Source organism: Mixophyes fleayi, chromosome 3, assembly GCF_038048845.1.
Source record: "Mixophyes fleayi isolate aMixFle1 chromosome 3, aMixFle1.hap1, whole genome shotgun sequence".
Taxonomy (NCBI): Eukaryota; Metazoa; Chordata; class Amphibia; order Anura; family Limnodynastidae; genus Mixophyes; species Mixophyes fleayi.
Genome location: NC_134404.1, coordinates 92,531,507 through 92,603,595, shown reverse-complemented (window position 1 = coordinate 92,603,595; position 72,089 = coordinate 92,531,507). Strand labels below are relative to the sequence as shown.

General features: G+C 40.6%; 1 protein-coding gene across 1 annotated transcript; it reads right to left on the bottom strand.

Moving 5' to 3' along the window:
- Window positions 1-23,015: 23,015 nt before the first annotated feature.
- On the bottom strand, window positions 23,016-51,620 carry LOC142143816 (arylacetamide deacetylase-like). The gene is made up of 5 exons (XM_075201985.1): window positions 51,370-51,620; window positions 43,367-43,589; window positions 42,632-42,701; window positions 35,797-35,968; window positions 23,016-25,645 (listed from the first exon to the last, which is right to left on the bottom strand). The coding sequence occupies exons 1-5, from the start codon at window positions 51,505-51,507 to the stop codon at window positions 25,040-25,042; spliced, it is 1,209 nt and encodes a 402-aa protein (XP_075058086.1). The 5' UTR covers window positions 51,508-51,620; the 3' UTR covers window positions 23,016-25,039.
- Window positions 51,621-72,089: the final 20,469 nt, after the last annotated feature.

Sequence of the window (72,089 nt, the reverse complement as noted above, 5' to 3'; positions counted from 1 at the left end):
GGTATGGTACAGGTGTGCTGGTCTAGCTCCAGAGGTAATGATGGGCCACATGGTGTGCGGGGCGAGGTATGGTACGGGTGGGTTGGTCTAGCACCGAAGGTAATGATGGGCCACATGGTGCGCAGGCCGAGGTATTGTACAGGTGTGCTGGTCTAGCTCCAGAGGTAATGATGGGCCACATGGTGCATGGGCCGAGGTATTGTACAGGTGTGCTGGTCTAGCTCCAGAGATAATGGGTTACTTGGTACGTAGATCGTGGTATAGTCCGGGTGTGCTGGTCCAGTCCTGGAGGCAATGTTGGGCCACATGGTGCGCAGGAGAGGTATGGTACGGGTGTGCTGGTCTAGGCACAGAGGTAATGGGCCACTTGGTGCACAAGTCATTGCAGGCCAGGCATACTGTGGGTGAGCCGGTCTAGCCCCGGAGGTAATGGGCCACTTGGTCGCAGGACGAGGTATTTTACAGGTGTGCTGTTCTAGCCCAGGAAATATGTGGAACCATTTGGTGCATGGGATCACTGCCGGGACCTGAGTCCTGAGGCTTGAGCTACTTTTGGAGTGGCAGGAGAACACTGTACAGGTCACAAGCAAGGTTGGTAAAACGCACATTGATGCTAGTGAGGCGTTTGGAACCCGTTCACTTCAAAGACTGGCTTAGGTTTGGTGCAAGTACAGCCCCTTTGGGCTGGCTTTTGGTGCATTATGATTAGCCCAGAAGAGCCAGGTTCCAGAATGCCTGGAGATTAGTGTCCCAGTTTAAGGATGCACTACAATGGTGCGCTTATGTAAAATGACAGATAATATGGATGTCTTTAGGATGGGTGACTCAAGATGGGACATCCTGATCAGTACTGATAAGTAGCCAAGGCTGAGTACAGTGTTCTCCCTCCACCATATCAATGCAATTTTAATTTAATAAATAGAGTTAATTGCCAACAAGTCGGTGTGGTGTCTCTTATTACATAGCATAACTGCTAAGGTTAAGTTAAAGGTTTATGGTTATGTTTTCAACTGCTAAGCACTTTACAAATAAGTGACAAGACTACAATGCAATGGTATTTCTATGGGTGGGGTACGATTTAACGCTGCTTATAATTCAGACAACATGTATACAGACAAAACAATTCCGATTACAATAATGGCGATAAGAAGTAAATGCAGACTTACCATAATAAAGACACAATACATGCCCAACACGCCTCCTATAGATTCCGATTGTAATAAACACTGGCAGTTGTAATTTATGTCACTTATCATGGTGACACTGAGGTTTACGGATTTAAAGCGGCAATGCCAGCATTCGCCATGTGTACAATGTGGAAGCCATTATCGTAATTGTTACCCTAACCCTAACCCTAATTGTAGCCCTATGCCTAACACTAATCCTAACCCTTAAATTAGATTATACAGGTGACGGGTCCTGGCATTGCAGCTTTAAATCCATAAATCTCAGTCTCGCCATGATAAGTTATGTAAATTACAACTACCTTAGCTAATTTACTACAATCGGAATCTATAGGAGGGGTGTCGGCATGTACTGTGTATTTATTACAGTCCCATGCAAGGTGGGTAGCACTGGGCTCCCTTGCCACATGGAGAAATCTGAATCAAACTGTTTTTAAAATGTCACACATCGCATGCGAAGTTTGCGGTTTGTGTTTTCAAGCCACATCCAATGAATGGTGGTTTAAAAGCGCATGCTAAAGGCTGCTTAGTATTTCCCAGCCATGGACCAAATTATATTAATCATATTTTTTAGCATAAATATTTTTTCAAAACTATTTTGTCTAATCATCATCATCGTCACCATTTATTTATATAGCGCACTGATTCCGCAGCGCTGTAGAGAGAACTCATTCACATCAGTCAAAAATCAATCAGTTAGCTAACCTTAAAAATAAGAAGTCTCTAATGTACAGTCATGGCCAAAAGTTTTGAGATTGACAAAAATATTATTTTTCACAAAGTTTGCTGCCTCAATTTTTATGATGGCAATTTGCATATACTCCAGAATATCATGAAGAGTGATCAGATGAATTGCAATTAATTTCAAAGTCTCTCTTTGCCATGACAATGAACTTTATCCCAAAAACAACATTTCCACTGCATTTAAGCCCTGCCACAAAAGGACCAGCTGACATCAGGCCAGTGAATCTCTCGTTAACACAGGAAAGAGTGTTGATGAGGACAAGGCTGGAGGTCACACTGTCATGCTGATTGAAGTAGAATATCAGACTGGAAGCTTTTAAAGGAGGGTGGTACTTCAAATCATTGTTCTTCCTCTGTTAACCATGGTTACCTGCAAAGAAACCCGTGGAGTAATCATTGCTTTGCACAAAAAGGGCTTCACAGGCAAGGATATTGCTAATAGTAAGAATGCACCTAAATCAATGCCTTATCGGATTATCAAGAACTTCAAGAACAGAGGTTCAAAAGTTGTGACAAAGGCTTCAGGGCATCCAAGAACGTCCAGAAAGCGCCAGGCCGTCCCCTAAAGTTGATTCAGCTGCGGGATCGGTGCACCACCAGTGCAGAGCTTGCTCAGGAATGTCAGCAGGCAGGTGTGAGTGCATCTGCATGCACAATGAAGCGATGACTTTTGGAGGATGACCTGGGGGTAAATGTATCAAGGTGCGATTTTGTAAAATCAGCGATTTTCTCGGGAGAGTTGAAACTCGCAGATGTATGAAGCTGAGATTTCATGCAAAATCGCCAGAGTTGTGCTTCTGTCAAAATCTCTATTTGCAAAATCGCCAGAGATCAAACTCCCGACTGTTTGCCACTGCAGCTATACAAGTCTCAAAAGTTTGAAGCTGCGATTAAGTAAATTCAGGAGAGTTTGCTTTTCAACACGCCAGATACAACACGCTGCTTGCTAGCAGCGTGTTGAACAAACACATCACTGTTACTCTGCCTGTCAGTGTAAAAACTTTAAAGAATAGATTAAAGTATAAAAAAAAAGCGTGGGTATGCTGGTGCTTGTAGTTATACAAGCAGCAGCATGCCCACACTATTTTGGGCAACCTGGCTGACTGGGACTTGTAGTTCCACAAAACAAAATGGCGTCCATTAGTTTTTTACTCTATTTTTCACCGTTCTCTTACCCTACTACCCACAGCCCATGGTGGTAGGAAGAGCCCTAGGGCTATCAGCACTGGGCTGGGTGTCCCTAGGGGAAGGCGCTCATTTTTTTCTGCGGACCCCACTCCCTAGGGAATCCAGCCCAGCGCTGAACAGCTTTTTTTTTATACTTTAATCTATTCTTTACAGTTTTTACAGCTGCCGGCAACTGTATGACAGGGCAGTGCAACAGTGATGTGTTTACAACACACTGCTACAACACAGGAGAGTTTGCCAAACACGGGAGTGTTTGAAATCGCTGAAAATCGCTGGAGATGACCAGCGCTTTTGAAGTTCAGGGTAAAAATCACAGCTTAATACTTTTGATGAGTTTGGAACTAAAATTGCGGGTTAATACCCGCGATTTGCTGCGATTTTAACACGCTGGCAAAATCAGACCTTCATACATTTACTCCCTGGTGTCAAAAAGGCCAGCAAAGAAGCCACTTCTCTCCAGGAAAAACATCAGGGACAGACTGATATTCTGCAAAAGGTGCAGGGATTAAACTGCTGAGGTAAAGTCATTTTCTCTGACGAATCCTCTTTCAGATTGTTTGGGGCATCTGGAAAAACGCTCATCTGGAGAATGAAAGGTGAGCGCTACCATCAGGCCTGTGTCATGCCAACAGGGAGTGGTCTCACTCATAATTTTGCCTAAGAACACAGCCAGGAATAAAGAATGGTACCAAAACATCCTCCAAGAGCAACTTCTCCCAACCACCCAAGAACAGTTTGGTGATGAACAATGCCCTTTCCATCATGATGGAGCACCTTGCCATAAGGCAAAAGTGATAACTAAGTGTCTCGGGGATCAAAACATCGAAATTTTGGGTCCATGGTCAGGAAAATCCCCAGACCTTAATCCCATTGAGAACTTGTGGTCAAACCTCAAGTGACGGGTGGACAAAAAAACCCCCACAAATTCTGACAAACTCCAAGCATCGATTAGGCAAGAATGGGCGGCCATTAATCAGTATGTGGCCCAGAAGTTGATTAACAGTATGCCAGGGGTAATTGCATAAGTCTTCAAAAAGAAGTGTCAACACTGCAAATATTGACTCATTGCATAAACTTAATGTAATTGTCTTTAAAAGCCTTTGACACTTATGAAATGCTTGTCAATTTTCTTCAGTATACCATAGCAACAACTGAAGCAGCAAACTTTGTGAAAACCAATACTTGTGTCCTTCTCAAAAGTTATGGCCATGACTGTATATGCAATAGGTTAATAACAAAATCCTTGTCAAAGTAGGACTCTTGTAGTTATTAGGACTTACTTCATTGATGGCATAAATATAATTGTCACTTGAACAGGAAAGTCATGCTTTAGAGATTACATTTTAATCTTCAACACACTAATTAAGATTTTATTAAATCCACCAGATCATTTTTCCCACTTGAATAGATATTTGGCTTTATGGCATAATTGCAAACTACAATTTTAAAATTGGTTTAATTGCAATGTGTTTATGTATAAGATGATACTTACATGTTTAACTGTGTTCATGTTTTTTTAGAGAGCTAATAATCTGCTGCATAGGAAAACTGAGACGTAAGACTTAAGGGATCATTCTAAAAAAGTGTGTAAAAAAGTAATGAAAATGTTATCTAGCTAACTCTTAACTAGAGTATGTATGTTTAAAATAGAAACAGGATTTAAAACTGTTAGGGGTTTATTTCTGAATGCAAAAATGTTCCAGAATCCTGAAAAAAAAGAAATATTAACCAACATTGGCTAATTGCACAAACAAAATTAAAATTAAATTTACACTGCTGTGTAACCAGTGCTGGTCATGTGTGCGATCACCTACTTAGGAACCAGTATGTAGTGTGGTACCCCACCAGGGGCGCACGCAGGGGGGGTTTCTGGGTCTCCAGAAACCCCTCCCCTCCGCTAAATAGGTGCCCCTACAAACTTGCCTTTACAAGCCATCGCCGCTTTAAATTGTAGCTGCAAAGACGCCGATCTCCCGCGAGATGAAAAAAACGGACTTTGATACATTTACCCCCAAATCTGGTGCATATCTGGGCCTGATATACAGTTGCACATAAGTGCATTTGTGCGACGCATAAATGATAAAGATTGGTGCATGCTTACAATTTCTTTCAAAGTTGGAGTTGCACATATCTTGCACTTGCATTGCCTTGCGCTTGGACAGGAGGATCGGGAGCATTAAGGTGCATGTGCAGTATAATGGGTTAAGTATGTTCCTTTTGTTTAGAGAGATCAGTGCTGCACACTGTCTCCACTACTGGGGGCCGGAGAAACAGTGCTGTCCAGATGCCTACGTCACAATATGCTCTACCAAAAGTACCAACTGCATATGCGCAGAGTCCAATGTATATATACGAGGTATGTCTATTAAATAACGAGACTGATTAAATAACTCACCTTTATTTATTGGTATTACAAATTTAATGTTTGTCCCCATTCAATATACTCCCCATTTGCACTAATACATTGCTGTAGTCTTGTTTTCCACTGGTCGAAGGCATGGAGCAAATCAATTCCTGTCACTTGTTTCAACATATCTGCCATTTTCTTCTTTACAGTATCAACTGACTCAAAGGGGCATATTCAATTGTCCGTGTTACTCGTAAAAGTAACGTGGAAACCCAGCGTTAAAAGGTAACATAATAACGGTAATTACGTGCACTATTACCGTAATAATGGTAATAGTGCACAAGCCGCGTTACTTTTGCGAGTAACGCGGACAATTGAATATGTGTGAAAATGTGTCCCTTTAAGCACTGATTTAACTTTTGGGAAAAGATAAAAATTGCAAGGTGCTAAATTGGGCGAATATGGAGGATGTTCAAGTGTAGTAATATGTTTGTTGGTTTAAAACTGCTTCACAGAAAGTGCTGTGTGAGCAGGCGCATTGTCCTGGTGAAGAAAGAAACCATTTTTCAACAGGTGCGGACGTTTCTTTCTGACTCTTTCTCTCAGCTTTTTCAAAACTTCCTTATAATAATGCTGATTAACTGTTGTGCCTTCTGGAACCCATTTTTCCAAAATTACACCCTTGATATAAAAAAAACCAATGAGCATTGCTTTGAATTTTACCTTGCTTTGACAAGCTTTTTTCATTCTTGGCGATGACGGTGTTTTCCAGTGCATTGACTGCCGTTTGGTTTCAGGATCGTACTGGAAGAACCAGGTCTCATCACAAGTGATTACTTTATGAAACAGGTTTGGATCTGTGTCAAGTTGCTGCAGAATGTCAACACAACATTCCGTGCGACGTTCTGGTGTGAGAACCCTTGGGACCATCTTTGCATAAACTTTCGTCATGTTAAGATCCTCATGCAAAATTTTCCATACGGTGTCTTTGTCAATGTTCACGGATTCAGTTATCATTCGAACACAGAGTCGGTGGTCTTTTCGAACAATCATTCTGTTGGTGTATTGTGCAATTTTACAAAAAATTTCAAATTGACACGTTGTTCAACTTTTAAACTTAGCATTTTTTCGGCACTCTACAGAAAACACAACCAAACTAAATGGCGACTCACAATCAACTGAACGTCATAGAGTGTTGCAGCGTGTCATGCAGGTCCAAGGTACCTACATATACAGTTATAGCCGGTTCGGACTGCTTTGTTTACTAGGTGGAATCACAGTCTCATTATTTAATAGACATACCTCGTACATATATAATATTTTACAAGACTGCTCACTGTATTACTTATATACCTGTAACCTGTGCTCAATAAAGCCAGCATTCTGGTTAAGACTACAACATGTGGATTAACATCCTTACTCACATCTGCTGACACCTAGTACAGTCCAATAGACATCTGCCACTAGCTTATGGGCTCAGGTGCCCATAACCAAGTGTCCACTCCAAGTGCGAAGAACACATTGATCAGGAGAAGCAACTTCATATCAGAGGAAACCGCAAGTATAGCTAAGTCCTTTATTTGAATTAAGGTGAAAATGTATACCACAGCTGCGAGTATGGGCTTTGCAAAATTGAGAGGCTCTGAAAATTATTCCACGTGGAAATTCAGTATGGAGAGGCAGTTCAAACGTGAGACATTTTGGAAGGTCACATGTGACCCAGGTGACCGGAATCTCGATGATGTAGATAGGCCCATTGGAACCATTGGCTTAGCTGTGGAACAGCACATCTATTCATACTCATACATAAAAGGGAAAGTGTCAGCAAAAGATGTGTGGGTTTCCCTTCAGATAGTGCATGAAGACAAAGGTATCATGAGAAATATAAAACTGAGGCGTAATTTGTACAGAACCAAATTAAGTGAGTGCAAAGACATGAATTAATACATCGATAGAATGTTATCTGTTTCACAGCAGCCAATGTCCGTCGAAGACCAAGTGGATGACAAAGAGGTTGCCATGGCTATGTTACAGAACCTGACCCAAAACTTCAATTTTCTTGTAGTGGCATTGGAGTCATGTCCTACCTACTTAACTATGGAGGTCATAAGGGTGAAACTATTACAATTCCAGGAGCGGATAGATGCAAACAACTGCTTTGCTCATTAAGGATACTAATTATAAAAAGCCATAGTACAAGTGCTTTATTTGCCACAAAATGGGACAAAAGGCCTCAAAATGTAATCTAAAAATACAGAGTGGCGCAAAAAGCAACCGTGATAAAAACAACGAGGCAGCTTTAAATGTGGCAGATGGTCACAGAAAGGACTGTTGGTACATAGATTCAGGAGCCACCAGACACTTCATTTGTAATACGCACTGGTTTACTTCAATGAGCAAGTGTTCCAACAGAAGTCGGAATAATTACAGTCTGTATGAGGATAGAAGGTAAAACTGTCATTACAAACATTGAAGAACTTTTATATGTATCAGATTTAGGAACTAATCTGATTGTCATAAGTGAAAACAAAGGTTATAAAGTAGAATTCACAGATGTGCAAAATAAAAGAGGGACTTTAATAGTGACAGCTACCCATTGTCAGCGAATCTATGTCTATGACAAAAGTCAGACTGTGGAACAAGCGTTTAGGACATCTTGGGTACGATAATGTGCAGAGAGGTCTGAATGGGATAGTAAAAGGAATGTCTTTAAATAAGCCTGATAAATCAATATGTGAAAGTTGCATCAAAGGTAATCCAAGCAAACAAACCCTTCTCCCAAGTCAATGACAAGAGCTGAGGCACCATTAGCATTGGTGCATAAGGATGGAGACTGAATCAATTTGTGGTTATCGTTACTTAATGACATCGATGACTATACAAGAATGACTCAAATGTATTTTTTTAAAGCGAAAAGTGAAGTCATATGCAAGATCAAGGAATACAAAACTTTGGTGGAGGCTCAAACAGGTCATAAACTAAAGATTTTAAGATCTGATAACAGAGGAGAATACCTGAATAAGAACTTTGATAACTCTCTAAAAAAACAAAAAAACAAAACGGAATTCAACATCAGTTGACTATGTCGCACACGCCTGAACAAAACGGTTTAAGTGAGCCTAAGTGGACCTAGAAAATAAATTTTGGACTGCAACAGTACAAAGAGTGCTTTATTTAAAAACTATGCACCCATTGTTGCACAAAAAGGCAAGAAAACAATTGAAAAGTGGTCTGGAAAAAATTCTAATTTCAGCCATCTTAGGGTGTTGAATGCAAAGCATATGTACACAACCCTAAACAGAGAAGGTGTAAATTTAAATCACTAGACTGTATTCTGCTTGCCAATTGTCTTCGAAAGTAAAGGCTACAGTCTTTGGGACATTGTATGAATGAGAAAACACATTAAATCCAGAGACAATATATTTTATGAAACAGCATCACCTAGTGGAGAAATAGGACATGAAGTTCAAGAAAAAGTAGTAATTAGAGATGGGCGGGCTCGGTTCCCCGAGAACCGAACCCACCCGAACTTTGGGTGTCCGAGTACCGAGCCGAGTAGGCGCGGTACTCTCCCGCCCATTTGGAATCAAAATCGAGGCCGAACGTCATTGTGACGTCGTCGGATCTCGGGGCCCGGTTCTCGCGATACTTGAAGATTATAAATACACGCCTCCACAGCAATCAATCGCCATTTCACAGAGGGAGAGAGCAGGGTGTAGTCACAGGCTGATTAGAGCAGGGACAGAGAATACAATATTCTGAATCCAATTGTGCTAACAAAAATCGCTATAGAAGAGAGGAGGATAGAGGAGTTTTGTTTTTTTTTTTCAATATTTGGCACTCAAAGGGCTTTTTGGGTGTCCCACATTATTTTACCTAAATATTTCTGGCTGTCAAAATTACTATCTGTCAGCAGTATCTACCAAATAATTTTTAGCACTCCCCAGTGCTTTTGGGGTGTCCCCCATAATTGTGCATAAATATTTCTGGCTGTCAGAATTACTATCTGTCAGCAGTATCTTACCAAATAATTTTTAGCACTCCACAGTGCTTTGGGCTCAGAATGGATTCAAAGCAGTCCACATATGATCAGAATGAGCAACCAGGTTCTGTCACCAGTCCTGATGTTAGTGTTCCCAGTACGTCATCTGGGCAAGGCGATGTCAAACTACACAGTGTTTCCAAATCAGTTCAAAAAACCAAAACAATTTTTTTTTTTTACTGTGTTAAAGCGAAAAAGAAGTGTTACTGAGCAAAAGTTAAGTGCCAATAAAAGAAAAGATTGCCAACATGCCATCCTACACACGCAGTGGCAAAGAGAGAATGAGGCCTTCACCTTTGGCTATTAGTGGCAGATCCCAAAAAGTTACTGAGCCGACAGTTGGTGCACAACTACTGTTACGCGTCAAAGCCGAGCTGCAAGATAACAGTAAGGCATTAGAGGATAATGTTTGTTCTGATTCAGAAATGACACCAATCCCTGTGGAGAGTCCATCCAACAGTGGGATGTCTAATTGTGAGCATTCTGCTGATGTGTGCCTTAATAGCCCGAGTGTAGCCGGTGATACACAAATTGAGGATGCAACTTTGGAATTAGAAGAGGATGAGGGGGAGATTTGTGTAGGCGACGAGGGCGCTAATGAGGATGTTGATGAGGATGAGGTTGTTTGTGCAAGTCCTGCACCAGTGGCAGCAGTTCTGGCACGTGACAAGAAAAAGGCCATTGTCATGCCTGGGCATAAAACAAAAAAATCCACTTCTTATGTGTGGAATTATTTCTACCCAAATCCAGACAACAATTGTATAGCCATTTGTAGTGTAAGTCAAGCCACAATCAGTCGAGGGAGGGACCTTAACCATCTTGGAACCTCATCTATGTTACGCCATTTAACGAGAGTTCATGGTGTTGGGAAAAGCTGAAAGTTCTTCCCAAATAATTACAAGCACTCCATCATCAGCTAAGACCCTCCGCTCACCGACATCCCGACGGCTACAAATTACACCCACCACACCATCCTCATCAATATCCTCAGTAGCGCTCGGAGTTAGCCCGGCATCCCACTTATTAGACGTCATGGCTGCAATGTTAGTGTTAGATCTGCGTCCAATCTCCACAATAAACGCAGCTGGTTTTTCACAGTTAATTGAGGTTTTGTGTCCGCGTTACAGAATTCCATCGCGACACCATTTCTCCCGTAAAGCAATTCCACAACTACACCAAAAAGTGTGTAAAAATGTAGAGATTGCGCTGAAAAATGCCATTCTGCCCACTGTCCACTTAACCCCAGATATGTGGACAAGTGGAAGTAGCCAAACCAAAGACTATATGACTGTGACAGCCCACTGGGTTGGTCATTCACCTTCACCAGCAGGAACAGCAGCAGCATGTACACCACTACGTAACATTTGTCACAGGCAGGCCACTCTTTGTATCACCGGCTTCACTAACAGGCATACAGCTGACAATTTGTTACGCAAACTGAGAGATGTGATTGATACATGGCTTATACCACTTGGACTCTCCCCAAGGTATGTAATTTCTGATAACGCCAACAATATAGTGCGAGCATTACAGCTGGGTGATTTCCAAAACATTCCCTGTTTTGCTCACACCATCCACTTGGTGGTGCAGAGCTTCCTACGAAATAACCGCGAGGTGCAGGAGATACTTCCGGTGGCCCGTAAAATTTCAGGCCATTTCAGGCATTCAGCCACAGCATGTAGGAGTTTACAGCAGCTCCAAGAGCAGTTTAACTTACCCTGCCACCAACTTAAGCAAAAGGTGGTAACTAGGTGGAATTCCACCCTGTACATGCTTCAGAGGATGGAGGAACAGCGGAAAGCCATCCAAGCATATTGCACAAGCCATGACATTGGGAAAGGAGGGGGGATGTATTTCACTCTTGCACAGTGGGGAATCCTTTCAGTGCTGTGCAAGGTGCTGAAGCCATTTGAAGTTGTGACGTGTGAGGTGAGTGTAGACTCTGCTAGTTTGAGCCAAGTCATTCCTTTAGACTATTGGAAAAGCTGCTTGAGAAAATGAAGAAGAAGCTGAAAGCAAGCAATTCAGCAAAGTATGTTAGCCTTGTCGATCAAGTACTTCATTCGCTTCACAATGATCCTTGAGTTATTAAGATCTTGAACTCGGATCAGTACGTTTTGGCCACTGTGCTTTATCCAACGTTTAAGACCTACATTGAGTCTTTACTTGTAAATGAGCGAGATGTGAACTTTTGCAAGGAGTTATTGCTCAGCAAGTTGGCAGCTGAACTGGGCCTCGGCTTGACGACGTGTCCTCCTTCCCTTTCTCAAGCTGCTGCTGCTCGTAAAAAATTTAATTTCCCAAAAAGAAGCAGGGAAGACGCAGGGGGCAGACCAGAACAATTTAACATCTTGGCTGGTTTGAAGGATTTTTCAAAAAAATGTGTCACTTTGCCCATAACTCCATCTAATATGAGTATAAACATGCAAAGGATGGTGGAGGATTACTTTCAAGAGGTAGTTGATATGGAAATGTCAGACAGTCCCTTTCCTTACTGGGAAGAAAAGCAGGTCATTTGGAAACCCATGTACAAACTTGCTTTGCAATACCTAAGCTGCCCACCCCCCATTGTGTACTCTGAACGAGTGTTCAGCACAGCAAGGAATTTAGTCAGTGATCGCCGTAGAAGGTTACTTCCCAAAAATGTGGAGAAAATGATGTTTATAAAAATGAACTACATCTTCCACGAGGAAGGCCTTCACCATCCAAGACATCCAAGCACTGACTGTTCTCTAATGGTGGATTCAAGCGGCGATGAATTGATAGTCGGTGATGATGACGTACACACTGATGAGGATGAGGATGAAGCTGAAGATGATGATGATAACATCTTTTTAAAACTTTCTATGTAAGTGTAGGGTGCAATCTACCCCCAAAGAGGAAAGGGAGTTGTGGCATTTCCATATCACGTACCGTCTTAAAAGGCTGCTGTTTGGGCAATTTCTCCTTAAGGGTAGGGTGTCATAGACAGAGTGACCCCAAACTGGCTTTGTCCATTTCTCCTTATATTGTACAGTCTATAACGGCTGAATTTTTTGTTTTTTTCAACAAGTGGAGGGGGGCCTAGAGAGCCAGAAACCAAACTGGATCTTTTTCATTTCAATTAATAATGTACAGTCGATAACAGCTGAATTTTTTGTTTTTTTCAATAAGTGGAAGGGGGCCTATAGAGACAGAAAGCAAACTGCCTTTTTCCATTTCTTTACATATTTAACTATAAGTGTAGGGTGTAATATACATCCAAAGACGATGGCTGCATTGCCAATATGCATAGATGGAGAGGAAGACAATCTGTTTTGTATGTAGAATAAATGAAGGCCTACCTACCAGGAATTAAACTGTTTTTTTGATAATTTATTAGCTTTACAATTAGATTACTTTTCTATGAAACAGGTGGAGCACTAAATTGGGTTATTTTAGGCCCAAAAACATTAATTTTCCAACAAAATAGCAAAACAAAACCAAAACACGCAATGGCGGTTTTGCAAAACCAAAACCAAAACCAAACACGACGGTAATCCAGATACAAAACCGAATACAAAACCAAAACACGGGGGTCAGTGACCATCTCTAGTAGTAATAGTTGAAATACCCACATCTTCCAGTGTGTCTGAGTCAGAGACTTTAAATCTTGATAACCAGCAAGAGAAAAGAACCTCTGCGAGAAGTAATAAATGAAAACCTTCATGGAGATTTAGTGAGGAATAAGCCACAATTGTTAAAAAGTTAAATACAGATAAATTGATTGGCCATTACAAAGCTTGTGTTGTTTCAAAGGGTTTCATTTAATGGTCCGGAGTTGGTAATGGGGAAATCTTTTCGCTTGAGGCAAGGTGCAGTACACTTCATTTAGTTATTGACTTATTGACGTTGCATGATTTGCTGCTCTACCAATTTGATTTGACTCTTTCTTAAATGGGGAATTAGTTTAAATCTGTATGAAGCCTCCAGAGCAGTTAATGAGAACACATATCCAGAAGGAGAAGTATATTTATTAAAGAAATGTTTGTACGGCTTCAAGCAAAGTGGCTGGTGTGACATCAAGCTAGACACTATGTTGATTGACATGGACTGTGACTGATCGCTGTCTATGCCACAAAATGATAGATGGAAAGCTGTTCATCATTGTTGTATATGTGGATGACTTGTTGCTTGCAGATCAGAAAAATCACAGACAGTATAAAAAGTCTGTTGAGAGAAAAATTCAGATTGAAAGATTTAGGTCCTGCACATCACCTGTTGGAAATGATGAGTTCACAAAATCTGAATGCTGAGATTGACACCACAGACCAACAAAGTTACATTGAGTCTATACTTCTTAAGTACGTGATGACAGATGCTGAACCAGTAAATACCCCTGTTGATAAAAGTACAAAATATACGTCACCAACAAGTGAATCTGAAATAGAGATGAAAGATATCCCCTATCGGAATGTAATTGAAAGTTTATGTATGCAAGTGTTGTCATCAAAACATCACACATGTACATTAGTGAGTCATGTGAGTCAATTTGCAATAAGTTCCAAAAAACAGCATTGGACTGCTGTTAAGAGAATCCGATTGCTAAATCTGAAGTTCTCAAAATTAAAATCTTCAGAACTAGAGATTTTCTGCAATGCAGATTGGGAAGCAGCTGAAGATGATCGTCGTTCGTATTCCCGTTTGGATTAACAGGCACAGAAGTCAGCTGGGCAAATAGGAAGCATCCTACAGTTGCTCTTTCAATTACCGAAGCATTGTATATGGCTTTGAAAGATGCTTTATTGATTAAAAGATTTTGTGTGAACTACATCTTTTAAATAGAGTTGAGATCATCAACATTAGATGTGCCAACAAATGTACTATTGATTAGTCAGCAAGACCAAGCATCATGGCAGGTCTAAGCATATTGCCATTAGACATTTTATTTGAGTAAGCTTGCAAGCAGGGCCTTCTCACCTCTTTGTGTGTATTACCCAGTATTGTTTATTACTGTGTTTTTTCTCAACTGTAAAGTGCTATGGAATTTGCTGGCGAAATATAATCATAACAAATGTTGAAGATGATGATTTGAGAACTTATCGAGAGAAAGTCAATTAGTGTAAGCTGCATTGCAACCAAGTAAAATGCACTTGATATGCTTACGAAAGGACTTACATCACAAGTGTTGATCACATGTCATACAAAATGTGGTTTGTAATGTTATGAATATTTATGCTTTTGCTGACATTATATGTTGTATTAACCCCTTGTTGTGGTTAAAGGAGAACCACATAAAGGTTTACTGACAAAGTTAATTCATGTGTTTTTGTAGAGATATCTCTAAGTTACTGGGGACCGGAGGTGCAATGCCATCTGGCCTGTCCAGATGACCACTCTACTGCACAAGGTCCGGTGTTTTCCGGTGTGTATGTGACACGGTGCTGCATGGACATGCAGTACTCAGCTCTAGTATATATACTGTAAATATATACCACTTTCACATGACTGCTCGCTGTATTATCTCTCCCTGTATCCTATAAAGCTATCAATGTGGTCAAGACTGTAATGTGTGGATTAACATCCTTACTTCTGCTGACACCTAATACAGTCCAATAGGCATCTGCAAATACGTTTGAGATGCGTTTTTATTTGAGTTACACGGTTCTTCAAATGCTTTTGCTATGAGATGTAATATTTGCTCCTAGATGAACCAGGTGAAAGTTTGATGATAATGTTTAATGCATCAGATGCATCCAAATGTTAGATTCAAAGTTGCACATATCTTAGGACATGTACAACTCAACTCAATTCCATACAATACAATCAGATATGAAGCGCAAGTGTGCATCATTGCTCATAGTCAAATGGAGCATTTTTAGCAGGTGCCGTGTAAAAACACAACTTACATAAAATTTGGCGTTGTAAGTTTGTGCCCACCTAAAAGCAACATTTTGTGTTGCGCATAATATATCTACAAAAAAAAAAAACACAGTGCTGAGGATGAGCAAACTTTTAAATATTAAAGTACCAACACAGTAAAAATAGGTGTTTCTTGCTGAAAAGGATACAATTTCCATACCCTCTGAGTAAATTTCCTAGATGGTATCAAAGATAAATGATAGTGGAACTCTCTGCAGCTCGCTCCCATGATGGAACTGCCTCTCCTTTCTACAAGAGTGAGATGGACTATCAGTGAATAAATTGGTAAAGTTAATTACACCTAGCAGAGACCTGTGCCCACCACTGTTTGTGGTTGAATCAGATTGCTGATTACAGGTTACTTCAAATGTGCAGTCTCACATGCATGGAGTTCCAGTCATATGTGAATTATGGGGGTGATCAGGGGCGGGCTGGCCCGGGGAGCAGGGGGGCAGCGGCCCCCCTGGCCACTCGGTCAGACCACTACTCGGGCCGGGGGGGTAGGCCGGCCGCCCCCCCCCCCCCGATGCAAAATACAACACTTTCCCCCGCGGCCGCATCTGATGACATCAGATGCGTCAGCGCACAGTCGGCCGCATCACATGACAGGGGATGCATCCCCTGTCATGTGATGCAGCCGCCTTTCCCCCCCCCCCCCGGGCTTTCCTCTCCCAGCCCACGCCTGGTGGTGATCTTTTCATGCTAGCTTACTTTCAGACGAAATTTAGTAAAAAGGACATATACAGGGAAACCGTGTGATATATTGGGTAACATAAAATATTAAACATAGTATTATATGTGAGCATCCTCAGATTTTTTTATGATATTGCAAACAGAACAAAGTGGTTAATGTTGAAATATGTACAACAGACTATGGCAGGGGTAGGCAACCTGCGGCTCTCCAGGTGTTGTGAAACTACAAGTCCCAGCATGCTTTGCCAGCAGATAACCTGCAGACAGGTGGCAAGGCATGCTGGGATTTGTAGTTTCACAACATCTGGAGAGCCGCAGGTTGCCTAACCCTGGACTATGGGTTTGTTTATATGCATGTAGTTACCATGGAGGGTCAGCAGATGGCGCTGTATTCATACAGAGGTGTATTGTTTGTCTGCTGTATATGCATGTACTTGTTTGTATATTTCCTGTCTCAACTCTGTGTTCTAGAAGAGACTCTCCGGGAAAAGGAGGTGAGCTGAGCAGCTCATGTTACTGATATGTTATGTTAAGAAGCTATTACTGAAAGCTGTTATACTGATCCTGGTACTTGGTACTATATAAAGAAGATATACATCTCAAGACTCGTTCTGTCTGAATATAAGGTAACTCCTGAGGTGATTCTTTATCTATGAGACCTCCTGCTGCACACCTATGGTATCATCCATCGCAGAATGCCAATAGGTTATGGGCCCAGACTGGAGTCTATACAAGATAAAGTTATCAGGAGTGCATCCTAAGCAGCATCCAGATCACGAGCTGCACTGCAAGTCCCAGCAGGCACAGACAGCAGACTGTGTAACGTACACAAGAAACACCCAGGAGAACCTTGGAGAGAAAACTGTCAGTAAAACAAGTTTAATACCACAGAAGAATAGAGAGATTCATACAAGGAAGGGTTATGGCCAATTACACAGATCTCAGACTAGCTGCTAGCAAGCTTTCTAATGAGAACTATCAGACATGGAAGTTTAAAGTAGAAATGCTATTAACCAGAGATGATTTATGGGAAGTCATAAGTGCAGACAGACCTGAAGGAGAGGATCAGCAGTGGATTAAGAAGGACAAACAGGCAAGAGCCACCATAAGTTTACTGGTGGAAGATGATCAGTTTATACACATAAGACAAGAGAGTACAGCTAAAGACATGTGGATTGCATTACAGAGGGTGCATGAAGGATCAAGTTTGAACAGCAAACTATTCCTATTAAGAAAACTATACCAAATGAGATTTAACAAAGGCAAGACAATGCAAGAACACATCAGTGCACTACTAGAGATAACCATACAGCTCAGGTCAATGGGAGAAGAAATCAAAAGCAACCACATAGTAGCTATCCTCCTGTGCAGCTTACCAGATACATACAGTGCACTAATAAATGCACTAGAAATGAGACCTGAAGCAGAAATCACACTAGACTTTGTGAAGAACAGGCTTATAGAGGAGTATCAACGCAGAAAGGAGCTTGCAGAGTGCAATACTGAGAGTGACATAGAGAAAGCACTTAAAATGGTGGACACTAAGCCACACACCAGGGAAACAAAAGCATGTTTCAGATGCAAGAAAATGGGTCACCTGAAAAAAGATTGCACCATATGGAAGACAGAGCAGCACAAACCACCAGAAAGATTACACAAACAAAGAGCCAAATCCACACTTACAGATACAGGAGCACACAATTGGAATGGAACATTTAAAGCGACAGTAACCCAATTGTCGGAAAAATGGTATGTATACTCAGGAGCGACTAGTCATATGACAAACAACAAGGACTTCTTTACTGAACTTGATTTGAATCATAAAGAAACAATCTACCTGGCAGATGGAACAAATATCATTGCAGAAGGGAAAGGGAATGGTCAATTCCTATGCTCCAAGGGTAATGGCAGCTATGCAGAGATACCCGTAACAGATGTGCTATATGTTCCCAAGCTTGAAGGAGCACTGCTGTCAGTAAAGAATCTAGTAGAAAAAGGACTTACTGTAAAGTTTCAGAATAATAAGTGTTTTATCCAAAATGGAAGAGAAACGCTAGCTACAGCCAGAATGAGAGAACATTTATACTGTCTGGATATCGCAGAACAGCAGGCAAAGCTGAGCGCACAGAAACACGCTGACTGTATTCACAAGTGGCATAGAAGATTAGGACATAGACACCCAGATTGCATAAAGGAAATGCAGAGGAGAGACCTAGCCAGGGATCTCACAGTGTCAGACTGTTCGGAAATGATGAAATGCCAATGCTGCATAAAAGCAAAAGCAACAAGGATGACAATTCCTAAGAAAAGTGAAAACAGAGCTTCCAGACCACTAGACCTGGTACATAGTGATGTATGTGGACCTATGAAAACGCGAACCGTAGGAGACAAAAGGTATATGCTGACATTCATTGACGACTATTCCAGGTTCACAGTCACTTATCTAATACAAAGTAAAGATGAAGTCTTAGAAAAGCTGCAAGACTATGTGATCATAACCGGAAACAGGTTCCAGAGGAATATGCTAACTCTTCGCAGTGACAATGGAGGCGAGTACACAGGCCAGAAAATAGAACAGTACTTAAGAGGACTCGGTATTGAGCATCAGAAGACCATATACCATATACACCAGAGCAAAATGGTGTATCGGAGAGGAAAAACAGATCACTAACAGAAATGATAAGGTGCATGCTTACAGATTCAGGACTACCTGACAAATATTGGGGTGAAGCAGCAGCGACAGCCACCTATCTTCAAAATAGACTACTTTCCAAGGCAGTAAGGAAAACACCATACGAGCTGTGGCGTGGTAAGAAACCCAGCTTAAAGCACATTAGAGTTTTTGGATGCATTCCCTACATTCCCGCTGAAAAACGAAGAAAGTTGCAGAACCGAGCAGTAGAGGACGTTCTAGTTGGCTACAGAGAACATTTAAAAGGCTACGGAATCTTAAATCCAAAAACTGGAAAAGTAATTATAAGCAACAGTGTGACATTCATAGAAGAAACACAAAATGATGTCATAATTCCAGTAGACTCTACTGAAGAAGAAAGTACAGAATCCAAAGAAACAGATGAAGTAGAGGTCACTCAAGAAGTTGAAGTACAACACAAGATAGATACCAGCGACACTCGGGAGAATACATCCGAGGGGGTGAGACGCTCTTCAAGAGAAAATAAGGGAAAACCACCTGCACGTTTATCTTACAAAGCAAAAGCTATTAACATACAAGAACCTACATCATGGGAAGAAATTGCCAATTTTTCAGAAAGAGAAGCACAGTAATGGTTAAGAGCCGCAAAGGAAGAAATGGAATCAATGGAAGACAACCAGACATGGACATTGACCAGACTACCAGTAGACAAAAAGGCCATAGGATGTAAATGGACTTTTAAGGTCAAGTATGATTCTGAAGGAAAAATAGAAAGATACAAGGCAAGACTGGTCGCTAAAGGATATTCACAGAAATTTAGAGAAGATTATGATGAAATGTTTGCTCCAGTTGTGAAGCACACTACCATTAGAACCTTACTCCCAACAGCAGCCATAAAAGGTATGCAAGTGAAACATTTCGATGTAAAGACGGCTTTCCTACATGGTGAACTAAAGGAAGATATATACCGTATATACTCGTGTATAAGCCGAGTTTTTCAGCACATTTTTGTATGCTGAAAAAGGCCCCTCAGCTTATACACGGGTCAACTTACCTGGTGTCCGGTCCCTGAGCCGTTAACTCTCTCTCTCAGCCCCGCAGTGGAACGCATGTGCGTTCCACTGACAGGAAGTTTTGCATTTGTAACAGAAATACCGAACTTCCTGGATGTGGAACGCACATGCGTTCCACTGCGGGGCTGAGAGAGAGAGAGATGTCAGGACTAACGCGGGAATACAGCTGCTGCTGAACTGATTGAAGAATCAGAGCATAAAGTGAAGGACTTTGAGGACTTCTTCTTGAATCTCTGGCGATGTTGTTGTAGATCTGTGGGGTGACACCTCTGTCACAAAGGATTACGCCTTAAAAAGGGATACCCCAGGGTTGGCTACCAGCGCATCTGAATGGTACTGTACTATGTGTTATGTTACATGTGTAACTTAATCCTTCCTTAAAAGCTTTCTTGGTGCTTTGCATTAATAAACTTATGTATGCTTTAGTTTCTTAAATGTGAAAATATTTTTTCCATTTCCATGGTACTGGAGGTGAATGATAGGCTGCAGTTAGCCTGGTAAGATGTGATCTGGTGCAGTGTGTGTTTGCTGGTTAACCCTGGTTACACACTCCAAAAGTTGGCCCAGATAAAGAGCCTGTGGGTTCCTCGTTATGGTGACAGCACCCTACATTTATTTTTGCTTTACCATTATCATATTCATTTTTTGTTTTTGGTCTATGTTGTTGTTCCTGTTTCACAGTACACATTTGAAAAGTTTTTTATTTACCTAGTTGGAGTTGCCAGGTGATTTCCAAATCATCTTGTCTTTTTGTTTTGTGTTTCCATGTGCATAGAATCCCTATAGAAATGTTTGAGTTATGAAATCATTTGTTAAGACTGTGATTATCCTGATTGTTTAAAACTCTGACTGAAATTACAGTAATTAAACAGAAGTGAGCTTTTAAAAAAAAATAAAAAATTACCAGTAGCTGCTGCATTTCCCACCCTAGGCTTATACTCGAGTCAATAATTTTTCCCAGTTTTTGGTGGTAAAATTAGGTGCCTCGGCTTATATTCGGGTCGACTTATACTCGAGTATATACGGTACATGGAACAACCACCAGGCTTTGTGAATTCTCAAAACCCAGCTCATGTATGTAAGCTTAACAAGAGTATATATGGTCTTAAATAAGCAGCAAGAGCATAGAATACAAATATATATGGAGTTCTGACAGAGAAGGGATTCATCAGAAGTAAAGCAGACCCATGTCTCTATACAAAGTTGGCAGAGGAAAGATGGTTCTATGTATTGATCTATGTGGACGATTTGTTTGTTTCGAACAAGAAGGGGACGAAATTGAATTGCTACAAGAACTAAACCGTCAGTTTGAAACAAAAGACCTCGGCCACATAACACATTACTTGGGAATGCAAATCTCAAGAGAAGATGATGGAACATTCACACTAAGTCAGAAATACAAGATTCAGGAAACCATTGAGGAATTTGGTATACAGGAAGCAAAGACAGCAAGCACTCCTATGGAGACAAGTTATGTAAAGGAACCAAATGATCAGAGCAACCTGTTACAGGATAACCATCTATACAGAAAGGCCATAGGAAAATTGCTATATATTGCAACCGTCACTAGACCAGATATCTCCACAGCAGTCGGGATTTTAAGCAGAAAAGTTTCTAAACCAACCAAGATGGATTGGAATGCTGTTAAGAGGGTAAGAGGGTAATTCGTTACTTAAAGGGAACGATTAACAAGAAGCTTAAGCTCTCAGCAAGCACAAGTCACAAGTTAACAGGATATGTTGACGCAGATTGGGCTGAAGACACAAGTGACAGAAAATCCACAAGTGGATATCTATTCTCTATCGGAGAAGGATTAATCAGCTGGACAAGCAAGAAGCAGTTTTCCGTGGCACTATCTTCTACAGAGGCTGAATATATTTAGGCAGCTCACGCCAGTCAAGAAGTGGTATGGTTAATGCAACTACTATCAGACCTAGGAATGCCTCAAGAAGAACCTATCAAGATATATGAGGATAATCAAGGATGCCTTGCATTAGCACAAACAGAAAGAGTGTACCCAAGAACCAAGCACATTGATGTCAAGCATCACTTCCTGAGGGATCTACAGGAACAAGGTCTTATAGAGTTGAACTATTGCCCAACAGAAGATATGACAGCTGATATCCTGACTAAGCCTCTTGTCAGAGAGAGACATTGGAGACTTAATTCAAAGATGGGTCTAACTGAAGAAACCCAGTCTGTTGAGAAGGGGTGTTGAAATATGTACCACTGACTATGGGTTTGTTTATATGCATGTAGTTACCATGGAGGGTCAGCAGATGGCGCTGTATTCATACAGAGGTGTATTGTTTGTCTGCTGTATATGCATGTACTTGTTTGTATTCTTCCTGTCTCAACTCTGTGTTCTAGAAGAGACTCTCCGGGAAAAGGAGGGGAGCTGAGCAGCTCATGTTACTGATATGTTATGTTAAGAAGCTATTACTGAAAGCTGTTATACTGATCCTGGTACTTAGTACTATATAAAGAAGATATACATCTCAAGACTCGTTCTGTCTGAATATAAGGTAACTCCTGAGGTGATTCTTTATCTATGAGACCTCCTGCTGCACACCTATGGTATCATCCATCACAGAATGCCAATAGTTAATTTGTATCAATAATAAAGTATGTATTTATTTATCTTATTTTTACTGTGTTGGTACTTTAATATTTAAAAGTTTGGCCATCCACAGCACTGTGTTTTTTCTTTGGCTTTAAAATTGCCTTTGGCTGAGTCAGGGACATGCACCATTCCCTGGAGTAGCGAGGTTGCTCCAATCTTTTAAAAATATTTTTGGATGGATTAGGTTAAACTGTGATAATTATAGAGACAGAGTGCACCAATAGAAAATGTTTTGGTTGTAATATTGTATCTTAGCACAGCACAGTGAGGGTGTGCCGACACCCAATTAGCCTTAGAGATGTATCCGGTTTTGACGACACGTGACTTTAAGATACATTTGGTGCATATTTAGAAATTGATGATCATAACAGGCCCTTTTTAGTTATGAATGTATGTATTAAACAGATTTAAAGTTGCTAATATCTTTAGATACATGCCAAAAAAAACCCACAAACTCAGCAGCATACAGTGTATTAGGTCACTTCCCTGAACCCATACTTTACACCGCAATTTTGTCGTAATCCTATATCATTTTCTTTTAAGAATTAATCTATATTACCATATCTACCATAACCATAAACATGTAGAAAATATACCAAACATTTATTTTTAACATATTAATACATTACAAAGATAAAAAAAATGTGCAGAAGAATTTGCCAATGTCATTAAGCTTTTTTAAACAAAGGCATGGCTAGTATATTTTCCTTAGTATTTACTCATAAAGAAAGAAATATAACAACTAGACTAAGGAATACAAATCTACCAATACTACATTTTATATAGTACATACATAAAAAGGAAAGATTTCATATAATTAATAACAACGTAGTTGATATTTTATTGGCAACATGCTCAGATTGTGTAATCTGAAAAAGACTTCCTTCAAAGAAACAGCTTTTTATCAATCCTAGATAAGAAAAATCAAGTGAATAAGAGTTTATAGACCTAAGGACACATTGCCTCTGTGTACAATAGAAGCAGCCAGTTTGTGGACATATATAATAATCAGTATACAGTAGGAACTAGGGACACAAATGACATATGAGATAAGCGTTCCACAGGTAACTGTAAAAAAGGTGGTGTTGCCACTAATCAGATTCTGTCATGTTTCTCTAACAGTTAAGAAAATGGAAACATACTTCTGATTAGTGGTTCTAGACAAGACTAACGGCTCTCATGAATATCCCCCACTATGCCTCAATGATGTCACTAGTTTCTACTGAAATGATAAATTATTTAAAAAAAAGTATTGTTGTAAAACAGACATTTTTATCTGCAACAAAAATATATAAAAAAGGAAAAGCAAAGGAAGAAAACAGAAACAAACACAGTTAAACCAGTTGAGTGACAGGGTTTGATGCCTTGTGTCTCTGAGATACTCTAATGATACCTATATAAAAAAACAAAACAAAAAAAAAAAAAACCTTACACCCAGAAGATGATTAGTAGTATATTTCTCAATAAATGGAGTTCTAACTCTCACATAGCCCTAAAACTTGTATTTCCTATATCTTACTAGCCACATCAAGGGAAAAATAAAAAAAGGTATTTAGAGTTATGGTTCAGGTGTCCAGTGATGGCCAAACAGGCAGCAACGTCACCGGCAATTTTGGCAAATTGGGCTGTACGTGACCCAAAGTTGAGCGCAGAGTCTAGAAATAAATTTAAAGCATGCTATTAAATGTGGTTGTCAGATGACTATCCGCAGAGGACTACAGTGCTATATGCCTGTGTGTGCAGCCATCTGCTGATGCACTGGCAGACACGATGTGAATCACAAAACAAGCCTGAGTGGTCAAATATGACATTTCATAACTCATCTTCTTCTCGGACAAGCAGAGTGGCAGGACAAGCCCATGTGTGGCAACTTTTGTAATCAAATCACTTTCATGAATTACGATGCACCAGTGGACATTCAAGCAGGGTTACGGTTCTCTTAAGCATTCTGTTATGGTACAATCAATGATCAGGCATAAGCAATCAGGAGTTTGCAACTACATAAAAAATGCCAGTTTGAAGTCTAAGGGTCTGGTTTATAGTTAGACATAAGCCCATTTGCACCACATAAAAATGTGACTGGCGTCCGATGTATCACACTGTGTGTGCATGGAACTTGTGACATTATTTGAGTCAAGTATATCCTAAGCGTCCTCTTACACTTGGAGAGTTGGATCATGGGTATTAACGTGTAAATTCAGCACAGTAGAGGCATGGAGATGCATCAGATTTTGACTTATACACGTTTAAGATACACATTCAAGGAGGCAAATCTTTGAGCATCCCGTAGGTCTGGTGAAGTTTCTCAGTTGATGACAATAATACATGTAACTCAAAGTACAGCTGCAAAAACATAGGTGCATGCATTTGTGTACAATATGCATTTTATGGTGTAAGAAAAAAGTCTCAATTTTATGCTAAACCATAAACTAGACTCTAAGCAGCTACATCAAGGGGCAATTTAGTGGTGACTGCAGATAAAGCTGTAGAAGCTACTGTACCGTGCAGAGATGTTACAGTTATGGCTCTTAGGTTTTAGCAGACTCATAAAAACGGACACACAAAATGTTTATTAACTTTACAGTCTATTTTTAACATATCACGTTCACTTCTCACAGATTGAGGTCAAGCCAGTCTAAGTAATTGTCAACTATATGATTTGCTATAGAAAAATCAAACGGCCAAGTGTTCATTAAAAGAATACCATGGAAAGTATCATAGTGAGCATGTAATACATGTACCCCAGCTTTTCTAAGTCTCGATACATACATAAAGCCTTCATCTCTTAAGACATCATACATGCACGTAATTACATAAGTCAGTGGCAGACCTTTCAACTTGTCATCTTCTAATAGCAAGGGAGATGCTCTTGTATCCAAAAGTCCTGGGTACTTTTTAACAAAAATAGGGTTTCCCTTTTCAGGCATATTGTAAACATGATTTTTTTTCAGATTTTCAGGCAACAAAGTACTCCAATTTACAAACTTTAGAACCTGAGCTTCTTGAGATGATATGTGCCCGTTAGACAGCATGGCTTCAAATAATCTTTGATCTGTGGTGAAGTATTCACTCCAAAAACGCACCATCAGTGTCCTGGAGAGTATAGGCGAGTTGCCATTCTCTCGGAAAGACGGAGTGTTTAGATCCAGGCTCTGGAGAACTGGGTAGATTAATACTTGAATCTTAAGTTTCACTTTGACTTCTGGGTCATGCAGCAGCTGAAAAAATAAAATCTTTGTTTTAATAAACAATCAAAATCAGTGCCTATGTACCAGCCAGCAATTATTCCATTACATGTGGATAGAACATGTTTATTTTGGTTGTGAACATGAAGACACTTCTGAGTGCTTTCTATTTTATGTGGATGTTACAAAATCTATTTTTGTTACTGTAGAAAAAAAAATGAATCATGCTTCGAATGTGTTGCTTGTGTAATTCATCCACTTGCAGGAAACAAACACATGACATACACAACTTAATAAGTATTTCCGTCCTGATCTAAATACTTACTATGTTATTTTGACCCAACTACTTATAAAACGGGACTGCTCAGTAATTACTTTGGAGGGCTGCCTTGAAAAAATTAAGGAGACTAAGGGTGCCTTAATTTTAGATCTTAGAAGCCCCCTGTCTTAAGTGCCCCGGGCCCCCCAAAGCCTTAATCCAGCTCTGTCCTTGCCCATGTATGTGTGGATACAACAACCCAACACAGACTGGACCGTATCTTTTGAGACACCCGGCTATCTAAGAAACAATGTTCTAGCATGCCTGCATGGTAACTTCTGGGGGGTATATTTACTAAACTTCGAGTTTGAAAATGTGGAGATGTTGCCTATAGACACCAATCAGATTCTAGTTGTCATTTTGTAGAATGTACTAAAAATAAATGATAACTAGAATCTGATTGGTTGCTATAGGCAACATTGCCACTTTTCTAAACCTGCAGGTTAGTAAACATACCGCCTGGTGTGTTTATGCCAGGAAAGCCCAAGCACCAGGGACGGGCTTGACCGGGGGGCAGGGGGGCACATGTCCCCCGGGCCAGGCCAAAAAAGATGAGTTCGTAGTGTGTACTTAGTGAATGGCCCCTCCCACAGACCAGCCACCATCCCTAATTGGCTGCGGATCTCCTTTGACCTCCTAGTGTCACATGGGAAAGCACCACTTTATAGGTGCCGTCCCATGTGCGCACAGATGAAGAACTGCACAGCGCGCCGATGAACCAGGTGAGTGCTTGGGGGGGATGGTGGGGGGGGGGGGGTAGTAGTATACTAATAAAGTGTATGCTTGTGTCAGTATAATAAATTAATGTGTGTATGTTAGCAGTATATGAATGTATGTGTGCAAGAAAGGGCCATTATATGAGTGTGTGTGTGTGTGTGTGTGTGTGAAGGGGCCATTATATGAATGTGTGTGTGAGAAGGGGCCATTATATGAATGTGTGTGTGTGTGTGTGTGTGTGAGAGAAGGGGCCATTACATGAATGTGTGTATGTGTGCGAAAGGGCCATTATATGAATGTGTGTGTGTGTGTGTGAGAAGGGGCCATTATATGAATGTGTGTGTGTGTGTGAGAAGGGGCCATTATATGAGTGAGTGTGTGTGTGTGTGTGTGTGTGTGTGTGTGTGTGTGTGTGTGTGTGTGAGAAGGGGCCATTATATGAATGTGTGTATGTGTGCGAAAGGGCCATTATATGAATGTGTGTGTGTGAGAGAGAAGGGGCCATTATATGAATGTGTGTGTGTGTGTGAGAAGGGGCCATTATATGAATGTGTGTGAGAAGGGGCCATTATATGGATGTATGTGTGTGTGTGAGAAGGGGCCATTATATGGATGTATGTGTGTGTGTGAGAAGGGGCCAATATATGGATGTATGTGTGTGTGTGAGAAGGGGCCATTATATGAATGTGTGTGAGAAGGGGCCATTATATGGATGTATGTGTGTGTGTGAGAAGGGGCCATTATATGGATGTATGTGTGTGTGTGAGAAGGGGCCAATATATGGATGTATGTGTGTGTGTGAGAAGGGGCCATTATATGGATCTATGTGTGTGAGAGAAGGGGCCAGTGTATGAATGTATGTGTGTGAGAAGGGGCCAGTATATCTATCTAATGTCAGGGTTGGTTGGAGAGAAAGAAATCTATTTATTAAATGTGAATATTATTATTTTAAAATGTTGTGGCTGGAGGGAGGCCTAATTATAAAATGTTGGTGCTATTGATTTAACACTGGGACTAACACCAAGCTGGTTGGAGTTTTCTAAATTTTATGTACCCATTTTTTTCCAAATAGGGCCTCCAATATTCCAGGATCCAGACAACCAGCAAATGAGTTAAAGTAACCAGCAGCCACAAGTGGTGACAGTGACAGGTAGGAGAGAGCAGGACAGTCTGCCAACTGTCCTGAATCTGGTGAGACAGTCCCGAACTTGGGTGACTGTTAAGCTTAGGACAGTTAGGAGGTATGTCCCACTTCACCATGTACTGCTCGTGAAGGCAGAACTGTGTGCACCTAACAGTAGTGCACACAGTATTGTCTGTGTATTTGTGTAAAATGATAACCATGCTACATCATAGGGGGTTACCAAGTCTAAAGTGCCCAGGCCCCCCAGAGCCTTAATCCAGCTCTGGGCCTGGGCATAAAAATATATATATGGATTAAGCAACACTACAATAGCCTCTTTTTATATAGATAAATATATATTGCACCAAAAACCACTCTTTAAGGATGGGCCGCTGCTGTGTGCTTGCCCCCCGGGCTGAAATCTGACAGCCCTCCCCTGCCAAGCACCACAAGAAGCAGCTGCTGAAAAGGATGGTAACAATGACATTTTGCAGGGGAAAAAAAATGTATGGCAATTTCTTAATACCAAACTTTATAGTTTGGAGTGACAGAGATGAATGATTAATATGTTCACTGCATACACAATTAATATGTCCACATCTGCTGCAATCAGCCATGTAAGGAAGGAGGCGCTTCACTAACAGCAGAAATAAAGTGACCAACAGCTTTCAGACTTGCTTTACAAAAATGCACTGTGTGGATTGGTTGATTAATAAACAAACATTCATGGGCAGCAACGTAACTAGCTCATATTAATGCATCCTCGGGTTTTTCTATCAGATGCACTACCCTAAAGAAGTTGAAGAAGCCTCAGCTGGCTGTTATGGAGAGAGGAGGTAATACTTTATATTTTAACAGAGCAGCAGTGCTTAGCATTGATCAATGTATGTTACCCTCCACCTGTGTTTTGCACTATAAATAACAAATGCGGTTGTGACAAAGTGTTGCTTATTCACATAATGTGATATATGAGCTAATAAAAAGGATTGAGATTAACAGTATAGTTTACATTTTTTTTTTTTTTTTTTTAAAAACTGTTTTTTTGTGACTTTCTAGTGATTAGTCATTTAAAATCCATTTATAAACACATGTATGTGGCAGGCTCTTTTACAGATCACAAGTCGGATACATAGCACAGACTATTTTGATACAGAAATAACTATAACTAACATAGTGCTCTGCTGGGCCTTGTTTAAAGTATACAGACAGTAAATACAGTACATAACTAGGATAAAAGTAATTAACACCATAATACACTATCTGCTACTTCAAGAGACACCCATCTTACCCATGGTTGCCAACTCTCCCGGAACGTCAGAGAGACTCCCGGAACACTGGGAAAACTGCGCATGCGCCGGTGATGTCATTGGCGTGATGACGCGGCGCGCCTAATATCCCAGAAGACCCCGGCCATTGCGGAGCACGGAGCTCCAATGCCTGCGCAGTCCACGGGCAAAGGTAATCGGGAGTGGAGGGATGTTGTCCAGTGACACAGGCACCCAGACGCCGGGGTACAGCAGCTTGTTGTCTGTGTGAGGCGGCTGGTAACCTGGGCAGGGGGAACTGGAGGAAACTGTCAGGGGAGGGCGTGGGGAATTCAGGGGACATCCTGCCGGCCACATAGAGGGGCGATGAGGCAGGAGGGAGCCGGGGAATCAGGACTGGGGGAGTGAGCACATCCTCAATAGGCCGATTCATCTGGGGAACAACCAGGGGGATCCCAGTATTTACTTTAACTGTTAAAGTTTAAAAGTAAATGACATTATAACAGAAATTTCAATTGGGGCAGAATGTCTGCATAATTCAGCTTTCAATTCACCATAATGTATAATGCCCATGTCATGTTTTGTTAAATTTCTTTTACACCACAACCTGGTACAATAGTTAAATTAACTATTGTACCAGGTTGTGGTGTAAAAGAAATATAAGAAAGCATGACATGGGCATTATACATTATGGTGAATTGAAAGCTGAATTATGCAGACATTCTGCCCCAATTGAAATTTCTGTTATAATGTAATTTACTTTTAAACTTTAACAGTTAAAGTAAATAACATTACCAGTTCAGCTGCTAGGCGTTGGAGCTCCGTGCTCCACAATGGCCGGGGTCTTCTGGAATATTGGGTGCGTCGCGTCATCACGCCGATGATGTCACCGGCGCATATGCAGTTTGAAAAGAGGACTCCTCCGCGAACTCCAAAAGGTAAATTCAGGATTTTACAGTACTCTCCCGGGAGTCCAGGAGATTTCCGAGTATTATGGGAGTCTCACAGACGTCCCGGGAGAGTTTGCAACCATGATTGAGCTGGGGCACGCCCAGTGGGCGGGGCAGGACACACCCGGTGGGCGGGACAGGGTTTTTAATTTCTCCCTGAAATGAATTTTCAAAAGTTGGCAAGTATGATCTTACCTCTCTCACAGCCAACTTTCAGAGTGAAAAGAAACTCATCAATATCAAAGAGGCTCTAAGCTTTAGGGCTAGATTTACTAAGAATCGACTTTGGTGGCGGTTTGACACGGAAAGAACTATATTTATTAGTTATTTCCTATTTGACAGTCATACTGGAATTAACTAATTTCCTATATGACTCAGTCCATAAGATTGGCTAACTATCCCTAAACTTACCCTTTAAAATGTAACTCAGTCCCAGAACAAGGGTATACATCATTAATCTTCGGGACTTCCCACCTGGTCCCTGACTAACTAAACTAATATGTAAATTTGGCTCAGTCTTTCTAGTAAAACAGGAAGTATAATAGAATTAAATGGTGCTTATCAATATATAGCTTCTGGTCCAGTTTCAGGAATCTCTTCAGGATCAGGATACAGGTATTTAAAGTGGTGTGAAGGAGGTCTTATCTCTTGCTGGTCAGCTTTAATAATGTACTTCAATTGCCAGACGCAAGACAGATTTCTTTATCCCCCTCTGTTACTACCACTCCTCTTCCTCTCATGTAAATCTCGTTTTTTGACCTCTTCTCCCACGGTCTTTAAATTTGAGCCTGCTGCTGTATAGGTCACTCTGTTCAGTCTCCTCTTGTCTCGCTCTTCTCCATTCCAACTTCCCACTTCTGTCTCCTGTCCTCTCTCTTTCTTGTCACTTTCTTCTTCTCCTTCTCACTTCCAGCCTCCTTTTTCTCTGCCCCTCTTTTTTCAGACCAACTGCTTTACTTCAACTGCCAGTTTCCATTCCTTCCTCTCACCAGTCACTTTTTTCTTTACTCCCTTGGTCTCAGTGATATCAAGGTGAGCAGAGCTTTATCAATGCCTGACATTAATGAACATGTGTGGGCCATCATGTCCACCGGCACTACACAAGAGGGAAAGATTGTTCCGAAATCATATCTGATGAACAGCAAGTATACCAGTACTACAGCCATGTTTCTATATGATTTTTAGGCATGGAGCTGTGCCCAAGTTCTACTCTTTACAAGCAGATGTCATGATTCAAGAGTGGGGGGAAAGAGGGGGGAGGGGGAGTTGGGCGACGGGAAACCCACCTAAGTGCACCCCTGGGAAGTAGTTGTTAGAGCGAATGAGAGTGCGATAGTTACCTAAAAGCAGTAACTTTAGTAAAGGGAGAAATTGGAATGGAGAGATTGTGATTCAGACAAAAGAATTGATGTAGAAGAAGGAAAATTATTAGTTCAGTTTTATTGATGTTCAGTTTTAAGCATCGAGGACATGAAAGAAGACAGATGCAAAACAGGCAGGAACAACACAACCAAGTAAAGAAGAAAATCAGAAGCTGAAAGTTTTTAGTGTCATCAGAATATACTGTAGATGTTACTGAAAGCTGAAGGAAGAAATAAGCTCACCATGACAAGTACATATGGAGATGAGAAGGGGTCCAAGAATGGAGTCTTGTGTTATACTGCCATCCTGAAGACAAAGAGGGGAATAGCAGACACTATTCAAGATCCAATCAGAGAGAGAGCAGCAGACCCAAAATAATGTGAGACCTGGGATGCTCACAGAAAAGAGCGTCTGGAATAGATAATGCAAAAAATTGTACATAGAAACCATGTTTAATTTTCTCATAAAAGTAGCTTTTCTGGCATGAAAGAGGTAGGTGACGGAGGAGTTGGACGAGAACTGAAAAAGTGTTAGAAAGCTGTTTGGGATTGCAGTAATGTGTGGATACGAGAGAGCATCCTTGAACTATTCTAGGGTATGTTTATAGCGTGTGAAGTACGCTTTATAATGGTTTTCCCTTGAATGTCATTCAGCCACTCAGGAGTACTTCATCAGTTTGTTCTGTGTTTACAGTAACAGGGTCATTGTTTAGTGCTGTGTGAATGGACTCATAATAGGGGCTTTTGTAGCCAGAGCAGAGGTGAATGGGTTTGATTAGTATGTAACAGCAATATTAGGGTCCATGAAGAAAGAGGTGGATATAAAAGGTAGCAGAGAAGCAAAGATGTTGATCTGTATTGTGACGATTACTGCATACGCGTGTAGGATATAGGTCAATTAGCAACACACCGGTCTGAGTCGAAGCACACTCTTTGGTCAACGTAAAACAACTAGATTTTGCTCCACTGCCCATCAATGGCCCAGCCAGTGCACTTCAATGTGCATGCCTACTGTAACATGCAGAGAGATAGAGATGTGCAAAATTGTAAGTTTTGCATCAAAGTCCAACCTTTTAGTAACAACCCTTTCCTAAAAATACATTTACATTTTTTTTTCACCTAAAATACTGCTCTGTTTAGTCTCATTTAAATCTAATTTAAATCATGGCAGTGTGGGGATACTCAGCCAGTCTATATTACAGGTGATAAGTTTGTGTGTTTGAAGCTCAGAGTGCCTGGAAATGTGCTTCTCCACTGAAGCGCAGCAAGAGCCGTATCTCTGCCAGCTCTGGGCTGGATCAAAATTCAAGTCCTTGTGTTAAGTGGGATCATTCATTTACCCCTCCACAAAGAACACAACAACAACTCAGCCATCTTGCTCTGTAAACGTATGCACATCAGTGAAAGTTTAGACTCGCTTGAGACATATGGCATGTCCAAAGCTGTTTTTGCACTGCAGAATGCATTTCATGAGCACATGTTATGGGCCGCAGTAGTGGGTGGAAGGTGGTTAATATGCTTCTTTATATTAGTGTTACGAAGAGTAAACCTAATGCTATGATTAGATTCTATGAATGGTATAGGAACCTGGCTTAGCAGAGATATTGCTAGGAACTTGGAAGAAAAAAAATAAACGAGAGAGGGAGATAAGGCGGCCATGGGATTTCAAAAGTGTGAGGTGACAATAATGGTTTGTGAATAGGAGTTGGAGCCAGGTCAGCTGAGAGGAAATTCAGGCGTCACCACAATGGGTTCCTGGGAGCCCCTTGAGTGCATCCACAGCCTCTGCATACACTGGTGCTGTGTGTGCAGCCTACAGGGTGTGACCGCATGGACGACTATGCTTTTTGCCCATGTACTCACCTAGCTGTGTTTTCTCCCTTCCTATCAAACACTGCACATCCATAGGGTGGATGGGGCTAGATTCATGGCAACCGTCCCATTTGTCTGGATAATAATGCACCACTGCCAGGCAAGTTATGGCCCAGGAAATTTGTATGCCTTGTGGTTCCTGGTTTGGGCATTTAATCAGAGAGAGGGAAGAAGGAGGTTATAAAGTGAAACAAACCAAACATGTTGAAGTAAACTCATAAACCAGACAGCACAATTGATCAGGAGGCAGAATTGATGTGTCCTGTGCATCTGCAGGTGGATATCCTGTGTCAGTAGAAGCCTGTGCCTTAAACACCCAGTGACTCACAGGTAAGACATGCTCATGATATTTTCCAGGCTGATATTTTAAGTCCATTCTGCATTTGAAGAAGCCGATTTGAACATTTTGCTTCCAGGGAGCATTTCTTGCAAGTCTCTCTAGTGCTACACATTGGTATAAATACATATCAGACTAAAGTAACTTTGTAATTTAGGTCACATCCTAACTAACTACTCTAAAGATATATGGTCTGAATTAAAATGAGCAAATCCAGCTATTGGGTGCAAACTATGCACCTGAACAACAAATGAACGTACTATGCACTTAGAACCACCAATAATTTTCACCTATGCAACTACTTGTTCTCTCCAAGTAGTCTTGTTATGTTATCATTTTTCTTTTTGGTGATCATTTCACTATTAAGAGTACCAGCTGGTGGGTAATACATTATTCAAATTGATTGGAAATTACAAGCTTAAATATTCTGACCGGACGCAGCTATTCTGTCCTTCTAATGTAAATGCCTTTATGCAGAGAAATGTGTTAAGGACTCTTACATTGGGACAACACACGTCTAAATTTAAAATTAATGTTGTTTTTTCCTCTTCTGGATACAAGCAATTACTTTTTTTTTGGAGAAACGTGGAGCCTGTCATTTATCTTAGAGGAGTGGTGAGAATTTACTGCTGGTTGTCTTTGCTGCTTCTGAGATAATTTACTGGTGGAACATTTGACTGTTCCAACTTTATACATCACGCCACTGTTGAATTAAAGATTATCTTGGCGCTCGCCAAAGGATTCCTACCGCTTTGGGACTCTGTGTTCCTAACATATCATTATCAATTATATACACCTATGCTACTCCCATTTACAATTATATGGTGCTTTGCATGGTATGAGGTGTTTTGTTTCATAATTAAGTATTTTGTAATAAACTATTAATACATGTATGCATTTTATTATCATATAACTGCCTTGGGTTTTGTGATAGGTTGGTTTATGATTTATGACCACTACTTGGACACAATTCACACCGCACAGCAAAGTGACCCCAGATCTCTGAACTCATAGGACTTTACGCTTCCATCTGTAACGAAAACCTAAAGTTTTATTACTTTAGCTTATCTTAATGATATATCCGTCCCCTGTACAAATTTCTTGATGTAACAGCTCTTTTTTGACACGAAAGTATTTTCATCACATACATATTTACATTGATATGTGACCCCTCATCAGTACAGCTATAATAAGCATGTGTGTGCATGTGTTGGGAGTGACAAGGTAAAAGGCGAGTTAGATTATAGGCCTGAGCTCCAGGGTTTTTGAGATCATAGCAGTACTTCTGCCAATAATTATATTGTCTGGAAACTTATTTTGATTGAATTGTCAAACCTATGAGGTCTGAGCCAGGAATAATTTAAACAAATAAAATGAAATAATGAACTAGCACCCAATATTATGGCAAATTACAAATATGAACATACCGTTTTGCTTATCTCAATGCTCAATAAATAAAGTTAAGCAAAACCTTGAAAACTGTTCTTTGAAAAATTTGCCCCATTCCACATTTGGTTACAAAAAAACCTCTCAATTTGAAGGCAAAAATGGTCTTAAAGTGTGCTATGATTGGGGAACACAACAGATTGACCCGATTGTTATCACGCCGGTTTTATTCATGGACTATAAATCCCGCAAAAATACAGAGCATAAAATTGTATCAAAGGAAATTCGCACTTCTGCTAAACAGTTTGCTACAAAATTCAACTCACACAAAACATCTACTCATGAATTTGTTCAACTATTCCAATTGTAAAGCGCTACAGATTTTGCTGGCGCTATATAAATAAATGTTGATGATGAACTTTCGCTTCCTAATAATCACATGTTGTCGAGTTATGTGCTGCAGATAAATAAATAAACATCACTTTTAAGTTTTAATTACTTTTAAACTTTCAGATGAATTTAAGTTTGGATTACTTTGCAACTTTTGAAAAAAAATATTGGTTGGTTTCTGGCTTCTGTTTCTGCTGATCAGATAGGTCTTCATATCACTCAGTTAGTGGTATTTCTTTATTTGCACACAAAGATTAAGCAGAGCTGTGTCACATACATGGATAAATGAATGCACCCTGCCCATCTTAAACAAAGAGCTTCCTGAACAGCACAGAAGGAAGCCAGATTTATATAGCAACATAAATCTCAAAAGTTGCAGTATGGCATGTCAATTCAATACATAGAAGTCCTCTGGAGATGGAAAACCTCTTTAAATAAAGTACTTTATGAAAGGACAGATATACCTTTGCTGATACGGCAGCAGCTAAGTTCCCTCCAGCGCTGTCTCCTGAAACGGCTATTCGGCTTCCATCCACTGAATATTTTTCGAGAATATGGTCTTGCATAAAAAATTTAACTACAGTGTGCACATCATCAAACTGGGTTGGAAAGTGGAACTTAGGCGCTAACCGGTAACTATAGAAGAAAACATTTTTGTATTAAAGTACAGTACAATAAAATACAGATTTGCATTTAAAAAATAAATATATATATCTACACATTTTCAAGTTCATTTACATATATATAAAAAAAAAAAAAAAAAATTGTTGTAAAAATCTTTTTTTTTTTTTTTTTTTTTTTTTTTTAATACCACTACTAACACTGGTATTTGGCATATAAGCAGTCATGAGGGCCAATAAGATGCAAATCTTACACATATATATATATATATATATATATATATATATATATATATATATATATATATATATATATATATATATGAATGTTAAGTGGAATGAACACTAATGTTATGTAGAATAAAAGGAGGAAAATAAGAAATACTGAAATGCATGCATTCAAATATAATGTTAAAATACCACTGTACGACAATTGTACAAAACAGTACATCAGCCAAAGGAGTGTAGAGCCATTACGAATGATGGTGGACCAATTAAATCACTTTTAAACTTCATTCAGTGAAATGGGGAGTGTCAGCATGAACGTGCACCTACCAAATTACACAGCAGTTCGCTGACACAAAGTCCTAACTGATTTAAGTTTGTATTCATTTCTAGTTACGTCAATTCAATGTTGCATGACAAAGATATTGATGAAATTTGTAATCTGGAGCGGCACTCCAAGACACGTTGGGGTAGATTGGAAAAAAGTTCTTCGGTTTAAAGACAGTACACAATTAAACATCAGTTTAATGACATGATACAAAATTATACATATTAACAGAAAGTCATAAAACAAGTCTTGCAATGCGCTGGCATATATTATACATACCCATTTTAGTAAATAAATAAATATATGAAGTACAGCACACAAAAAGTGTAATAAATTTTACTCACTGGGCTGCAGAAACCTTCAGGAACTTGAAACCGTTGGGTACCTTATCCCGAAGCTGAAAACGCCAACATGGAATAGACCAACATGATGAGACCGAAGGTGTCATGCACGACAGCGTGGCAATAGTGACAGCTTGAACAGGAGAATTCAAACAGTTCCGATGAATGAACATCCCGGCAACCTACAATCACAGTCACTTTCAAGCTCAGGGGCGCATGGAGGATTTTATTGGGGGGGGGGGGGGGGGGGGGGGGTTTCCTCCGCCCCCGAAAAAAAAAAAATTCCTAGAGACCTGCCGCACATGCACAATACAGCACCGCCGTGGATGCTTCTTAGACAGCGCCGCGGCTGCTGTATATTACAGTGCCGATATGTAGGGCACTTTTAGCGGAGGGGTGGGGGGTTTCTGGAGACCCAAAAACTCCCCCTGCGTGCGCCACTGAAGCTTCCCACTATCATTCCTGCTGTTAAGCTGCTAATTTAAGGACGCGCTGGCTGTACGTTTTTTAGAAAGCCTAGAACACTGTACAGCCGGCACCTACTTAATGTAGCAGCTTAACAGGACAAATGATAGTGAGGAGCTTGAAACTGACTGTGATTGTAGGCTGTCAGGATGTTCATTCCACAGAACGGTTTGAAGTGTCCTTTTCAAGCTGTCACTATTACCACACTGTCGCGCATGACACCTTCGGTCTCATGTCTGTCTATTCCATGTCAGCATTTTCAGCTTCAACATAATGACTGACTACCACCGCTTGAAACATGCTTTTACTGCAACCTTCTACTGTCAAACAGTAGACATTTTTCTTGCACCCTGCAGCCTTGTCCCACTAATAAATACACCTAGTATAAACAGTCACCTTCATGCTATGGAATTAGAAAATGACATTGGTGATACAGGTCTCGATTTCTTCTGTTTTGCAAATGTGGTTTAATGTGCCTCAATGAAAGACAGTGAGGCCATCACATTTAATTAGGTTTCAGTAAACCTCTCAACTGTCGCTATTTAGACAGGACAGTCTCAATTTTAGGACTCTGTCCCACTGCCCTGATCAGGACAGTTTTGCCCCTCGGTCAGGAGGTTGAGACCAGTAGCGGAACTACCATTGGTGTGGTAGGTGCAGTACACCGGGCCCATGGAGATAATGGGGCCCACTGCATGGCAGATACAGAGGGTCGAGGGCCCCAGTACCCTCCTCCATGCACCGGGGGCCCACAGCTCACTAGTTCTGCCTCTGGTTGGGACTTATGCCCTGCACACTGCTGCTCTGCATAGCACAGCAGCAGTGCTTTGAAGTTACACTAATCTGTCATTGGTGTGCACAGTAGTAAATATCTGTTAGGAGGGAAAGGAATGGGAGTAAGGCAAAGCCAAGAGGTACAGAAGTCCCAGGCACACCCGTAGGATGTGGTCACTACTCCTTCGTGATGCAACCATATCCCCACCAAGATGTGACTGCACCCTGTCCTGAATTCTGGCGCTCTAAAGTTATGAGGTATGCTACAGTCATCACTTCCCTTTTAGTAGTAAAGGGGGAACTAAATAGAACAAAGTTATGGGAATTAAATATATATATATATATATAACACAAGATAATACACACAAGGGTCATATTTACCATTTGAAAGTCTAACCGAGGGTCTTGGGCTGAACTCATGGACAGGCTGCAGTACACATATATTCCAGTCTTTGAATGAAGACAGGGTGGGGAAGGGGGAAGCCACGTCATGATAGGGACAACGCCAAGTGACAATATGGTTTCTGCATGCTATGTTAATACTGTCCTGGTTTGTCCTTACTGACAAGACTGATTCACTGCATTTATTTATCATTACAGGGACTGTTTTATAAGGAGTTTATATAATAATATTTAAGGCTGCACTATCACCTAGGAAAAGACTCTCCCACCTCCCCCCTCTTTATTTCTGTTAACACTACCCTTGTTTCTGTCCCCCAAATCCGATGCCTTGGGGTCATCCTTGATTCCTCCCTCTCTTTCAAGCCTCACATTCTGTCCCTCTAAAAATCTGCTACTTCCACCTTCGGAATATATCCAAGATACGCCCCTTTCTCACCACGGAAGCTACGAAAACCCTTGTTCACTCGATTGTAATCTCTCGCCTTGACTACTGTAACCTACTTCTCTGTGGCCTACCTGATTCTCGCCTTGACCCTCTTAAGTCTATCCTCAATGCTGCTGCCCGCCTCATTTATCGCTCCCGCCGCTATACCTCTGCTTTCTCCCTCCAACAGTCACTACATTGGCTCCCCATGGCCTAAAAAATTAAATTTAAACTCCTCACCCTCACCTTTAAAGCTCTTAATCCTACCCTCCCTACATCTCCAATCTCATCTCTACCTACACTCCTAGCCGCCCCCTTCACTCTGCCTGTGACAGCCACCTCACTGATCACCTCTTCTCACTCCCGTCTCCAGGACTTTGCCCAGGCTGCTCCCCAGTTGTGGAACGATCTTTCACGTTCCATCAGGTTAGCATCTACTTTAAAAGGCTTCAAGCGTGCCCATAAGACTCATTTGTTTATTAACGTCTATCAGCCCTCCTCCTAACTCCTGTCCTAGCTCTCTGCCCCAGTTTGTATCACCCCATTTCTGTCTCCCCCTTTCCTTTAGGATGTAAGCTCTCAGGAGCAGGGCCCTATTTCCTTGTGTGCTCCTTCTACTACTCCATCACCCTCTGTACCTCTTGGCCTGCTTCCCTTGCCCTGTTTTCTTAAGCTTTGGCCTACTTCTCGCTGATTTCTACCATTATTTTCACCCAGTAATAATTTGATTTGCATTACCATGTTACCTGTGTCTGTGTATATATTTTTATTCTTGCTTTGTTCTTTCTGTATCATGTTGTGTCATGTATGGCGCTGCAGACCCTTTGTGGCGCCTTATAAATTAAAGATAATAATAACAACAATTAATTTTCCCCCGGGGGTCTGCCGGTAAATCAAAGCTCACCATTTTTAAATAGTGGCTTGATATTTTTCCTCCAAATATCACTCCAACCCCCACCCCACCTCCAGTTTTCAAATGCCTGCAGCTCCAGAAAACAAATGCATGGAGCAGACACTCAGGCTGCAGCTAAGGGGAGGAGCCACCATAGGAAAATAGTTTTCTAAGGAATAATCCAGCGTTAAGATTTGTGCACATTTTAATTTAATTGGCTGTCAGGCAGGTTTATATTTAGAATAACCTCATGCTAATTCTTCATTGGTGATTAACATAAGGGCACTTGTGATTTCATAGTGTAAAACTGGTAGAACGCATAAATGATTATTATTATTGTAGATGTGTAAGACGCCACAGTGCTCCACAGCACCGTAAAGTAGGGAAATCAGGACATACAAGGTAAACAATATAAACGCAGACATGAAAACAAAAAAGTTATGAAGGAGAGAGCTTACATTATTATTATTATTAATAATTTTTATATATAACGCGTCACAAGGTGTTCGCAGCGCCGTACAGGGACAAACAAAATACAATACAATGGGAGATAGCACAGTACAGTAAACACAGTAACTCGGTAAGCTCAATGCACAGCTAGAGAGGGCGGGGAAGGGGGAGGGAGGATCCGCAAACGATGGGGCCCAAGAAGGAGGACGCGGAAGACAGGGAGACCCCCAGGGGGGAGGAGGGAGCGAGAGTGGACGTGGGGTGGAGGACCCTCGAGGAGGAGGGCTGAGTAGCTGGAGAGCAGAGTTAGAAGTGGTGGAAACAGGAGGAGAGATGACCCTGCTCAGAGGAGCGTACAATCTAAGGGGAGGGGTGGACAGACAGAGAGACATTACACTTACATTCTAAGTGGAAGAGGGCACAGATATTTTTTAGAGAAAAAAAATGGTAATATAGGGGGTGCAACAATGTTGGGGCCAATATATGAGGGGGTCCCAGTGATGTCCATTCTGCTCTTTTATTAGCAGACCCCTTCGCTTCGAAATAATTCATGTGCAAGCTCAGTACAACAAGGGCACATGTATGCAAATTAACAATGTACCTTTGCGATGCATGCAGTTTTGTCACATTTGATAAATATATATATATATATATATATATAATATTTATACACACACATCTTGATCTGCTGTTTTTACTTTGATAACTTGCATGGTTTGAAAACCGCACAAAAAGGCGCATTTTGTAGTCTTTAAAAACATATAAAATTGCAGTTTGGAAAAACCGCAGTTTGATATGTACCAGGTTTAGTTTAGACATTGTCGTGAGCATAGAGAGCTTGCAGTTATTTATGAGGGATAAATCATAACTGCAGTATATCTAAGTTATATCAAATGAATACATGGATCAATTGAGCTGTTAAAGTGTGAAGACAGAGAGTCTGATGTAAGTGTATTTGATGGCTTTGCACATCCCAGTTGGAGAAGATAACCATGTCACCTGTAGCAGCTTCAAAGATGTCTTGCTGTTAGTCTTGGACACTTGAATAGATTTAGTGGGGCCGATCTCAGCTGGAGATCTTTGTAGGCAGCATGTGAAAGCCTACACAGGTATACAGAAATATAAGCTGCAAAAGGAAAATTCCTTCATAGTTCATATTTTGGGGAATCCGGGTGTCATTACATACTGAGAAGCAGAAATCACACCAGGGTTGTGAATGACAGGTATGGGTGGTATCCATGAACAGCTAAAATCACATATCTTTGGAAAAGGTATGTCACATTGTCAAAATTCCATCATGTTTGGTATTTAAATGTACGGGAGTTTACGACCGGTTTATTAAAGGGGGGAGTTATGTTGCTGGGATATATCTCTGTGAAAAGCTAAGACAGGTCAGCACTTAGGAATAGTTTTGAACAGGCCCTAGGTGACACCCAGGGGACATCCCTGCCCCCTATTGGCATTAAACACTGCCCCTGTGAAGACCATCACATTTCATTTTGCTTAAAAAACCTGCGTTGGGAAGGGGCAAGGGTCAGATTTTTTGGGAAATCAATTCACATTGATAAGCTGTCCATTTTCCAAGTCAAATTTCCCTTGGCCAGAATGCAATTCATGTAAAGTGCAAATCTGAATGTAACCCCTTTTATTTTAAACTCCTTTGCTTGTTATGTCAATCTATTAATCATATTGTTTTTTTATCTGTATGCCCTGTATTTTTGTATATTAAATCTATAATTTAATACGTTGGGTCCTTGATACTCTAACAAATCCATTAACCTGTTAGAAGAGATTGCTCGACCAAGTTAACCCTTGGAATACCAGTGTGTGCTTTGTTGATACATTTGATTAACAAGCTGTGTGTGCTTGAATTTACATATGTGTAACAGTCTGGAGGTGTGAAGAGGTAACCTTGTGCTTGCTGGTGTGGGTCTTGCTAGAAGCCTGTGTGCCAGTGTGGGACAGTATATTGGGGTCCTATTGCCCGTATTCAATAGGTGGTAGAAAACCTGAAGTCTCTGGGGTGTGAGTGCTGTGTTTGGGGGCGATTCCGTAGGTCTATAACCTGTGTGATAGGTAGAGAGAGACTGCGGGCAGAAATTGTGTGCGACCTCATATAGCGAACACCCCAAAGTCACGGCACTGGGAGCGTGTTCGCGACAGACGTGCACGGGAGTAATTTACACATTTGAATTAAACGTATTGACAGAAATAAAAAGCAATTTTTGCACTTTTGTCAGTATGACCCAGGACTAAAAGGTGCCACAAGCCCTTATTTAAAGTTTCAAGCACATTTTTGATATGTACTATAAAGTCATTTATGGTTCAATTAATAAGTGACAACTAGAACAGTTTTAAGAACAGCAAAGGGTACCTACTTGATTGATACAATCACTGCATTTAGCTCATGAGCAGTCCGTTTTGAAAGGAGATCATATGGCTTCATGGCTGTATGGGATTCATTAAGTAAGTATCAGATGTTTACTTGGAATAAGAAAACCCTGCAGCATTCCAATATATATGAAAAGGGAAATTCTAGAAACATTGGTTCTCATGGTTTTTACATCACAGGTTAAATGTTGGAGTATTAGATGGTCTCCTTTCAGAATAAATATTTCACAGCCACTATAATCTGCCCATCCTCTCTAATAAGCAAAGACATAGCTCTATTTCATTAGCTTCCTTCCTTTCCCCTGTAGAGGCAGAGTAACTAAAACATTGTGTAGGATCCTATACGAAGCACTGTGTGTTAGACATATATAAAGGTATGGCCATATAAAACCTATCTCTGTCAAGGTAGATAATTAAGTCAATAAATGTTGAAATATGAATTGTGAAATCCTCTATACTAAAGAATAACTATGGCAACAAGCCATGATTTTAACTTTAGTTATTTAGTATATTTTGTGAAACTCATGATAACATGAGTATATATTCTAAATAATATGAATGGCCAGGGAACCACAGCAATAAGTTGCACTTTGCATTTGTCCATACATATAGATTTAAAATGGATACTGAGATATATATCCAGTACATGCAACAAGATATGTGGTAATGTACATTATATAAACTACAGTATATGTCATATACTTCTTAACATTGTTACTTACTTGCACTTCCTAAACACCATCCACCACCATGAATGTAGATAACTGCTCTCCTTGGGGCGTTTGAAAGCTTTTTAGGAACATATAACCGCACTGGAACGTCGCTAAACAATGTGTCTGTGACAGTGACATTTTCATCTGATGTGGGTTCTGTATGTTCCATGTATGTTAGAAACATCATGGTTTCCATATAATGCCTTAGCCCAAGAATTTCAGCAAATGAAGCCTGGGACACAGATAAATACAAGTAAGTGAGAGACTTATTAACAATGCATATACATTTATGTAAGGTATAATAAGCAACATGTTATGTCAGTCTTCTGTTGACTACAGCAGATGGTGTTTGACTTACAACTAAAATCTAGCTGCTATTGTTTGACTTGTGTGATCTACTCAATCACTGTTTAGCAAATAACACCACGTACAGAGGAGAGATGGCAACATTTGGACCTGGAGCAAACTCTAGAAAGTGACTCTAGATTTCACACAACTGAACATGATCTATTATCTATTTAATTAATTACACACATAGCTGTAAAAAGTGATACAGTGTAGCTGTCCATACAGGAATATGATGGGATGACATCCATCATACAGATCAAAAGAAGTGGTGCCATACATCTGCCTACATGTAGAAAAGATTTGCAGTATACAGGAAAAAAATAATAGTCTACATTACACAATTGATACTGAGATACATATCCCGTACATTGAACAAGATGATTATGTGCATTTGCCCGTGCATACATTATAATACAGATGCTAAGGGGCCTATTTATTAAGCCATAAACCATACGGACACTGCTTTTTCTGCATAGTTTATCATAGATATCTCCTGCATTAGGCCAAGTTTCGCAATAAAGCATAGTCCCCATCATTTTTAGTGAACAACTGTGGTCTGGGGCTATTTAACAAGCTCCAAAAAAGCCTAGCTTTTCGGAGCTTGAGCCCGTTGGCGAACGCCAACGCCATTCTGCCCTATGGGAAGAGAACTGCGGTAGAGTGATCTTAAGATCCTTCACCGCAGCCATCCTATTCTCCCCTCCAGTTACTATTGCAAAGTCACTGTGTTTGCTCCCAAATGAAGCAGGAGCTATATAATTAAAGGTTGATGATGATATTGCACATGTGAGTTACTGCTGCAGATTATAAATGCAAGTTTCCCTTAGTGTCTGCTGGAGCCTGCCTTGTTATATATTCATTGAACAGAATCTGACATACAGTGGCTATACACCCTTATTGAAATTGCAGGCATTTGTGAGGTTAATCCTGAAATAAAGATTAAACAGGCCAGACCTTTTCTAACTTTAATGTGACCTTGCAACCAACAAAATTCAAGAAAACATAAATAGGCTAGTAGGAAAAAGCGAAAATAAAAAAACCGTCAGATTGTGAGCAAAATACCTGCAAGTACAGCTATATATTCTTCACAGTGTCTACCTCATCCCCACCAGATTAATGAAATTTAGGAGCGGGTCTGGGTCAAATTATGCCAAGTGTGGAAATGTGTCCGGCAGATTACTGGGAATGTTCAATAGCACAAAGATTCTGTGGTGCAATGTGTTTGGAAGACCAGTGTCCCCATTCCCTTGCCTTCTCCTCATGGCATTTTCGGACTGGCCCTGAAAAAGTTGACAGATATGCTTGGTCAACTTATGCTCTTCAGCTAAAATCTGTAGCAAAATCATGGATGGTCCTAGTCTTCATGAATGTGTGCAGAGCAGCTATCCTACAAAGCACAGATGGAACAAGAGGAACAATGAGGGAGGGGAGTTTGTTAATATAATGAGTGTGTGTGTTTGGGGGGGGGAGAATAAGTTAATATAATGTGTGAGGGAAGTCGGGCTTTTAATGTAATGCAGGAGGTGGGTTATTAAATTAATGATGGAGTGCAGGTGGGGGCTAATTATTTAATGGGTGCTGTTTTATTTATGGGGTGATGGTGGGGCAATTTAATTTATTGTTAGGGCATATCAATTTAAGATGGGGCGATTGGACATTTAATTTAATGCTGGTATGGTTTGGGGATATCAACTGAATATGGGGCTGAGTTTGGGGAGGAGGGCTGGTTATTAAATGTGAATATGAATTATTTAATGCCAGCGATTGTTGTGGGAAATGGTTATATTTATTCAACGTAATTGCTATTTAATTTAATGCTGGGGCCATTTGGAGGGAGGAGAATAGGTTTATGTATTAAATTGGAATACTATTAATTTAATGTTGGGGCTGCAGCGAGCCCTAATTATAAAATGCGGGTGCCATTGATCTAACACCAAGCTGGTTGGAGTTGTCTAAATTTCATGTACCCATTTTTTGCCTCAAATAAGCCCTTCAACATTCCTGGATCCAGGCAAGAAACAACTGATCTAACGACACCAGCAGCCACAGGGAGTATAAGTAACAAGAACAAGTTGGAGAGAGCAGGACAGTCTGCCAACTGTCCTGAATCTGGTGGAACTGTCCCAAATGTGGGTGATTTCCAACTGCAAAGGACAGTTGGGAGGTATGTCCCACTTCACACTATACTGCTTGTGAAGGCAGAGCTACGTGCAGCTAACAGAAGTGCACATAATTTTGTCTGTGCATTGGTCTAAAATGATAATCATTTTACTTCATAGGGGCCCCACTATCTTAAGTGCCCCCCAGAGCCTTAATCCAGATCTGGGCCAGGTTGTCAGACTGACTCCCAGTGCTCTGTTCAAGCCCTTTTGCTGGCAAAAACAATCAGTTTTTTTTAAAGAAAAAGAGTTTTTTGCTCTTTTATAAAATAGCTCCTGTGTTTAGTACTGTAGTAGAACATTATTATATAGTCTATTGCAATAATACGATATAAATATATACCCTATTTTAATCAGCCAGGTATGTAAAGAAAAAGGTACTGTATGGGGAAATGAACATCTACTATATAAATGCCTAGTGGCGTGTGTGAAAAAAAAACCAAAAAACAAGCTGCAGCGCCACCTGCTGGGCAGAGTTATACACTGACCTATATATTTCTTGAAGGAGAAGTGACAGTTGGGAGTGGTTGGTGGTTGCCGGGGGTGACAGTGGGGAGTTTTTAACACCTTAAGTAGCTTGATTTGACTAGAATGCATGAGTATCATGCACGGGTTAACTTGTGTAAAATAAAATGGTTTGATTTTTGTTGCATTATTTATTTTCATTATTTAAGAATAACCATTTATAATAATAAAAGTACTGCTGGGTTAAGCAATATTAAAATAGCCTCGTTTATTGTTAAATATATATTTTTACCAAAACCCACCCTTTAAGTATGGGCCAGTGCTGCAGTAAACTAATACAAATATAACTTTCAAAACAACTAATACGAGCCTAAACAGAAAAAAAAAAAAAAAGAGGTGCAAGGGGTATATTCATTGCAACTAACAGGATCAGAGTCACTGATAGAGATGTGAAGACAATAGAGGGATGGGTTCAAGGGGCAGAGAGCTCAAGGAGGAGTTGCAAAGTGTAGCTGGTAAGCAGAACTTGTAGGTAACAAAGGATGAACAGGAGGGAAGAGGACCCTGGTCAACAGAGCTTACAATCTAAATGGAAAAAGGCCAACAGTTGATACATGGGGTGAGGCGTTGAAGCAAGAGTGGGTGAGATGGAGGATGGAAGAAGGTGAGATATACTTCGTAGGGGAATGGTTAAATAATGGAATGGTAAACTAAATGAACAGATGGGCTTTCAAGGAACGTTTGAAGCTTTGCAGGCTAGGGGATATTTTCTTTCTTGCACTGAACAAAGGCAGAGTTAATTTTATGACAGGAACCTGTGCAACTACAAGACCATGGTAATCTGTTGGGAACAAACATAATAATAGTAATTTTATGACATAATACCAAAATATTGGGTATTAACATGCAAACAAACCGTTTACAGAGCCCTGCTCACAAGCTTATTTTATAAGAAAATAAGAATTTGGTAGAGAAGATTAAACGCCACATATTGGCCCAGCCAGACTGCAATAAGAAAAAGTTCTTAGTGTGGCTACATGATCCAGTCACACACATTTGGTGGTTACCTTAGGGAAGTTAAGAAGGTGGTTTGGGAATATGAAATCCTTGCTGAAATAGGTGAGTATTCAGGGAATGCTTGAAGATTTGCCGGCTTGAGAAATCATTTGTTGCATAAGGGAAGGAATTAAACAGAGTAGGTGTCCTGTGCAACACCACTCCAGACATCGATTTAGCTATCCAGGGTCTCCACAGCTCTGAACATGAAAATATTACCATTTCTCAGTTTACTAGGTGGAAGTCACCATGTTTTGTAGAACATACACATGCCACCTCCCACTAAAACGAAGGAGATCAGAAGAACCATTTGAAAGGAAAGTCAGTCTAACAAACACAAGAGGCGTGTTGTGTGAGATATGTGCATATTTTGGACAGGTTTCCATGAAAGCCTCACAGTAACAATCTGGTTATACATGGTCAAGCACTGGAATTCAAAAGAGGAAGGATTTCCAATGTAAGAGGTTCAATATAGTAGAATGAGACCAGGATTGTAATAAGTGCCATTCCCATGACACCCAAGAAATGGCAATTCTCTAATACCACATCACATTTTTGATATGCATAGTATCCTTCTATTATACACATTAGTATGGTAGATAAGAATCATGCAGTAGTATAATCTATAAATTACATTGTACATCAAAATATGGCATGAGTGCAAGGGTTATGTGGTCATAATGTATACTAAACCATTTTTTGTTGCAGCCTCTTTTAGCATCTTTTGGACAATATGTCTTGATTCGGAGGCACCTATGGGCACAAACACACACTATACCCAGGCCCTATCCTATTCTAATAGTACTATGTCACATAATTATTGCTGACGGAAACTTGAAATATTAGTTTAGGTGACCATGCACTGAGATTTCAAGTCCTAACATGGGAACCTTCGCTTTATAACCTTGCGTAATCAATTTTTATTTTTTCTCCTACTGCAATATTATTTTTTTACACAGCCAATATGCTTGTCTTTGTAGGAACCACCCTATTTTGTACTTGTATGCTTGCCCAATGCATACTATTACCTTATGAACCTTTTGACAAGTTTGATTTATTTGCTAGGGTTTACTGTGTGCCAAGATGTTCCATTAGTTCTTGCTGTAGCAGTTAACGCTCTATAGCACGCCTTTTATTGTTGTGTTGTTTTCTAAAGGTGAATTGGATACAACCCACATTTTTAAAGCCAAGCTTTGCCCTTGAATAAGGAACACCCTGACAAACAAGTATAAAGACTGTTTTATAGCAGGTGGAAAGAGTTCTTTAGTTCTCTCACGAACACAATACATTTGGAAGTCCCCTCCAAAATGCACTAACCCTGCATTTGTAATGTTACAGCAATAAATGACAAAAAGGTAGATGTAGACTAAAAGATTGATTGCCAATTCAAGTCATATCATCATACCAGTAGTGGGACTAGGTGTTTTGACAAACAAAGTAAAGTTACAATTTCCACTCCCGATTCCACATTATGGCGTCATGTGACGAGTGGAATTAATGAATGGACCACTAAACTAACATTTAATTTTAATGTGTTGCATTAATGTCATTTTAGATATGTGCTTATTAGAAAGTGAGCATGGTCAATTTAATAAAATATTTTTTGTGTGAAGAGTTTGCTAAATTATTTTTAATTTACATTCAAAATGAACAAATTCATTTAATTTGTTAAATGCTTATGTTACTAATATGATATATCTACAGTGTGTTAGTCTTTAAAACTGCTCTACAACCTACTGAAATATTTTCACAAATGTGCTACTCTTGCTAGAAAAACACCCAGGGTGTTGCTCCATGTAGGCAGTTTTCATCAGGGCACCCCAGTTTTGTAAAATAGAACCAGCAAATGAATACAGTTTGGAGCATATAGGTGTTTATTATGGTTGCTTATTAAAATAGAGATCTTTTAATTTTAGGTCCATTATCACACGTCACAAAAAGCAAAAAAAGAGCTGGGGTTCGATAGTGAAGGCTTAGAGAGTGATACAAGCTAACTCATACTTGCAGAATTTATAGACCTGCCCTCTGTGAAATGCACACTGGGGGGGGGGGTGGACAAAGTCTGGGCGAGTGTGACACATGATGATGTCACCCACCCACCACTGCATCACACACTGCCCACTGATGCACAATGACATCACAGGCCTCCACTACTGCATGATGACACGGTCTGTACCATCCAGCAGTGGTGAGCCGTCCCGGATAATATGAATCACATCATCATGCCCTCGTCCACTCATCCCTGCCCACTTCTCCAGCTGTCTGGAAGAACTGCAGATTCTTTTAGGAGGTCGGGAGCACTCTGGACATTCCAGGAGAGTCAGCATGTATAACTTTTTCAGAAAGCCAATTCATCATTCAATAAGCCATTATAGAGGTTTCATTCTACTTGTCAAGTTGTTAACAGCTAGTATAACCCACTGCACAGAATTTAATGTTCGTAGCTAATTTACAAGTGAAGATAAAATCTTACAAAGTCCAAACTAGTTAAGATAAAGTGTTACAAAGTCTAAAACTGAAACTCAACAAACCAATGCCTGAACTGCACAACACACTGAAAAAATGTTTTCATATTTGCATAATTCCCCAAGCTTGTTATATACAAGAGAGACATTTCAAAGTAACTTTTGTGTCTCCCCCTTTCCTTCAGGATGTGCGCTCTCACGTGCAGGGAGCGTTTTCCTTGTGTTCTCCGAATATTCCATTACAATCTGTACCTCTTGACCTGCTTCCCTAGCCAAGTTTTTCTTAAGCTTAGGCCTACATCTCACTGATAACTACCATCACTCTCACTCACTGTCCCACAAATAATTTGATTTACTTTACCATGTTACCTGTATATTTATTCATTCAGTATATCTGACCTTTGTATTTTGTTTTTCATGTATCATGTTATGGATCAGTGCTTTCTGTCTACGTCATGTACGACACTGTGGACCCTTTGTGGAGTCTTATAAATAAAAGATAATATCTAGCGAGCAAAACATTGAAAATAAAAAAAAACATCCATTTCAATCAAATAATATTGCAATGTGACTATTATTACATCTGTAAGAATGTGTAGCAAAACAAAAATAATTATTGCAGTACTGTGTCAATCAGATAAATCTATGTGATGATGAATACTTTTGTGTCAAAAAAAGACAAAAGTTTTATAGGAGTAATACCTTTGTAACAAAGCGGTTTCATAATCAAACCACTCCCAACTGCATTCTTTTTAGAACCCTAACAATTCTACACAAGCAGCATAAAAAAAAAAGAAAACAAACAGCTAGGAATGCTATGCATGAAATGTAAAGGGGATTTACATAGCTCCTCAGTAAAGAGTCTTTTTTTTGAGAAAGTCCTAACCCAAACTAGCAAATAACCACTACTTGGGTTATTTCATTTCATTCACATGCACTCCCTCCCCCCTTTAAAATAAACATATAGTTGTATATCCAATTAAACTGAGGAATGATATTAATATATTAAGTTGAACTATGGTTTATTGCATAAGATTATATCACAGTTAAATATTTAAAATCCAGGTTTGCTATTATGAATAACATATTTGTTTGCAGGACTGTTAATAAAAGATTACACTTTTGTTTCTAATGCAATCTAAAGTGTTAATATAGGAATAAGTATTACTACAGTGTATCTGCATACACATATCTGATACATGTAGCTGAGGTTATATTCTAGAGGAACAAGCTAACTAATGCACCATGCAAACACAGTCAAATGTCTACTTGATATACATATACTTACTCTACACAGATTTATGTAATAAGCAGACCTCTTACACTCTACCACATTTTATTCATACCACAACTCTGCAGGATTTTCTAAATCCTGATTACAGATTTATAATACCCTTGTGCAATTTGTTTATAAGATGTATTTAAAAGCTGTTCAGAATGTTAAAAGGATTAAGTCATTACAAAACCAACACAGTATGTTTGAGGGGCGAACACAACAATTAATAAATACATAACTCACCGCATGTCCAAGACTTCTGAAGGCTGCATCCAACAACATCACTTTCCATTTCTCTTCAACGTTATCTGGCAGAGGTATATAAACGTAATATGCTGCCAGCACAGACAGAAGCACAAAGCACAGCAGTTTTGAACCCATGTCTAAGTACAGCACTCCTCTCAAGTGATTAAAGTCTCTTCTCACTGACTGTGTTACAAGTCAGCAGCATACACTGATAGGGCAAAATTAATCTGTTGGACCAGATCCTATTCGTCATCTGATCTCCAATGCAGTCTATAGAGATGCTGTAACAAATAGTCGGGCAGATTGCTAACCAGCAGAGTCTATCACTGTATTAGCAGCAAATCATCTGGATAGTACAGGTGATACTGATTATGTTTGTATTAAACTGTTTGAGCACTTAACAAATAAACTGTTGTAACAATATGTAGTTTTGCAGACACAGCAGTGACAAAGCTGATTGAAAAAAATAGATTCAGAACACAATACGCTCTTTTTCATATAAAATTGAAAATGTAATTTTGGGTGGAATCTCCTAATTGAAAACTTGTTCCCAGAAATTGATGGCACATCCACGCAGGCATGCTGTTTCGTTTACACACATGGACCATAATAAGCAGAGATCCTGTGCAAGCAATAACAATGCATATGGCTGGTTTTTTGCATTTCTCTCTTTTGTCCAGTTTTAAAAACGCGACATGCTTTGGTTTTTTTCTGTTTTCTTCAAAATTGAATATATGGTGCCAGATCTAAAAAGCACTTTTATGCGTTTTAAATCAATTTAACATGCAGTTAAAAATTGGTTTACATAAAAAAACATAATAAATAGAAAAATCAAAAAATAAAAATGCATTGAAAAAGGCATCATACTTAATAATAAAAAAAAATACAATAGTAAATGGGGATTAGGTAAAAGCTGGAAAAGCCTGATTGAGACAGCTTCTTGTAGCGCCCCCTGTCTCTAGAATAGAGCAGTCCTCCATTAAATTTAACAGTGCTGATTGTTTAAATTGCACATCAATATTTGAGGTTATTAAAATGTCTTTTCCTTTACATTTTTTATACTCCCTTGTGATATTTGTTTTGGTAAAAACTTTGCATACATTTAATACATTAGACTGCTAAGAAATCAGATGCTCTGTTTTTCTAATGCTGAAGAAAATATAATAATTAATGAGAGGAAATAATATAAGCAGATGTGATGCACTGCATAAAACAGTGTATTTCAACACTGTGCTAAAGTTATAGGTTTGTTGACACAGGGAGAAAGGAGCAGTTGCAGCCTAATAACAAGCTGTAGGTCACAGAGGGGACAGTCATTCAGCCAGCAGGGAGCCTGACACCCAATGCAGCTCCAGTCCTGACTGTCTGCAGAGACAAACAAGCACAGAAACCAGAGACAAGTGTGTAAGGAAGATTTATTATCAAAATGCCCAGCACAGAGGGGGTGAGTGATACACAGAGTTAGACACACAAAGTAGCCACAGCTCTAAGGGGCCTATTAATTAATATGTTTCTAGAGCAAAATCCCACGAAAATGACTGTCAATATCTGCTGGTTTGCCTTTTTATTCGCACTACAAAGCAGTCCCCATAGATGTCTATGCAAACTGCTATTTGACACCATATAATAAGTTCCGAAAATCAAAGATTTTCAGAACTTGTGCCCGATGGCCAACACCACCTGAAGCCCATGGGGAGAGCATTGAAGTAGAGGGATCTTCAGATCCCTCACTGCAACTTACCTGCTTGTCCTTCCATTCACAAGTGTCCAAATGTGGACACTTTGCGATAGTAAACCTAGAGGCTACAGAAGGGGTGCTGCCATTAAAGTCTGCTCCAGAGGGGGCGCTGCCCTTACAGTCTACTGCAGAGTTGCCAGTCCATGCGGTTCAGCCTGAGTTGCCAGTCCATGCGGTTCAGCCCGAGATGCCAGTCCATGCGGTTAAGCCCGAGATGCCAGTCCATGCGGTTCAGCCCGAGTTGCCAGTCCATGCGGTTCAGCCCGAGTTGCCTGTCCATGCGGTTCAGCCCGAGTTGCCTGTCCAAGCGGTTCAACCCGAGTTGCCACGCTATGTGGTTCAGCCCAAGTTACCACTTGGTGCTGTATGCTCTGAGGCATCTCACAGTGCTATCCAGTCGGAGTACTGTTCCAAGTCCAGGCTTCCCATGAAGTGTGTCCAACTTGCCATCCCAGACGGGGACTCCTGCTCTGCCGTCCCAGCCGGGGACTCCTGCTCTACCGTCCCAGCCGGGGACTCTCCAGAGACTGCTGAACAGGCTGGGAATACTTCAGAGTCTGCTATTGAGCCTGAATGCCCAAAAGCTTCTTCCAAATCTTCAAACTCTCCTCCAGCCTTCTTTGACGTAGACCTGAAACAATTTTCTTTAGTCCTTCAACTCTGTATGAAACAATTTGAAGAATTTCCAGGATATTTCTCTGACCAATTTAACCAAGTTGGTACTATTATCATGAATTTCAGAGGGGAGCAGCAGACTTGGTCTTTTTCACTTCTTAAATCTGATGATCCCATTACCCACAACACCATGGACTTTGTTAATGCAGCCTGCCAGAAATATCTCACATCTGCAGTCAAGTCACCTGATCGGGGTTTCTCTGTGCCACCTCAGTCACAACAAGCCTCAACCTTGGTACCTGGCTTTTTGGGTATATCACCATCCTGCAGTAAAAAGAAAAAGAAGAGGAGGAAAACCTGAAGGGAGCTTGTATGGAACGTCTGGAATCCGCTCCTTAAAGGGGGGACTACGTTACGACTCTGCCTATGTTTTGTTGTGGCAGCAGTACCTTTAATCCACCAGAGGTGCTGCTGTTCTGCTCCTGAGCTTGCACCATACCTGAAGGGGTTAACCTCCTTGTCTAATTAGAAATGCACCTGGCTCACAGCTTCTAATACCTGCCTCAACCTGTGCTCAGTGCAGTTCATCCGTGTATACCTGGCTGCTGCTTGTGTCTCCCTGATGCAGTTTGGTTCTGCTGCTACTTGATCGCCCGTTGTGACCTTGGCCTGTTTACCATTGATGCTTGTTTGCTCGTGACCCAGAACTCTGCCTGCAGACTGGATACTGCTTGAACTCTCGTTGCCCAAGACCTCTGATTACTGGACTATGCTAGCTTCCTTGTGACCCTGTACTCTGCCTGGACTCTGGTTTTGCTTGTACTTGTGTTGCCAGACCTCTGCCTGGTCATTGGACTCTACTCCTCTGTTTGCTTCCCTGGACAGACTCTTGCATGCTGGCATTGGTTAACTCACCATTCTTATCCCTGCATTTAAACTGTATTTGCATTCACTGGAAACTGTTATTTCTATAAACTTTTCTGCCACACCTGTTCATATTTATGTTGGGAGTTATAAGTGTTTACGCTGTTACATGAAAACCTGCATATTCCTTGAACTGAATCTTTGCTCATATATTTTGCCGGAATAAAGACATTTGTATTATATTTCCGTGGCCGCTTCCTGAGTTTAATAGGAATCATAACAGACTGCTGTTCGTAGTGAAGATTTTTTAATAAATAGTCACAATATTTCAATGCTTTCCTTTGCAAAAAGGATTGAAATGGATCGCGTTTAACTGAAAGTGATATTACTAAAAAGTTGAAGCATTTAGGAACAACAGCAACTCAGCCACGAAGCGGAAGACCAAGTAAAATCACAGAGCGGCGTCAATGACTTCTAAGTCACATGGTGTGTAAAAGTCACCAGTGCTTTGCTGACTCCATAGCTGAAGAGTTCCAAACTTCCATGGCAATAATGTAACTGAAATAACTGTGCGTCAGGAGCTTAATGAAATGGCCGAGCAGCTGCATGCAAGCCTCACATCACCAAGATCAATGAAAAGCGTCGCACAGAGTGATGTAAAGCGCACTGGACTGTGGAGCAGTAGAAACGTGTTCTGTGGAGTGACGAATCACACTTATTTGTTTGGCAGTCAGATGGGACGAGTCTGGAATTGTCAGTTGCCGGGAGAATGTTACCTGCCTGACTGCATTATGCCAACTGTGAATTTTGGTGGATGAGGCATAATAGTATGGGGCTGTTTTTCAGCTAGGCCCCTTATCTCCTGTGAAGGCCAATCTTAATGCTTCAGCATATTAAGTAATTTTAGACAATGCTATGCTTCCAACTTTGTGGCAAAAGTTTGGGGAAGGCCTTTTTCTATTCCAACATGACTGTGCCCCACTGCACAAAGCAAGGACTATGAAGACATGGGGGTAAATGTATGATACTCCGGTTTCTTCAACTCCCGCGAGTTCGGCGAGATGACAGCTAAAATTTAAAGCGGCGCTGCCTTGTAAAGGGAAACTTGCCTTTACAAAGCAGCGCCGCTTTAAATTTTAGCTGTCATCTCGCCGAACTCGCGGGAGTTGAAGAAACTGGAGTATCATACATTTACCCCAAGGTTTGATGAGTTCGGTGAGACTGAACTTGACTGGCCCGCACAGAGCCCTGACCTCAACCTCATCGAACACCTTTGGGATGATCAGGAATGGAGAATTGCCAGCCAGGCCTCCTCGTCCAAGGGCATCAGTGCCTGACCTCATAAATGCTCTACAAAATGAATGGGCACAAATTCCCACATAAAAACACTCCAACATCTTGTGGAAAGCCTTCCATATAGTGTAAGTGTGTGTGTGCGTGTAACTGCAGTAAGCAGTATTTAATTAATAATTTATTGTGTAAAACATCAATGTTTCAGCATTTTTCAAGGCAACACAGACATATTATAATTGCACAAATATTCAAGAATATAACACCTTGTCTTGGATGGATCAATCCATGATTCATATAAAGATAGCAAAATAATATAATACAAGGAAATATAATAATTCATGTAATCCACAAAACTATAACCCACATATATCAAACAAATGTATAGTGTAAATGTGCATAGAAAAGTAAGAGGTTATATCATGCTGGTAAAAATGAAATAAAAGTAAAAGTGCAAATAATAATTAAAATAATTAAATAAAAAAATAAATAAAAGTAAAGATAAAATAATGGAATGGATGTCCAAGTTCCTCAGGGATCCTTTCTGGGTGCAGGAATGGATAGGTATGGTACATAATGGTGATTCCCTGCAAACAACCCAAAGAAGGTGTAATTCCCAAAGGGTTTGTATCATCAAGGCGGGGACACACTACAGTGTTTAGAGCCAATTATCGGATCAATTGGACGATAAACAACTGATTGGCCTGATATCACAGTAGTTTTTACCCTGGAACAATGAACGATTATTGTTCCAAAGCACATGAAATCGGTGATCAAGATTTTCAAACTGACAATCTTGTTGAGCAATGGATCAAAGTCGTTCCAATTCTGCAGCCTGTATGCACTCCATAGAGTTTACAGAGTCAGGATATTTTCAGCTGATGGTTATGACAGATGAAGAGCACAGATCTGACGGTAAATCTTGTAAACCGTGTATAGTGTGTACTTGTATCTCAATGACAAATAGCAGGAGTTTCACAGCATTTTATCCACCTAACCTTCACTTGAAAACATTATCATCATTATGTCCTGGAAGCAATGAGAATCTGTCCCCTACATCTGGTTCATAGCATGCATGGAAAAAATTATGTTCCACTTACACAGTAGAAAATACCTTTACGCGAGTATGGACTTTGTGGTTATTTGAACAAAGTCAATCTACCCAACATCCCCTACCTACGTGCACTGAACCTCTACCTTCCCGTCTACCAGTAATCTAAACTCGGTAAACCTCTCTCAACTAGATCTCTCTCTTGAACCATGAGACAGCTACCACTATGTTTTCCATCACTCGCACAGTACTGGGCATTAAGATGGCCTCACCGCCCCCCCACACACACACACACCCACACCCTCCACTGGGCACCAGACTTATACTCAAGGTTCCTTTTGATGTTTTCTTCTTGCTCTTATAAGTCTAATGTAAAATCTTGCAGTTTGTTTGTTTAGACTGTCGCAATTTATTGTAGTTGAACATTGTATCCTATTCCGAATAAATATAAAGTTAAAAAAAAGAGAGAGAAATTGTGACGAAACTAGTGCGATAACCCTGTGACCATTCTGTTTCTCGTTTCTTACATAATGTGGATTATAGCAAGTACTTTTATAGCCCTTGCTTTTGTTCCCAGCTCACCAGACTACAACTACATTGTCTAATTACATGTGGCTAAGGGGACATTGTAGCTCAGTGTAAATATGTATATTGTGTATTGTATATTGATGAATTGCAGTAAGGTTGTTATTCATTGTCTTTAAAGTGAAGCCAGTGGGATTATGGGTAGGGATCAGGTTGCAAGATGCTGGAGTGGGAAAACTAATTAGTGTCCATTGTTCTCACCAGGCTAGTCCAGACAGGCCATCTAACAGGGGAGGTTCTGTAGAAGAACAGCTCATCTTCACTCCCCTCTCCAACCCCCCCTAGTCCAGCACTGACCAATGGTTAAGAAGAATAGACCCAGGGGTTTGCCCAGGGAGGGGAAAGACTGTGGAAATTAGACCTGAGAAATAAGGAGCCACTCCAGGGGGAAGCGGGTGTTCATTCTGGGATTTCATTCATGAAGAGTGCAAGATCTGGTTTTGAATTGTCGTTCTCTACTAGAGTCTATATATGCAGGTGAGAGAGATCCATGAGTCGTGAAGTCTGGACACCCAGGTGACTATAACTCCTTAAGCTAGTGGGGTAAGGGACAGATGATGTGGTAAACCTGCCTGGCATTTACTTACTGTGTGTGCATAATATTCTAGTGTTGCTTGTATGACAATAAATATACTGTTGTATTTTTCTAACTGCATTTGCCTGAGTGACTATACGAATATTAGAAGGTACTGGGTAGACTTTCCTGGCATAGGAAGGCACCCGTGGGTGGCCAGCCAGCATGAAGTGGGTAGTATTGGGCTAGATAAACCTGGTATCTTCACAGAAATACTCATGTGCAAACTTGACTGACAGAGATGTGGCTGTAAATGTATTAATATTTTAAGGTTTTGTGGGAGCACTGTGCTGTGCCTAATTATCACACAGCTTTACATTTGTGTGTGGGGTATGATGATTATAATATAGCTCCAGTCTAAGGCATAGAACTCACAAGCTGTCCCTGGTACCTTCTTTCGTAAGCCAGATGCATAGTAATACCAATCATATCAGCAGACTACATATAATTTTTACAAGAGGAAGGGCAAACATTTGTTATCTACCCAGAATGGTGCAAATTTTAATCTTCCGCATGTCTGTGTACTTGCCTTACTGAAGCCAAATTTTGGTTTCAAAACTTGTATTCTGTTCTATATACGTATCTATATAAACTATGATTCAACCTTTCTGTACTAACAATTATCAATTATTTTGAGACAGGCTATTGCAACATAATGCTTGCATCTCAACATTACAACATAATATTTATATGGCTGCATAAGATCTTACTTGAAAACCAACATTATCATAATTTTGTGAATTTTGGTAGTGATCTTTTTCATCTAAAAAAAGAATGTGATAGGTGCGATGATGGCATCTTACCAAAGGACAGCAACAATGTAAAGCCAAGAGAACCCTCAAGCAGGTGCCAAGACAAAATGTACTGCAATTCTTAACAAGATATTCACCAACGCACCTCATCACTGTACATTTTGCAATCTTATGATCAGCATTAGCTAGATTCTTGCTCAGGCATAAGTCAATATTGGACACACACAGACTAAGTCATTGTAAGCTAGTCAGCAGGTTATTCATGCTTTACTGCCTGCAGCCGTACCATGAGATCTGATTCCAAATACGTTCCAAGAAAACAATACAGCCCTATATGAGAACTTTGAGAGAGAAAAAAAGAGTATTTATATATATTATTATTTTTTCTTCTTCTATACTTGACCTTTATGCAGGAAATTACATTTGAAGATATTGGGGTAGATTTACTAATCTGCGGGTTTGAAAAAGTGGGGATGTTGCCTATAGCAACCAATCAGATTCTAGCTTTCATTTATTTAGTACTTTCTAGAAAATGACAGCTAGAATCTGATTGGTTGCTATAGGCAACATCCCCACTTTTTCAAACCCGCAGCTTAGTAAATCTAGCCCATTGTCTGTTTTATGTTCATTAAAGAAAGGCATATTAGGAAAGATTTACTAAGCAGCACTGTTTTGGAGGTAAAACAAATGCTATACATCACTACGCATCACCAGCGGTTTTCACCTCCTGGATTTTACTATTCTTCAGTTTTGCGGGTGAATCACTACGGCGATGTGTGGTTATTTTTGATTGAAAACCCAAAAACTTGCGAGTAGTTTCCACCAATCCGCCAGTGGATTAGTACAAAAGTGTTGTTTTTTAAAAAGTCCTTTTTCTTGGCAGTTTTCTATTGGCTCTCAAAACACACAGGATTTTGACCTTAGATGCACTATAAAGCCTTGCCACATCCTTATTATAATTGATAGGGGCTGTGGAGCTAGGTGATAGGAACGAAGCATTAGATAGAGAGTTTGTTTATAGTAAATACATTTGAGATTGTTGAGTGTTGTTTTGTCGGTTGTCTTGTGGATTTTTGTGATCCTTTTGCTTATTTCTGTCTTATGACTGTTATCCTTATTGTTTGATGTGCATTTTCATTTAAGTGCTGTCATTCAGTTTGGCGTGTGGGTCCCTTATAGAGGACAGTGGCACACTGCAAGAAAAGGTTCTCTGTCATTAAGTGTCGCGTTTAGAAGAAAAGGGCAAAAGAACGAAGGGCTGCTGTAGCCACAGGCAGGGACACCCCTAGTAATTGAATTAATGATTTATGGGGAGGAGCTGAGACAAATTTTAAATATGAGAAGGCGTTATCGTGCTTCTCAATGACAGGAGGGTCCTGCATAGCAAGATGCTGGTGGGTATAGCTGTCAATGTTCCAAAAAAGATATATATATATATATATTTTAATACAATACAAACACATTCCAAGTCAATGCAAACAGATTGATAAATTTAAGTAGTGTCTTATACCAAGTATATGACTTGTGTTTACTTCTCAGTATAAACATAGTTAACAATATTCACAATTTAATATATTGTCCCATGCTTCACTCAACAGCAGACTTGCCAACTCTCCCGGAATGTCCTGGAGACTCCCGCATTTAGCGAGAGTCTCCCGGACTCCCGGGCGAGTGTGGCAATCTCCCGAATTCTGCCCACTTCACTAGGAAGTGCCCCACTTCCTAGTGAAGTGGGCAGAATTAGATCCCAAACGCCGCGATTCCCTGTGAATCGCGGCGTTTAGACCCGCCCCCGCTGTCAAATGACGCAATTTGCATCATTACGTTGCGGGGGCGGGGCCAAAATGATGCGATTTTTGGCGCCCCGCCCCCCGCACACCCACCTGCTACAGAGAGTCTCCCGGACACCAACTTAAAAAAGTTGGTAAGTATGCTCAACAGGTTCATCACAAAGTCAAGAGAACAAAGCAACAATTACATGGGGAGGTAGCAAGTGGGTCCACCTAAAAAACAAATAAAAATGTTATGTCACTACTGGTATAGAACTTAACTGATGCTGACAAAAAAAACATGTGGCCAAATCAGAAATCCTTACAAATATTGCACTCCAAAATGACATACTTACACATATGTTTGCATTTACAGGAACATCCAAGCAACTTGAAAGGCACACTGCACCAAAGGAACGTGCTGAAGAGTTTGTATATGCTCCTGTAGAGGAAGAGGGAGACACCATTATCACACTTGAGTTTGTGTACATTGACTCTGCCCCACCTGCGCAAGATGAAAGCCAACCATGTGAGAAGCCTGATCACGAGACCACACTTCATCTACCGCACAACCCTCTAATTGGCATGGAAATTGCAGTGGGAGGTTATAGAAACACACAAACAGAATTTATTCACACACAAAATCAGCAGTTGAGCCAAATGAAACAAAATAAAAGGACCTAAGTCTATACACCAAATATCTAACAAATGCCATAGAGCGCAGAGATAATAGTTTACAACAGATGACAGTGGCATTAAATGATTTGACAAGGGCAAATTTTACCTCAGCAGCTTCGCAATTACACCACGCTTTGTTCTCATGATTGCTAGTAGTATGACCAGCACACCATCGCTACCACTACTTCACCAAGGCAAAATGTATGCACCAGGGATGAGAGAGGAAGAGGCCATAGTACCAGAAGAACCAAACTCTAAAATTAGGGATAAAATAGTTGATTTAGTTGAAGAACATAAGTTGTTGAATTGTTTTTTTTTTTTAAACAGCATTATTAATGCTAAAAATGTAACTTGAAACATTAAAATTATTTTTACTGGGTTTCCTAAAATCCTAAAAGTAGTATACCACATGACATAATGTCAACTATGTGTTAAATTAGCAGCATATCAGATGTATCACAAAAAAACATGTTATAATATTAAAAGTGATTAAAAACAAGTAGAAACAGACAAAACCTATTTTACTTTTATTTGGTGGTCCAGCTCCTTTTCCAATGGTTTAGACAATATTATTGGCTTTTTGGTGCAATAGAAAAGCAAAGGGACCAATACCTTCTTTATTATTATGTACTGTATATCTTGCTTTAGACTACACCAACATACCCTGCATCTGTGTCCAATGCTAGAATTTTAATTAGGCAATAACTCAGTAGACCAAGTTCATTTCCTCTACACATACAATGATAAGGATGGCAGAGGTAAAAACCACAGTAGCCTCCTCTCAAATAAGCCAGGCTCTAAAAAAGTAAATAAAAACATTTGATGTTTTGTATTTTGTTCTTTACAACTTTGTTACTTTGTCACTTATGTAAACTTTTTATTAGAACCACTTACATGTAAATAAAGTAGACAGCAAGCCACTAATCTATCTGCCACCTTTGTATTGGCGTAGAAAAGAACACCACCAAATTCATCAAGGCATCTGAATCTAGTTTTCAGTAGTCCAAAGGTACACACCCCCTAGTGGATATGTAAGAACTTCATTTTATCTGTGCTGGGTGGGAGTCTGTGGATGCAACCGGGATGTCATTAGCCAGCAACACCCATATCCTGAATAACCTGAAATGACACACAGATTACATTTTACACATTAACATATATTGCAAGTAGCACAAGTTAAGCATATTAAACAAGGTTCATGTACAAAGTAAGGCTGGTCCTGATCTGAGAGGGTCAGAGTCCAGGTTCAAGTGCACTCTAAATGCACAGAGTCTGGGCCTCTGCGAACCCTGGTGCTGGTGCCAGTGATCCTTCTCCCTCCTTAACAACTTCATCAAATGCATTTCCTGCAAATGCCATTTTGCCAAACTCACAGTTGCATACAGGTTTGAGGCCCATTCGCATAGGCATCATAAGCCATCATAGGTAAATGTCCTGCAGTTTGAGCAATCCGGCCTCTTAAAGCAGCCTCTTTTTTTTCAATGGGATTTCCAGTAGTCAAACTGTTCCTTGATAATTCTCATTAAAAAATAGGGATACTGATGTGTAATGTGGTGCTTTAAAAACGAGCAGATTTTGAGCAGTTCGATCTTTAGTAAATCTGACGGTTTTCAAACTGACAAGAAAATCTGTCCCAAAACAGAGATGGCGAGGAGCACCCTACAATTAATCTGAGTAGAAAACTCAATGAGCATGAGAAGAGGTACGCCATTGTAGAGAAGGAAGCATTGCTTATTAAGCTAGTATTGGACACTCTTAGGTATTATCTATTGGGTAGACAGGTTAAGCTCAAGACAGATCATGCCCTATTAAAGTGGATGTGTGCAAATAAAAGTCAGAATGTCTGGGTGACAAGATGGTTTTAGTGTTAAAAAATTTAAGATTACGGTGGTACATAGACCTGGTGCACAATTAGCCATGCAGATGCATTGTCTTGTGTCTTCTGTTTAGGGGCTACACGTGATTTGCCCACTAGGTCAAAACAGGGGAGGGGAATGTTGGCAAAGACACTGGAATAGTGTTTGCAGGCAGGTGTATTAGTCCTAGTTTTCTAATCTACATGTTTTAAAACCCCAGGCTGAGTGTTTACATTTGGGAAATGCTTCCCAGAGTGATTTTAAGTTTTCGTAAAAATCTGGTAAAGGGTCCCTGGGGTGTAGATGGAGAAGAGAAGGGTGGGCTCCATTTACAACGCCCAGCTCAGGTCGTCTTTCTGTTCTGCTGTAAGACTGAGAAATGTTGGCATCTGTGAATTGTGTTTAAAAGGTTGCTAGGCAGAGGATTCAGTCTCTCACTACCTGGGGAAAAGGACTGCAGAATCTATGTGAGAGGAAGCCTAATCTTTGCTGTCAGAAAACCATGTTGGAAATTTGGAAATATATATATATATATATATATATATATATATATATATATATATATATATCTCAATCAGAGAAAAGAGGCGCCACATATAGTGTACTCGAATCTGTTGGATCTCTCAGAATCTGAACCACTCATCTCTAGTATTTATTGTAAATAGTAGCACTGTAGGCAAAATGTGGCTTCTTCATTGTAAACAGGTGAGCGAGATATTTTTTATAGAAACATATTTTAATATTGTCCACTTCAAAAGCCCAGTATGTTCTGGCAGAGTAGGGGTGTTACACTGTTAGCAAAGTGCAGGCAGTGTGACAGATCCAATTCACTGCTGCACTGTTAGAGGTTTTCCCCTCCTTCATTGATGAGCCCTTCAACTCTGGCCCTCACACACAAATAATGCAAACTCCTATTTATTATTATTATTTCTTATTTTCATGTATTTTAAATACTACCACCCCGCAAATAATTCATAATAAAATAATAACAAAAATTGTATACATCATGTAGAATAAGGGCACAAACTAAAAATTGTACCCATAAAGCAAAACAAAAAGTTAATACTGTGCAACTGAAGAGAAAAGCACAGAGTCCCCTTTACCTGGAAATTAGGGATTTTTACCAATCAAGATGTCTTTAGTTACATCCCAGATGTTACAATTACTTTGGCAGTAATTAAGAAAGATTGCAGATGTACAAAATACAAATATCTGTAGAAAAAAAATGAGGATCTGAGTAAATTCAATGCTTCTTTTGCTTGGTGTACTTTCCTTAGTACACAGCTCACAACAATATTTTCAACTCATGTCGGTGTAGGAAGATGCTGTCATTGTGAGACAGCCAATCACACCTTAACCGATCTGTACCCGCCCCAACTAATGAGCACATCAACATTGGACCTACACATGATGCAGTCTCTACTTATGCTTCCTGCAGCTTACCATGGCCCCTCATTGTCCCTGCTGACCTGTCCCTGACACACACACACTTGTTTTTATTGCATCATGAGGACCCATGTCTGGAACATGGTGTATAGGGACACCTCTTTTCTAATGCACTGTCGACAGAACAATTATAGGGTTATGTGTAGGAACAGTTTGTCACTAGAGTTACCACATGAGATTTACACTTTGACTTTGCATAAAAGTACTGACACGAACTGCAAGTTGGGGAAAATGTCATGTGTTTTGACTGTCTGAGGACATTCACATTCCCATTCCCGCATACATAAATTAATAAATAATAACAATGCTAGGGAAAGTTTTGTGTATCCTGGCCGCCTGAGGACATCCGCATGTCCGCTTACACCGACACCTAGCCATGGAGGCTACAGTCTTGTTCAACTACTGAGCATCATTTCAACAAGTTTGAATCCTCTTTAAAGCTGTTATGCGGTCCTTTATGTAGAATTTCACCCCCAACCAGTTCCAATCTTTCAGTAGGAATGGTTCAGCCATGAGGCACGCAACACAGTCTCGTTTTCCGGCCAACGGCATGTCTGTATAAACTTCATCAGGTGTTTCTCCACAGCCTGGACCTCCTCTCTGTCCAAGGATTTCCTCCGCACCTCTTTGCTTTCCTGAAAGGAACTAGAGTGGTCCATTATGGCTCCGCAAAATACAGAGAAAGCAAAGTTCTTCTGCCTAGCAAAACTGTGTGCTGCACCTACCTGTGGAAGCCATGGGCAGGCACTAGTCCCATGCAGGCCTGCCAAGAGGAATTCAGGGCCCCGGTAGTACAATTTCATGAGGCTTCCTTATAGTTGAGCATGCTAAAAAAAAACTTGATGTGGTTGTGGTCATATTATTGGGGGCATGGCTATGCATCATTGGGGCGTGGCTAGCAGATGAAAAGGGCTAGGCCACCCTCCTACAGAAAAAAAACCTGCATTGTTGTGTACACTATTGACACAAGGGTACAGTGCCCACTTGCTGGAGCATGATATATGTCCCAGCACTCCTGACTTTCAGGACATCTAGCACCATAGTGTAGTATAGAAATAATGCAGTGTGTATATAAACAGTTCACAGTCTTGGCCTGCCCCTTAGATTGGGCAGAACACTCACCAAAAATCAGAATTGTCCCACTAGAATCACAACATTTCACAGACTCGCCTACTCTCTCCTACCTGTTCTTCTCTCTTTCTCCACCTATGGCTGCTGCTTTCTTTAGTTGCAGCTTGTCTGGATCCTGGAATGCTGGGGCCCTATTTGGGGAAAAAATGGGTACATTTAGAAAATGACAACCAGCCCTGGTGTTAAATCAATAGCACCCACAAGTAATAATTAAGCCTTCCACCAGTCCCAACCTTAAAATAATAGTATTCCCATTTAGTAAATAAACCTATTTCCTTCCCTGCAAACAGCCTCAGCAATAAATTAATAGTATTTATATTTCATAAATATACCTATTTCCCGCAACCAGCACTGCCATTAAATAATTCATAGTCACATTTAATAAATAGACCTCATTCTCCTCAAACTCACCCCCACATTCATTTACTAGCCCCCAAACCACCCCATCTTAAATTAATAGTCCCTACTATTAAATTGCCTCACCATCACCCCACAAACAAAATTGTACCCATTAATTAGCCACCACCTACCTCACACACACTACATTGCCACAAGCCCCCTGTGCCATCACACAGACATTACTGTCCCCCTTCATCATCACGTTGTGCCTCCTTATGATCACACTGTGCCCCTTCATCACAACTATGCTGTGCCCCCTTATGATCACACTGCACCCTCCATGCTGCTTTTCCCCTCTTCTTTATCACACTGTGCATCTCTCCCCCTCTTTATCACACTGTGCCTCTCTCTCTCTCTCCCCTCCATCTTTATCACATGCCTCTCTCCCCCCACTTCTTTATCACACTGTGCCTCTCCCCCTCCTTCTTTATCACACTGTGCCACTCTCTCCCCCCCTTCTTCATCACACTGTGCCTCTCCCTCCCCCTTCTTCATCACACTGTGCCTCTCTCTCCCTCTCTTCTTCATCACATTGTGCCTCTCTGCCGTCCTTCTTCATCACACTGTGCCTTTCTCCACTCCTTCATGACACTGTGCCTCTCCTCCCCTTCCTCATCACACTGTGCCTCTCTCTCCCCCCCTTCATCACACTGTGCCTCTGTCCCCCCCTTCTTTATTACTCTGTGCCTCTCTCTCCCCTTCTTTATCACTCTGTGCCTCTCTCCCCCCTTATTTATCACTCTGTGCCTCTCTCCCCCTTTCTTTATCACTCTGTGCCTCTCTCCCCCTTTCTTTATCACTCTGTGCCTCTCTCCCCCTTGTTCATCACACTGTGCCACTCTCTCCCCCTTCTTTATCACTCTGTGCCTCTCTCTCCCCTTCTTTATCACTTTGTGCCTCTCCCCCCTTCTTTATCACTCAGTGCCACTCCCGTAAAAGTCAAAAGCATACATCAGACACCAGATTTGCCATTTGCTGTCCGGATCAATGTGCATTTCGTCCAAATTCTAGCCTTTGAATTTGGCCAATCTGCTACTCTCGAGAGCCATTAACAGTTTGCTAATCTTGGCGAGTTGGAGGGTACCTTTTGGGAGGCAATGATACTGCTGGTGCACCCTGATGTTGTGCCCAAGGAAGTCTGCCAACTGTTCCAGTTTTGTGTCCTTTAGGTTGAGGACATTCGAGAGAGTGGCAATGTGCATTTGAAGCTTCGTGGAAGACAGCATGTGGGGATGCTTGGCCCCACACTCTCGGGCAAACAGTCGTATGCAATCGGAGCCTCTGAATAGTAACAAGGCAGCTGGTCTGGCGAATATGTAGACATTTTGGCTATCCACTCCTCATTTGTCACGCTTTTCTGCGAGAAGTTCCATTTCAGCTTGCATGGCTGGTGTCAGCAGGATGGGGACTTTTCTCCGTTGTTTTCCTCGGATTCCAATGCGAGTGAAGTGCCGGCAGAGCTTCCTTTCAACCTCGGAAAACGCTAAGGACACATCTCCGTGGAGATTCAAAGTATATCTTGAGGAGAAGGTAATCAGCAACATTTTTGAAACTTCCCTTTCCCTTCTTATATTCAAAAAAGATCACCTGTGCCAGGGTGACTTTTGCAAGTAGTACCCAGTGGTTAACAGTAGGCTTGGTGGATAACCCACTTCGGTAGGCTTACTGCTTCTCATCAAGGTACAAGTGCATCTTTTTCACATCTTCCGTGTAAGGTAAGAGCTGAGGCATGTTCCACTTGGACTCCTTTGGAGTTTTCAAGGCAGCCGATGAGATCTACTCGTTCCATCTCACCTCATATAGCTTCCTGAAATTTTGTGTATTGTCAACCATAACAGTGCATACCTCCATCGTGGCTCGGCACTCCACAATGCTTGCTATCTTTTGCAGGCCGTGCCTACCTTGAGTTGCAGCGAGGGTGTCTTAAATGTACCTGTCTCCTCAATATAGCCAGCTACCAGCTTCACGGCATCTACTATGTGCTGAAAGTTCAATGAGTTGATAAGTCTTCTATCCTCTCCAATGGGGTAGCTCTTCTGGCGTTTAGCAGTAGCCTGCCCATTTCTCTAAGCTTTTGATGGATGCACTCGTGCCTGCCAACATCTGATCCAACCCGGTTTAACAGATGCTGTCCCATCTGCATGATGCATCAGTCATTTTTGACTGGTTCATGTCACTATAGAGCTTCCAAAAGCCACCACTGATGTTAGGTGGAACAGGCTGAGCAAAGGCACACAGTGACTGTACTCTGTTCTTGCCAGGTGTGAGCTTGTTGCCCCTTCGGTTTAGCTTACATCCCTTCATGTGTCGCCACAGGTATTTCCTTGCAATTAAGCCCTAGCAGACTACACAGTGCATGAAGCTTTCAGCATCCATCTCTTTGTTTGAAGTTTGCATGGGAAGAGAACGCCATTGCCTGTCCTCATTGGCTCAGCGTTGTGCGCAAAGTTGCCCCTATTACCAAGATGTGCCATTTGCATGCACCTTTCTTTCGAGTGCTTGGGGAATATCAGGGCCCAGGCTACTTCAGTCTCATTACGGTGAACATGCTCCATGTGCTGGGCAATTTTTAAGAGGGGCTTCTCACAGTACTGGCAGTACTGCTTTTTGTTATACACCCTGGAGCCATCACTGTTCTGGATAGCGTTTGGACAGACACCGTGTCGTCTCTCTGACCTTTTGTGTTTAAAACATGGATAGCAGACTCCTATACAATTTTAGCAAATTTAGAAAATGGAACCCCAACTATGCAGGAGCCGGCTTAGCAACTGCTAAGCACAGGAAGTAAGAGAGAACAGCACAGTGTGTATATGTTGTTATTGTTATGTTATAGATATTTTGAAGGTGTACTTCTTTATATTTTGCATAGAAGGATCCAATCTGCCTTACATTTTTTGAACATAATGTACCATTTGTATTTATTATATTATACTGGTTGCACTCTGTGTGTGTCAAAAAATTTTTTATATATAATTTGCTAATTTAAATGGACCCTAAGGTGTATTTGTGTGGTAGGGAACATAGAGTCTAAGCTTGAATGGAGCAGGGATTCAGGTGATTTATTAAATATTGTCTATACAGCACCACTAATATGGTGGTGCTATATAACTTAAGGATTATATATAATTGTCCCAAGCTACACAAGCCTTCTAAGAGAAGAGTATGGTGGTTGTCCAGCTAACAAAGGAACATTTAATTGAAGTTTGCAGATGGAGCGCAAAAGAGAATTCAAAGGTGGGGCAGAAAAACTGGGTGAAAAGAAAAAGCAGTTGTTGGCCTCAGAAGCAGAAAAGTGCTCCAAGTTGACCGACCCGTTTAAAGTTACTGGTGCTAGTGGGCCTTCAACGGCACACCAGCCAACATCAAACCAAAGAAGAGGAGAAGAGATTGAGAGCTACAGTTTAGCTGGGCCTTCAACAACAACACAGGCTTCTAAAGAAGGAAGACAAGAAGAAGCTGTGAGCTCTATTGTAGAGTGGCCTCTTTCAACCCTTACACCCATAGAAGGAAGACAAGAGGAAACTGATAGCTCTGCCTCAATTGTAGAAGTCATAACTAAGAGGACAGAAACAGAGTTATATGGGAGACAATTAGGTCAACAGAAGGTTAGGCCAAAAAATTGCATCCAGTACAACCACTTGATGATGATTGTCTTCCATTTGGAGCTAAAAAGGTATTTATAAGGAAAAATGGTTCTCAGCATTACTGGATATCCTACAGCAAGGCAGCAAATGCACTCTACTGCATAATTTTCTTGGCATATAGCAAGGCTAATGGAAAGAGTGCATTTATTAACGGGATGAAAGACTGGATGCATACCTATCAATGCATCAATGAACACGAGACCAGCAAACAGCACACTTCTTGTGCAGAAGCTCATATGCACTGTTTGAAGCACAAAGGCATTGGAGAATTACTCTTCTCAGCAAAAAATGACATACAGGTAATGGAAAGGGTGGTTGAAGTTATCAAACTGATTGGTAAATGAGGATTGAGCTACAGGGGAAATAAATCTGAAGCTGCTTATGCATTGGATGATTCACTGCTAGACCATGGCAATTTTCTAGAATTGCTTATTCTACTCAGCAAATATAAAGTCCACAGGCACATAGATCTGGATGTAAAGGTCGTGGAAGCTCCTTAACATTTATATAAAAAATAATGGCTAACAACGTCATCCAGGTGGTGGCAACGTTAATTAAGAAGAATGTTGCAGATGAAGTAAGAGAAGCTGGTATGTTTTCTGTCCAGCTGGACACAACACAAGGTATTTCAGCGAGGGACCAATGTTCCATTATAATTCGGTATGTGCACAAGTTTAAAGGCATCCAGGAAAGACTACTAGCTGTTGTAAATTGTACTGACTCAATGTTAAGAGGGTTCCTTGAACTTCTGAAGAGAGTACTGCAGACAAATGGCTTGGACATAAGTCACTGCATTGGTAATGCAACAGATGGAGCTGCGAATATGCAAGGTGTATACAATGGATTTTCAGCTTGGCTTACCAGCAAATCACCTGGACAAGTTCATGTGTGGTGTTACAGCCATATATTAAACCTTGTCATTAGTGATGCAACTCGATCACCAATTGCTGCAACTTCACTATTTTCTCTTTTAAATGGGATTGCTGTTTTTTTTTAAGGAATCTTATAAAAGAATGAACGTGTGGAATTAGATAAGTGGAAAAAGTGATGCTGGTCAACACCGTAGATTGCCAAGCATTGATGAAACACGTTGGTGGGCAAAAGATGCACTAGTGACCAAACTATTTAGATCTTTTGAGAACCCAAGAAGATCCATGTATGTTGATGTAATTCTCGTACTCGATACAATTGAAGAAACGGAAAATAACTCATGTGAATTAAAAGCAAAAGGTAGAACGTACAAAGAAGCACCTCTCCAATACGAAACAATAATGACAGGATTTGTTTATCTACAAGTCTTTCATTTGACAATACCCTTATCTAAATATCTGAAAACTGCTGGGATTGATCTGCTAAAAGCACATCAGATGGTGATGGGTACCCTGGACCAGTTACAAAAAATACAACGGGACATTGAAGAGATAAAAATTAGAGTTTCTGAATTTACTAAATGGCCATCAGAGGAACTTGAGAAGCGAAGGCCCACATATAATATTGACATCCAGATGTTCTTTCCTGCAAAAAGAATAAGGAAAAGAAAAATGATGCCTGGAGAAACTGCATCTGAAGAGCCAATTGCTGATGCATTTAAAGACTTTGAAGTAGGTGTCCATAACAGAATACTAGACACAGCCATAGAAAGCCTAAAAGCAAGATTTGAGAAGAATGTGTCGATGTATAGGGATCTGATCTGTTTGTCTCCGGTTTGGAGAGATGAGGACCTCATTGCCTCCTAATGCACTTCAAAAGCTGAGTGAAGTACTTGTAAAGTTTGATGTACACATAACGAAAGAACAGTTGCAATCAGAGTTGCTGAGTTTGGCAAATAACTGGGACAGGCTGAAAAGATCACTTCCTGAGGAATATATACTGAACAGCCTAGAGGAGAATGTTGAGGATCCCAACATTATAATGAAGGAGAATTGTGAACTAGCTTATGATGAAAAGAAGTCTGTGTGCAAACGATGTAACAACTGTGCAGTGTGTGTTTATATTACTCTGGAATGCTTAAACCTGTTCACTGGGGCATACACAAGCATAGGCCTAGGATACAAATATCTACTAACACTTTCAACAACACAAGTGGCATGTGAAAGAAGTTTTTCAACACTCAAATTTATCAAGAACAGGTTGAGGAGTGCCCTTACTGCTGAGCATGTGGCCTTTCTTCTAATGTCCGTTGAAAAACACATTCTACAACGAATGGAGACCGATACAGTCATCGGTAACATTGCTTTAAAAAGTCCACTGTTACACAAGGAATTATATCTGCATTAGTATCAAGAGACAAAACCTGCCTCATATCACCCATATCACCCTGCACTA

Excerpts from the sequence above, each read along its gene's own strand:
- LOC142143816 (XM_075201985.1), bottom strand. The coding sequence starts at position 51,507 with ATGGGTTCAAAACTGCTGTGCTTTGTGCTTCTGTCTGTGCTGGCAGCA. Across the intron at positions 42,702-43,366 it reads ATGGTGTTTAGGAAGTGCAA|CCATGAAGCCATATGATCTC; the intron begins GTAAGTAACAAT and ends AATCCCATACAG. Across the intron at positions 25,646-35,796 it reads CTGCTGCCGTATCAGCAAAG|CTGCTGCATGACCCAGAAGT; the intron begins GTATATCTGTCC and ends TTATTTTTTCAG.